This window comes from Lutra lutra, chromosome 4 (genome assembly GCF_902655055.1).
Source record: "Lutra lutra chromosome 4, mLutLut1.2, whole genome shotgun sequence".
Classification (NCBI taxonomy): domain Eukaryota; kingdom Metazoa; phylum Chordata; class Mammalia; order Carnivora; family Mustelidae; genus Lutra; species Lutra lutra.
In genome coordinates, this window is record NC_062281.1 from 35,797,602 (window position 1) to 35,849,066 (window position 51,465).

Consider the following 51,465-nt stretch of genomic DNA (forward strand, 5'->3'; position numbering starts at 1 on the left):
ACCAGATAAATGGATAAAGTGTGAGATATATATATATATATATATAACGTACATATATAATGGAATATTTTCATTCTTAAAAAGGAGGAAATCTTGACAATTATGACAGCATGAATGGACTCTGAGGCCATTATGCTAGGTGAAAGAAGTCAGACAGAGAAAGACAAATACAAAATGATCTCACTATATGTGAAATCTTAAAACAAACTCATGGAAAAAGATCAGATTTCTGGTTACCAGAGGTGAAGGGTAGGAGGGGGAGGAATTGGATTAAGGTGGTCAAAGGTACAAACTTTTAATTATAAGATAAATAAACTCTAGAGGTGTAACATACAACAGGGTGACCAGAGTTAATACTGCTATATGATATATAAAAGAGTATAAATCCTAAGATAGGATTTAAAAGTTCTCATACGAAGGAAAAATACTTTTTTTGTATCAATAGATGATGTTAACTTGAAGTAATAATTTCACAACTTATGTAAGCCAAATTATTATGTTATGTATCTTAAATTTATACAGCGCTATGTGTCTATTATATTTTAATAAAACCAGGGGAAAAAAGAGTCACTAAGGACAGCTTACATTCAAAGGGAAGTGTCTTAGTCTGTTGTGGTTGCTATAAAAAAATATTACAGATTGGGTGTTTTATAAACAATAAACAATAAATATTTATTTCTCACTGTTCTACAGGCTAGTAATCAGAGCAGGGTGCCAGTGTGATGGACTGTGTACCTACTCACCATACACTCATATAGCTGAAAAGCCCAGAGAGTTCTCTAGAGCTTCTTTTATAAGGACACTAATATGCCAAATTCTCCAACCAAAAGACAGAGAATGGCTGAATGGATTAAGAAATAAACCCAAATAAGATCCATTTATATAATGCTTACAAAAACAAGTCAGATGTAAAGACATACACAGACTGAAAGTAAAAAGATGGAAAAAGATATTCTAAGCAAAAGGAAACAAAAAGAAAGTTGGGTAGATATACTTTTTTGTAAATTTTTTTTTTTTTAGGTTTTATTTGTCAAAAAGAGAGCACAAGCAAGGTGGGGAGGGGCAGCAGGCAGAGGGAGAAGCAGGGTCCTCACTGACCATGGAGCCTGATGTGGGACTTGGTCAACCTGAGCTGAAAGGCAGATGCTTAACCGACTGAGCCACCCAGGCGTCCCTAGATATACTTTTAATAAACAAAACAGACTCTATTAAAGACTAATAAAAGATAAAGAAGGACATTACATAATGAAAGCAGGGGTTAATCCAACAGGAGGATATAATATTTGTAAATATTTATGCACCAAATATAGCAGCACCTAAATATATAAACCAAATATTAACATATCTAAAGGAAGACACAGCAATATAGTAATATTAGGGGACTTTAATACCCTGTTTATATCAATGGATAAATCATCCAGACAGAAAAATCAAGAAGGAAACACTGGCCTTAAATGACGTTAGACCAGATTGACTTCACAGTTATATACAGAATAAAACATCCCAAAGCAACAGAATACATGTTCTTCTCAAGTATACATGGAACATTCCCCAGGACAGATCATATGTTAGGCCACAAAACACATCTTAAATTTAAAAAGACCGAAGTCCTATCAAGCATCTTTTCTGATGACAGTGGTATAAAACTAGAAATCAATTATAAGTAGAAAATGGAAAAATTCATAAATATGTGGAGGTTAAACAAATCTCACTGAATAATCAGTGGATCAAAGAAAAAATAAAAAGAAATAAAAATACCTTGATTATACAGTTGTTGAAGGAAACCATCAACAAAATGGAAAAGCAATCTACTGAATGGGAAAAAGCTCTGCAAATGATATATCTAATAAAGTGTTAATTCAAAATATACTCCTGCATCTAACGCCAAAACAAAACATGTTTTAAAAATGGTCTAAGGAACTAAATAGACATTTTCCCAAAGAAGACATACAGATGGTCAAATGAAAAGATGCTTGACATTGCTAATCATCAGGGAGATGCAAATCAAAACCACAATGAGCTAACACTTCACACCTGTCTGAATGACTAGTGTCAAAAGACAATAACAAGTGTTGGTAAGGATGTGGAGAAAAGGGGAAAAAGGAACCCTTGTGCACTGTTAGTGGAATGTAAGTTGGTATAGCCATTATGCAAAACAATATGGAAGTTATGGAAGTTCCTCAAAAAATTAAAAATAAAAGTACCATACAATACAGCATATAACATAATGCTATATACATGTTGAATATATAAATGTGGAATATAAATGTTGAATCACTATGTTGTACACTTGAAATTAATATTTTATGGCAACTATACTTCAATTAAAAATGACTTCATTTAAAAATATCTTGAGACAGGGCACCTGGGTGGCTCAGTGGGTTGGGCCGCTGCCTTCGGCTCAGGTCATGATCTCAGGGTCCTGGGATCGAGTCCCACATCGGGCTCTCTGCTCAGCAAGAAGCCTGCTTCCCTCTCTCTCTGCCTGCCTCTCCGTCTGCTTGTGATCTCTCTCTGTCAAATAAATTAAAAAAAAAAAAAAAAGAGGCCAGAGGGTCTTTAAAAAAAAAAAAAAAGAAAAAGAAAAAAAAATATCTTGAGACAAATGAAAATACAACATGAAAATTTATGGGATGTATCAAAAGCACTTTTTAAAAAAAAGATTTTATTTATTTGAGAGAGAGAAAGAGTATCGAGGAGAGGGAGGGAGACAAGCAGACTGAGCACAGTCTGACACGTGGCTCAATCTCACAACCTGATCCAAAAAATCAAGAGCCAAAATCAAGAGTAGGACACTTAACTGAATGAGTCACCCAGGTACCCTAGCAAAAGCACTTCTAAGAGGTAAGTTCATAGTGATAAATATGTACATCAAGAAATGAATTATCTTAAAAAAAAAAAGAAAAGAAATCAATTATCTTAAGTAAATCACCTAAGTTTATACCCCAAGGATCTAGAAAAAGAACAAAGTTGGCAAAAGGAAGGAAATAAGAAAAAATTAGAGCAGAAATAAATGATACAGAGACTAAAAAGACAATAGAGAAGATCAACGAAATTAAGAATTGGGTCTTTGAAAAGTTAAACAAAATTGACTTTAGCTAGACTTCCCAAGCAAAAAAAAAGAGGACTCAAAATCAGAAATGAAAGAGGGTGTTACAACTGGTATCACAGAAATACAAAAGATCATAAAAGACTACTACTACTGGGTGAGAAAATATTTGCAATCATATCCTTTTTAATGTTTTAATATCCAAAATATACAAACCCCTAACTATATGTGTGTATATATATATATATATATATATATATATATATGTGTGTGTGTGTGTGTGTGTATATATATACACATACATACATACACACACACATACACACACACACAAATAAAAAAAACAAGGAGTTGAGGAGCAAGATGGCAAAGTAGGCAAAGTAGGAAACCTAAATTTCATCTGGTCCCGGGAATTCAGCTACATAGTCATTCTGAACATCCACAAACTCAACAGGAGATCAAAGAAAAGAATAGCAGCAATTCTAGGAACAGAAAAGCGACCACCTTCCACCTTCTCTGGAAGGCAGGAAGTGCAGAGATGTGAATCCAAGCACTTGGAAAGACAAACTGCAGGGGGAGGGAGCCTCTTGTCAGCTGGCTCCTGGCAAGATAGAGCTGCAGAGCACAAAAATCAGCACTTTTAGAAGTCTGCTCTGCTGAGGGACCTCACTCCAGTGGCTAAGCGGGGTATGGAACCCTCGCTGAGACAGTGTGGTCTCATGCTCACAGAGTGACTGGGGGTGCCTGAGTGTGGCAGAGCTCTCAAGTATCAGTGTGGGGAACTCAGCTGCAAAGACAGAACCGAGGAGTGGGATGTCAGCTCAGGGTTGCCATAAACTGTGATCCCTGGCACAGAAGGACCATTACTCTTCAAGCAGGGACCCAACAAGTAGCAGATCTGAGGAGGAACCCCCCACTTCATCCCCTGGAAGGCGGAGCGTGGGAGCACACCACAGGTTATCAGCTGGGTTTGAAAACTCCAAACAGGATAGTGGGCCAGACTTAGAAATGCTCTGTCACAGGGTGAGCACAGAGGGCAGCCAGAGACCAGGGAGACAGGAGTGACTGACTGCTTGTCTCTGAGGGCTCACTGAGAAATGGGGCCCTGAGCACTCTGCTCCTCTGGGTCCAGAGATTGGGAAATAGCCATTTTCATTCTCATCCTCCAAAGCTGTACAGAAAGCTTTCAGGGAACAAAAGCTATCGAGAGCAAACTCAAGCAGATTACTTAGCCGGGCACCTGGCAAGGGCAGCAGAATTCTGCCTCAGGAAAAGACATTTGAGAATCACAGCAACAGACCCCTCCGCCAGAAGATCAGCAAGAACATCCAGCCAATATCAAGGTTACAATCAACGAGAATTGCAAAACTCCAGTACTAGGGGAATACAGCACATAGAATTCATGGCTTCTTTTCCCACCACGATTCTTTAGATTTTCAAAGTTAATTTTTAAAATTATTTTTTCTTTTTAAAATTTTTCTTCTTTCCCTTTTCAACATCTTATCAATTCTTTTTTAAAAATCTTTAAAAATTGTCATCTTTATAGTCATATTCCATCCCTTCATTGTACTTACCCTTATTTTCACATAAGTTTTTCTTTCCTTAAAATTTTGGGAGGCAGGGACACCTGGGTGGCTCAGTTGGTTAAGCGGCTGCCTTCGGCTCAGGTCATAATCCCAGTGTCCTGGGATCGAGTCCCACATTGGGCTCCTTGCTCGGCAGGGAACCTGCTTCTCCCTCTGCCTCTGCCTGCCTCTCTGTCTGCCTGTGCTCGCTCGCTCTCTCTCCCTCTGTCCTTGACAAATAAATAAATAAATAAAATCTTAAAAAAAAAAATTTGGGAGGCAGTTTCTTCTAACACACCAAATACACCCCCAAAATCTATTGTGTAGTTCTGTTCTGTTCACCAGCCTGATCATATTTCTTCCCCTCCCACCCCACTTTCTTTTCCCCCTGGTTTCAGGTCTCTTCTGATTTGTTTAGTGTATATTTTTCTGGAGTCCTTGTTACCCTTTTGGCATTTTGTTCTCTTTCATCTATTCTTCTCCAGACAAAATGACAAAATGTAAAAACTCACTTTAAAAAAAAAAACAAAACAGGTGGCAGTACTAACTGCCAGGGACCTAATCAATACAGACATTAGTAAGATGTTGGAACTAGAGTTCAGAATTAGGATTATAAAGCTATACTAGAGAATCGTTTTCTGGAGACATAAAAGAACGAAAACCTAACCAAGTCGAAATCAAAAAGGCTATTAATGAGGTGCAATTAAAAAATGGAGGCTCTAACTACTAGGAGAAATGAGGTGGAAGAGAGAATTAATGATATATAAGATAGATAATGGAGAATAAAGACATTGAAAAAAAATTAAAAACTACTGGATCATGAGAGGAGAATTTGAGAGATAAGTGATACCTTAAGATGAATCAAGATTAGAATAACTGGGATCCCTGAACAAGAGAGGGACAGAAGGTAAACTGGAGCAAATTATAGTGCAGAACTTCCCTACTCTGGGGAAGGAAATAGCTGTCAACACCCTGTCATCTAATCGTAAAACATACAAGTCTCAGAGACAAAGAAAAAACCCTGAAAGCAGCTTGGGACAAGAGGTCTGTAACCTACAATGGTAGAAACATTAGACTGTCAGCAGACCTATCCACAGAGACCTGGCAGGCTAGAAAGGACTGGCATGGTATATTCAGAGAACTAAATGAGAAAAATACGCAGCCAAGAATACTATTTCCAGCTAGGCTTTCACTGAAAACAGAAGGAGAGATAAAAAGCTTCCAAGACAAACAAAAAGAATTTTCGAACACCAAACCAGCCCTACAGGAAATATTGAAAGGGGTCCTCTAAGCAAAGGGAGAACCCAAAAGTAACATAGACCAGAAAGGAACAGAGCCAATATACAGTAACAGTCACCTTACAGGCAATACAATGGCATCAAATTCATATCTTTCAATAGCAACCCTGAATTAAAAGTGCTAAATGCCCCAATCAAAAGACAAAGGATATCATATTGGATAAAACAACAAGACCCATCAATATGCTGTCTGCAAGAGATGATTTTAGACCCAAATACACCTCCATATTTAAAGTGAGGGGGTAGAAAACAATTTACCATGCTAATGGCCATCAAAAGAAAGCTGGAGTGGCAATCCTTATATCGGACAAATAGGATTTAAGCCAAGACTATAATAAGAGATGAGGAAGGACACTATATCATACTAAAAGAGTCTATCCAACAAAAAGATTTAACAATTTTAAATATCTATGCTCCTAACATAGGAGCAGCCAATTATATAAGCCAATTAATAACAAAAATCAATAAATACAATAAGAGTAGGGGACTTTAACATCCCCCTCACTGAAATGGACAGATCATCTAAGCAAAAGATCAACAAGCAAATAAAGGCTTTAAATGACAAACTGGACCAGATGGACATCACAGACATATTCAGAACATTCCATCCCAAAGCAACAGAATACACATTCTTCTCTAGTGCACATGGAACATTCTCCAGAATAGATCACTGGGTCACAAATCAGGTCTTAACTGGTAACAAAAGATTAGGATCATTCCCTGAGTATTTTTGGACCACAATACTTTGAAACTCAATCCCAAGAGGAAAGTCGGAAAGAACTCAAATACATGGAGGCTAAAGAGCATCCTACTAAAGAATGAATGGGTTGACCAGGAAATTAAAGAAAATTTTTAAAAATTCACGGAAACAAATGAAAATGAAAAAAAACTTTTCAAAATCTTTGGTACACAGCAAAGGTGGTCCTGAGAGGAAATTATGTAGCAATACAAGCCTTTCTCAAGAAATAAGAAAGGTCTCAAATACACAACCTGTCCCTATACCTAAAGGAGCTGGAGAAAGAACAGCAAAGAAAGCCTAAACCCAGCAGAAGAAGAGAAATAATAAGTATCAGAACAGAAAGCAATGAAATAGAAACCAAAAGAACAGTAGAACAGATCAAGGAAACTAGGAGCTGGCTCTTGGAAAGAATTGATAAGATTTTGATAAATATAACTAGAGGTTTATCAAAGAAAGGAAAAGGACCCAAATTAATAAAATCATGAATGGGGGCGCCTGGGTGGCTCAGTGGGTTAGAGCCTCTGCCTTCGGCTCAGGTCATGATCTCAGGGTCCTGGGATCAAGCCCCGCGTCGGGCTCTCTGCTCTGCGAGGAGCCTGCTTCCCTCTCTGCCTGCCTCTCTGCCTACTTGTGATCTCTCTCTGTCAAGTGAATAAATAAAATCTTTAAAAAATAATAAAATAAAATAAAAAAATAAAATCATGAATGAAAGCAAAGAGATCACAACCAACATCAGTGAAATACAAATAATTATAAGAACACATTATGAGCAACTATTTGCCAGCAAATTAGACAATCTGGAAAAAATGGATGCATTCCTAGAGAGGTATAAACTACCAAAACTGAACCAGGAAGAAACAGAAAATCTGAACAGACCCATAACCATAACTATAACCAATTTGATGATTGAAGCAGTCATCAAAAATCTCCCAACCACTAAGAGCCCAGGGCCAGAAGGCTTCCCAGGGGAATTCTACCAAACATTTAAAGAAGAATTAATACCTATTCTCCTGAAACTGTTCCAAAAAATAGAAATGGAAGGAAAACTTCAACTCATTTTATGAGGCATTACCTTGATCCCCAAACCAGACAACGACCCCATCAAAAAGACTTACAGACCAATATCCCTGATGAAGATGGATGCAAAAGTTCTCACCAAAATACTAGCCAATAGGATCCAACAGCACATTAAAAGGATTATTCACCACGACCAAGTGGGATTTGTTCTTGGGCTGCAAGTTTGGTTCAACATCCACAAATCAAATCAATGTGATACAATACATTAATTAAAGAACAAGAGCCATATGATACTCTCAATAGATGCTGAAAAAAAATTTGATAAAGTATAGCATCCTTTCTTGATCAAAACTCTTCACAGTGTAAGGATAGAGGATACATACCTCAATAACATAAAAGCCATCTATGAAAAACCCACAGTGAATATCATTCTCAATGGGGAAAAACTGAGAGCTTTTCCCCTGAAGTCAGGAACACGGCAGGGCTGTCCACTATCACCACTGCTATTCAACAGAGTACTAGAAGTCCTAGCCTCAGCAATCAGACAACAAAAAGAAATAAGACATCTGAATTGGCAAAGAAGAAGTCAAACTCTCACTCTGCAGATGATGATACTTTATGTGGAAAACCCAAAAGACTCCACTCCAAAACTGCTAGAACTCATACAGGAATTCAGTAAAGTGTCAGGATATAAAATCAATGCACAGAAATCAGCTGCATTTCTATATACCAACAAGACAGAAGAAAAAAATTAAGGAGTCGATCCCATTTACAATTGCACCCCAAACCATAATATACCTAGGAATAAACCTAACCAAAGAGGCAAAGAACCTCTACTCAGAAAACTACAGAAGACTCAGGAAAGAAACTGAGGAAGACACAAAGAAATGGAAAAACATTCCATGCTCATGGATTGGAAGAACAAATATTGTGAAAATGTCTATGCTACCTAGAGCACTCTACACATTTAATGCAATCCCTATCAAAATACTGTCAACTTTTTTCAAAGAGATGGAACAAATAATCCCTAAATTTATATGGAACCAGAAAAGACCCCAAATTGCCAGAGGAATGTTAAAAGAGAAAAACCAAAGCTGGTGGCATTCACAATTCTGTACTTCAAGCTCTATTTCAAAGCTGGAATCATCAAGACAGTATGATACTGGCATAAAAACAGACACATAGGTCAATGGAACAAAATAGAGAGCCCAGAAATGGACCCTCAACTCTATGGTCAACTCATCTTCGTCAAAGCTGGAAAGAATGTCCAATGGAAAAAAGACAGTCTCTTCAATGGATGGTATCGGGAAAACTGGACAGCCACATGCAGAAGAATGAAACTAAACCACTTCCTTACACCACACACAAAAATAGACTCAAAATGGATGGAAGACCTCAATGGGAGACAGGAATCCAGCAAAATCCTTGAGGAGAACACAGGCAGCAACCTCTTTGACCTCAGCCACAGCAACTTCTTCCTACTAACATTGCCAAAGGCAAAGGAAGCAAGGGCAAAAATGAACTATTGGGACTTCATCAAGATCCAAAGCTTTTGCACAGCAAAGGAAACAGTCCACAAAACCAACAGACAACTGACAGGATGGGAGAAGATATTCACAAATGACATATCAGATAAAGGGCTAGTATGCAAAATCCAGAAAGAACTTATCAAACTCAACACCTAAAGAACAAATAATCCAATCAAGAAATGGGCAGAGGACATGAACAGACATTTCTGCAAAGAAGACATCCAGATGGCCTAAAGACACATGAGAAAGTGCTCAACATCACTCGGCATCAGGGAAATACAAATCAAAACCACAGTGAGATACCACCTCAAACCAGTCAGAATGGCTAAAATTAACAAGTCAGGAAAAGACACAGGTTGGTCACAATGCAGAGAAAGGGGAACCCTCCTACATTGTTGGTGGGAATGCAACTGGTGCAGCAACTCTGGACAACAGTGCAGAGATTCCTCAAAAAGTTGAAAATAGAGCTATCCTATGACCCAGCAATTGCACTACTGGGTATTTACCCCAAAGATACAAATGTAGGGATCCAAAGGGGACATGTATCCAAATGTTTATAACAGCAATGTCCACAAAAGCCAAACTATGGAAAGAACCTAGATGTCCATCAACAGATGAATGGATAAAGATGTGGTATGTATGTGTGTGTGTGTGTGTGTGTGTGTGTGTGTGTGTGTGTGTGTGTGTGTGGAATATTATATAGCCATTAAAACCCCCTAAATCTTGCCATTTGCAATTACGTGGATGGAACTAGAGCATATTATGCTAAGCAAAAGAAGTCAGAGAAAGACAATTATAGTATTATCTCACTAATACGAGGAATTTGAGAAACAAGAGAGGATCATAGGGGAAGGGAAGGCAAAATGGAAGAAGGCGAAACGAGAGGGAGACAAACCATTAGAGACTCTCAATCTCAGGAAACAAACTGAGGGTTGCTGGAGTGGAGGGGAGTGGGAGGGATGGGGTGGCTAAGTGGGATAGGGTGGCTTGGTGATGGACACTGGAGAGGGTATGTGCTCTGGTGAGTGCTGTGAATTGTATAAGACTGATGAATCACAGACCTGTACCCCTAAAACAAATAATACATTATATGTTAATAATAAAGAAAAACAAAACACAGCAACAAACAAACAAAAAAACCCCATAACAATCTAAGGGCACTAATTCCATTCATGAAGGTTCAACCCTCTTGATCTAATTAATCATCTCCCAAAAGGCCCTACTTCCTAAAACCATTACCTTGGGCATTAGGTTTTCAACATACAGATTTTGGAAGACACAAAGATATAGACTACAGTAGAAGAGGAATTAGACTCCACCTTTTATTTATTTTTTTTATTTATTTACTTGAGACAGAGAGAGCACAACCAAGTGTGAACAGGGAGGGGGGTAGGGAGAGGAAGAGAGAGGGAGAAGCAAGCTCAGCACTGAGCAGGGATGCAGGGGAGGGGCTCGTACCCAGGACTCTGAGATCTTGACCAAAGCCAAAGGCAGATGCTTAACAGACTCAGCCACCCAGATGTGCCAAGACTCCACTTTTTGATGGAAGGGGTATCAAGTTTCTGGAACAGCATGTGGGATCAAAAATGTTGAGGGTATTCTTGGAAAATATACTACAGAGGCTATATGAAGATGTATAATCCTCTTACTCCCAGAGATCTTTCAGTTACACATTTTATATCTGCCCTATTAACTTCAAACATCTTGGATGGAAACTAATACATACTATGGACCAGACACTGTTAAAAGCACTGTACTGTTCTCTCTGCCTGCCTCTCTGCCTACTTGTGATCTCTGTCAAATGAATAAATAAAATCTTTAGGGGAAAAAAAAAAGCACTGTACTGTGTTTTTGCTATATTAAGATTATTCAATTCTACTGTAAAAATTGAAAGTGTGGGAGCAACTGATTATAAGACCTAAGGAGATTCATAAGATATGTTAAGTATAAATAGTAAATAAGTTATTAACCTATGAGGCATGTTAAAGACAAAATAAGTGGAACATAATTATGTTGAACACAGATAAAAATAATGGGATAAATGAAGGTCACAGACAGAAATGGCTGGAAAGGAATAAGTAGATCTTAAATATTCACAAGGTAAAGCTCATGTCACTTCCAGACTAACAACTATGTTATACCTAAATCAGTCACCAATTGGTGACATTCATTTTGGCCCCACATCTTCTCTTCCCAGGAAATACATATACAACTTATAGCTGTTCAGGTTAACTTATGTCAAGTTACACCTGTGAGCAGGTCTACTTGATCCTGCATCTCCAAAATAGCCAGTGTGTGTTGGCCTCATGTTTTGTCTATTGAGACCCCTTGTTAATCCTTAGTTTTTTTTCCCTTAAGATTTTATCTGAGAGAGAGAGCACAAGTTGGGGGGGGTGTGGCAAGGGAGAAGTAGACTCCCGCTGAGTTGAAGAGCACTGTAAGGGACTCCATCCCACGACCCTGAGATCATGACCAGAGCCAGAGTCATATGCTTAACTGACTGAGACACTCATGTGCCCCTTAATTCTGTTTTTTGATAACTATACTGCCAGTCTGGAAAGCTGATGCAGCAAGGGCAGTATATATGAACACTGAGTAACACTTGAGATTTGGATAGTAGGGTCCTTCCTTCCAGTCCCTCCCCCTCCCCAACTCTTTCCCCTTGATGTAGGTTTTAAATTAACCTAGTAAACTGTATAATTGAAGCATGATCTGAACCTTTCTGTTCCATGACTTGTAGGATGGCCTGATTAGTAGCACAAGTACACTTGGAAGCTACCATTGTAATTTCCCACCCCAATAAGTGCTTTGCAAGTAATATATTACTAAATCTACATAACAATCTTTTTAGGAAGGCGTTATTATCCTTATCCTACAGGCGAGGAAACTGAATCCTGCAGAAGCTAAGCAACTTGTCCAAGGTAGCACAGCTAATAAATGAGGGAGCTAGAATTCATGCCCACGATGACAGGGCTCCAGGATCCATGCTCTCTTTCACTAAGTTCATTCATTTTTGTTTCTTCAATAGCAAACACAATGCCTGACATACAGCAGACATATTGTTTGATGACTTTAAATGGTATAATCCTTGCTCTTAGTCTATTGGCCATATGACCAATAAATTATCTGATTTCTTTAAGACTCGGTTTCCTCACAGAAGTTAGCTATTATTTAAAGTCAAAATAGGTAAAACATTTTCCTCAGCACTTGACCCCTGGTAATTGCCTTAAGAAAGGTAACTCTCAACTCCCACTCCAGAGTAGGTTTTAGAGAGAGCTGATGGGCATTCTCAAAGCTTTATTTTCCATCCTATTCTACCACACTTCACTGGGCTATCCACAGAACAGGTGCCTGTTGTTCAAGGCATGACAAGGTTCTCCCAATATTTCAGCTTCAAGCTACTGAGTCTCGTTCACCTCATTTTTATTTGCTAAACTTTTTTTTTTTTTTTTCTGTCGCAGTTATCTTTAGATCAGTTCCCCTTGAGATATGGGTAGCAGGCATTCAATCACATTATTGCGACTCTGGGCACCGAGTGCTGCCACGACACGGGGGTGTGGGGCGGGATCTCTGTTGCTTCCTAGTGAATTACCGGTTAGTGATCTTTCCTTGGGCGGCGTGTCTGCACCCGTGAGAGGAGGGGCACTGCTGTACCCACCTCACACGAGTGTCCTGAAGATGAAATCCCTCGCTCTCAGAGGCGCTCAGCAGCTACTTCCAAAAACTTAGTGTGTTTGTACATTTCCACAGAGCTTCCACAACACTGTCCTGAATTTAGTCCTTTCTTTATCCCCCCTCACTCTGGGAGCCCCACCTACCCATCCCTACACCCACTTTCCCCTCAACCACTTCTTTTCGGCTACTGAAATACAAAACGAGGCGGCCTTTTCTCCTCATTAATTTTTAACAGTGCCGTTTTCTTTTTTCACCAATATGTGGCTTTTCCCACCACCGCTTCACACGCAGAGAAAGCCCTCTCTTCATCTCCTCCAGCGTCTCCTCCCCGCCCCCCCACCCGGGGCCGTCTCTCAGGACACGCCGAGTTAGCGCGACATACCGTGTTCCTGAGGCACGGCGAGAGCTGGCTGGGGAGCCTCGACCCGAAGAGGTGACCAGGCGTGGCCGGGCACCTCACGTACCAGTAAGTAGAGCCGGGAGCCAGCCAAGCGGGCAGGGCCAAAAGCTGCGAGCCGAATGTCTCACACCGCGAGCGGGGAAGCGAGGCCCGGGGGTTCCGGGCGAGTTCTTCTAGGGGCCGGCGGGAGGCATGGTTGGGGTCCGGTAGCGGAGTAGGCGGGGCCTCCTGAAGTGGGCGGGACCCTGAGACCTGGGAGGCGGGGCCAGCAGGGAGTCCCTCACTGGACACGCGGGAGGCGGGGTCCGCCCGCAGGCGGGAGGAGGGTCCGGCAGGGGTAGGCGGGGCCAGCCGGCTCAGGGGTTATTGCTCAATCGGCTGGCGAGAAAGCGGGGACCGCGGGAGTAGGAGGGGTCTGTGCTGCTGGAGGCGGGGCGTACTCAGTGGACCCTCGGACCACCTGGGTCCCATCATAGTTGGAGGTGGCTCGAGCCTCTCAGTTCCTTCAGCCCTCGTAGCTCTGGCGGAGTCTGCGCGATGGGTGACCCGGAAAGGCCGGAAGCGGCCAGGCCCGAGCTGGATAAGGTAAATGCTGCTGTTCCCTGTTCCGCCCCTTAGCCAAGCCTGGCCCTTAGGTTGCAGGTTGCAGCCGGGACCTGCGAGGTGCAGGACTGCTGTAGAAAATTTTACACGTTGTGGTGGGCAACCCAGCGCAGGCCCAGGAGCGAGCCTTCGCCGCAGCGTGGTTTCGTGGTTGTGAGTGCCGGGGAGGCCGTCCGCAGGTAGGGGTGACGAGGGAGCCGGGTTTCTGCTCCGTTGCTCTGCTCCGGGGCCAGCCAAGGGCGACGCTCTGAGATTTCAGGCCCGGCCGAGGAGCAGCGCCCCTCCCCCTCCCCCAAATAGTCCGACCCATACTCTCCTCTCATCTTTGCACGTCCGGAGCCCTCTGGCTGGGGAAACCCAGGCAAGGAATGAGGACAGGTGGATTTACTGGAGAAATGCACCCCTTCTCTAAGATGGTTAAAAGGAGTTGGAGACCGTGTGTGGAAACTGACAGATGGATGAGGTGGTGATGATAGGTAGACGGCGACGGGAAGTCCTCACAACAATGAAAAACATCAGGTTAGGAGGCCAGATTTGCTCAGACTGAGCCACTTAACTAGCTGTGACTCCCTGGGATTTTACTGTCTTCATTTATACAGTGTAAGTGATACTTCCTTCACAGAGGAGTAAGTCAAAGACTTTATGCAAAGTGCCACGGAAGTTGTGGGTGCCTCCTAAAACCCAAATTAACATGTTTATCTTCTGTTTCTATAATGGAAGTACATAATAACAGTAAATCAATTTATTAAACTGTTGTAGGGTAGTTCAGATTGTTCTGTAATTTTCATACCCTGTTATTTCACAAATACTTCTAAACCATTTGTGTACAAGAGAAATACTTTTTGTATTTATCTTGAACCTGTTGGCTGTGATACTTTTTTTTTTAATAGTTTCAGCTTACAAAGACTGAGTCCTACATTTCTTTAGAAAGTTGTAGGGTCCAGACTTGAGGTTTTATAATATTTGATTTTGATTTTGTAAACGTTTAGTAACAAGTAATTAACAAGCTGTAAATATCCCTCAAACTTTTTCTTCCCCTTTTGAAACAAATACACTGAGTACCAGTTTCCTCACTGGAAAAGGACAATTCGGATTTTTCTTTTTGTGCTACAACCATTCAGACTTAAGACCTGGAAGTTAACTTTTATTTATTATCCCCTTCTCAATGACATAGGCCCACAAAGACAGAGGCAGAATTTTAGCTGTAGAATGAATTCTAGTGAGCATCTGGTCCGAAATTTTTTAACTTGAGTTGCAAGGATGCTTCAAGCACTTTGTTTCTCTAGATCTGATGCTGCAGCGTAGGCCACCTGCATTAGAATCACCAGGAGTTGTAAAAAATGTAGGGGCGCCTGGGTGGCTCAGTGGGTTAAGCCTCTGCCTTCGGCTCTGGTCATGATCTCAGGGTCCTGGGATCGAGCCCCACATCGGGCTCTCTGCTCGGCGGTGAGCCTGCTTCCCCCTCTCTCTCTCTGCCTGCCTCTCTGCCTACTTGTGATCTCTCTCTCTCTGTCAAATAAATAAAATCTTTAAAAAAAAATAAAATGTAAATTACTGGGCCTCCATTCCAGACATGGTAAATCAAAATCTCTTGGGAGGGTCTGGGACTGCATTTTTAACAAGGACTTCAGGTGATTCTCATTCACATATTTTAAGGAACACTGTCTTAAAGCATACATAATGGGCTTGAAAGGTTTTTATGAATCTCCTGAAGTTTATAGATTTTGTGTGTGCATGTGAATCTCCTGAGAAAGGGGTCCTTAGCTTTCATCAGTTTCTCGAAGTTACTATCATTAATCTAATCAATAAGTCCTTATTTTCAAGGTAAGAAAGTTTAGGCCAGAAAAGAGAAAATGACGTGCCCAGGACCACATGATTCAATAGCACAGCTGGGTTTAAAACCAAGTTCTTGCTTGTGGGCCAGTATTCTGTTTAGTCAGATTTGGTGAGAATAGAAAAATGAAAATGAAAGTGACAACCTGGGCAAATACAAATAGAGTAGGAATGTAGCCGCATCCAGAAAGCCTTCTTCACCTGAGAAAAGGGGCCAAGGCAAACAAATGAAAGTGGTGGAATTGGGGCTGGATTGAGAGGGAGGAACCTCGTAGCATGCCAGCCTGGACCAGGGAATGGTGAGTGCTAGCTGGGGAATCTGCCCGGGTGTATCCTCTTGGGTGACCAGAAATTAAGGCAGGCAGGAACTAGAGGCACCATTCTGAAAGACACAGTGGAATGTTGCCAAGGAATTCTTGTGTGTTCTGGACTTTATTTCAGGGTCTCACTTTACACCTGTGCAGCTACAACAACTTGTCCCTCTATCTCTAGTCTCACCCACTGTTTAATCCTTTTTACTATTCCTAAATTAATCCTTCACTAAACCAGGGCCTTTATGTCACTCCTCCCAAATAAAAACTTTTGAGATGGTCTCAGTTCTCACCAAAAAGACCCAATTCTGTAAACTGGCCAGGCCCTGTTGAAGCAGCTTTTTCATGCTAACCACCACATCTTAATTCAGGCTGCCCTGACATTTTCCCAAAGAAGACATCCAGATGGCCAATAGACACCTGAAAAGATGCTCAACATCACTCATCATCAGGGAAATGCAAATCAAAACTACAATGACATATCACCTCACACCTGTCAGAATGGCTAAAATTAACACAGGAAACAACAGATGTTGGAGAGGATGTGGAGAAAGGGGAACCCTCTTACACTGTTGGTGAGATGCAAACTGGTGCAGTCACTCTGGAAGACAGTATGGGGGTTCCTCAAAAAGTTAAAAATAGAGCTACCATATAACCTAGCAATTGCACTACTTGTTATTTGCCCAAAGGATACAAACGTACTGATTCAAAGGGACACATGCCCCATGATGTTTATAGCAGCATTACCAGTCACAGCCAAACTAGTGAATGGATAAATATACACACATATATAGTAAAATATTACTCAGCCATCCCAAAGGATGAAATCTTGCCTTTACAATGACATGGATGGAGCTAGAGTATATTATACTAAGTAAAATAAGTCAGAGAAAGGCAGATACCGTATGATTTTACTCATACGGAATTTAAGAAATAAAACATGAACATAGGGGAAGGGGGAAGCAAGAGGGGAAGGCAAACCTTAAGAGATGCGTAACTATAGAGAACAAATTAAGGGTTGATGAGGTGGGCAGGGGGTGGGCTAAATGGATAATGTATTAAGGAGGGTACTTGCATGTGATGAGCACTGGGTGCTGTAGGTAAGTGATGAATCACCAAATTCTACTTCTGAAAGCAATATTACACTATATATTAACTAACTAGAATTTAAATAAAAGCTTGAAAAAAACGAAAATAATTCAGGCTGACATTTGTACCTCTGAGATCAATACTATGGTTGCTACCAAAATCTAGGGCTTTTTTTCTTTTTCCAGTTCATCCTGGATTGATATCCAATGAATCTTCCTGATGCTACCCCTATTCCTGTTAATTCATATTTAGAAACTCTCCATGACTTATCCACAGGAATGATGTTCAAACTGCCCTACAGTGAATGCCAGTACTTGGGGGTTGGGGGCAAATGGTAAGAGTTGGAGTATGAACCTCTCAATCTTCCAGATGTTTAAAAATCTTTGGCGCACAGAATTACTTCCTAACCTCTTACCCTGATTGATATCCAGAGTGTGGATCCTTTACAGAGTTCTCTGTTTCATCTGTTGACAGAGATGGCTTTAGCCAAATCAGATCACTTCTGCCTTTGCTTTTGACTATCCTACATTCATTTCAGCCACTTTTTTTTTAATGATTTTGTTTATTTATTTGGCAGAGATTGAGCAAGCAAGAGAACACAAGCAGGAGGAGTGGCAGGCAGAGGCAGAGGGGGAGGGAGAAGCAGGTTCTCCGTTGAACAGGGAGCCTGACACAGGGCTCAATCCCAGGACCCTAGGATCATGGCCTCAGCCAAAGGCAGATGCTTAACCAGCTGAGCCACCCAGATGCCCCTAGTTCAGCCACTTTTAATCCCAGCTGGCTCCTCTTCTTCCATCTGTCCTTCCAATGTCAGCATTTTCTTGGCTGTATCCTCATCTGTGCTGCCTCTCTAAATTATCTCCCTGGATAATCCTTTTGGTGACTACCAATGGGACGGATCACCACCACTCCTCTGCCACAGTATTATATTTTTAGCTGCCTACTGGATATCTCCAAACTGAACAAATTACATTTTTTATTAACCAAGTTGACTTTTTTTTTTTATTTGACAGACAGATCACAAGTAGGCAGAGAGGCAGGCAGAGAGAGAGAGAGAGGGAGAAGCAGGCTCCCCGCCGAGCAGAGAGCCCGATGCGGGGCTCGATCCCAGGATCCTGGGATCATGACCCGAGCCAAAGGCAGAGGCTTTAACCTACTGAGCCACCCAGGTGCCCCTAACCAAGTTGACTTTTTAAAGACTTTTGTGTTTGTCACTATTGTTGTGGCTTGGGTTGGTGGGGGAGTTCATTCAAATTAAACTTTTGTTAAACATCTAATGGGAGAAGCAAGGGATTTGTCTGATTTATTCAATTAGTCTCCAGATGCTGAGCACTTTCTTTGTGTCTCTTATTTCTTGATATGATCATCCAGTTGCTGGACACCTCAAGGGCATCTTCAACTCTTCCTTATCCTGGTCTCCAAAATCCAAGTTTTTAGCAAGAATGTTTAATTCTACTTCTGAATATCTCTTAAAGCAGCCTTCTTTTGTGTTTCTACTGCTGGTACCCTAGTTCAGGCAAGATTTGGGTAGGGTCATGATTTTTTAATTGTTCTCTCCCCCTGCAGTTTCTCTTCTAATCTGACCATATTTCTGGATAAGTGAGTTTTAAAAATATTTATTCATTTATCGGGAGGGAGGCGGAGGGAGAGAATCTTCAAGCAGACTCGCCACTAAGTGCAAAGCCCCATGTGGGACTCCCTCCCAACACCCATGAGATCGTTGACCTGAGCTGAAACCCAGAGTCTGATGCTCAACCAATCAGTTAAGCATCTGCCATTAGCTCAGGCCATGATCATGATATGGGATCAAGCCCCATATTGGGCTCCCTGCTACCAGGGAGCCTGCTTCTCCCTCTGCCCCTCCCCCTGCTCATGTTCTCTCTCTCTTTCTCTCTCAAATAAATAAATAAATCCTTTAAAAAATTCTGTAGAATTAAGTGTAAGCAAGACAAGTATAATAAGATTGGGAGAGAATCCTATGAGAGAGAAGGACTCTGCATTCAGACTATTCTACCTTAAGTATGTTAAAACTAGAAATTAGAATGTGTAAGTGATACATTGTGTCATGTTTATGTCAGAAAGACTTGAAACTTGAGAGTCCAATCAAATAAAAATTTTAAAAAGTCACATGCCATCATGCCTTTTTTCACATTGTTTTCTCCTCTAAAATATGAGTTCTTACCCCAGGTCCATACAGGATAGTCTAGAGATCCTAGAGCTTTGAGATGTATGACCCTCCTTACATTGTATTAAACTATATGTTGATTTTTTTAAGCATCATGAAAATAAGCAATGTATCATCCTTTAGCTCAATTCAGAAGTTTATGTTGGTTAAGAAACTCTTTCATGATGCTCTCCTAATCCAACAACTTCTCTTAACAACGCGCATGTTATCAGAATGGAACAGGAAGAATATAGGTACAAAAGTGACTTTCATTCTAATAGAAAGGTGCTAGTCTTTTGTTTTCATAGATTCTGACATTGATCATTTGTTTCATCAGCATTAAAAACTCCCTCAGGACCAGGGTGCTTGGTACCAAAGAGTTACTGCTTATGATGGTTCACATAGCAAATACAGCGAAGGTAGGGAATTCCAGCTCTGTATCTATACCTGTATCCCAGGGACAGAATATATAAAGGCAACACAAACAAAAAACTTGACAGCTTCCATTTTAAAAATTTGCTTGAGTATTTGGAGAATGAATATCAACTAAATGCCAGGCACTATGCTGGGTTCTAGGGATTCCACAAGAGTAAAGTACTCTCAAGAAGCATAGTCTAGAGGGGACTATAGACGAATAACAAGGAATTAAATTGTAGTGAGCTCTGTGCTATATTAGGGACCTAATCCAGGCCTTTGGAATGGTGGGGGAAAGGGAGATATGGAACACTCAGAAAAGGCTTGATTTGAGTGGTTATCAGGTTATCTCATTGATGTATTGTGGTCTTATGTTAAATTAAATTCAAAAGGTATCCAGTAACTCAATCACAAGATAAAGAGAAATTAGCAGCCCATTCACTTACACAGTATTTTGGGAGCACCATAATAAATAAGAAGTGGTTTCTACTCTTCTTTCTGCTCTCCAGAGCTCAAGTGCTTTATCTGGGGAGGCCTACACCTTCAAATAAATAGTTACAAAATAAGACAGTCTCTTCTATAATGACAGCATGTGTGCAGTGGGCAAGCCCCACTGTATTTGTGTGGCCTCCGGCTTTGACTTTGTGCATCTTGTCTTGTCTTAGCACATTTGCTTCAGAGAGGTGTGGCTGATGGAAGCAATGATGAAGATGAAGGAACATGATTGACCTGGCCCTGGAGAGAGAGAGACAGTTTGAGTTAGGAGTCCAGAATTTAAATGTATCCCAATAATTTGATTTATACATTTTAAGCCTAATTGTATGTACTTGGTATATATTCATTCGCATGGAAAGTACAACTCTTTTGATGCTTTTGCTAACTATTAAAATATATATTGGCACTGTCCCTTGTTGGCATGCCACCGTTTCCAAGTCATATGTATATAGGTATGTGCTTCTCACTTGATTCCACGAAGCTTTGAGCCAGCCCACACTGAGATCATCTGTAGTAAAGCTAACAAATAAATAGTAATAAAAATTGGTATATGGGAAGGTTCAGATGAACGAAGGTTGATAAATTGTTGGTTAGGAGTTTTTAGGTGAGTATGATGATAGTTCAGATTCGGAAAGAAAACATTAAAATAACAAAGTATGGGGGGGGAGAAAGAAGAAGGTAGGGGCGCCTGGGTGGCTCAGTCAATTAAGTGTCTACCTTTGGCTCAGGTCATGATCCCAGGGTCCTGGGGTCAAGCACCCTGCTCAGGGGGGACTCTGCTTCTCCCTGTCCCTCTGACCCTACCGCTGCTTGTGCTCTCACGTGCACTCTTTCTCTCTTAAATGAATAAATAAAAAAAATTTAAAAATAAAATAAGAAAGTAGTTTATAATAGTATCCTGTTCATGCCAGCATCCTATCTCTGAGAAAGGCACTGAAGGGACATTTTGTGCACAGACTAAGAAATTCACACACCATGACATTTATGGATCTATTTTTGTGCTTATCCTTAAAGTAGCAATAATGACACTTTTGTTCCATGCTTATTATGCGCCAGGCTCTGTTTAAAGCACTTTCAATTATTAAGATTAACCTAAATGAGGTAAGTGTTATTTTTACTGATAAGGAAAAACCAAGACTCAGAGAAGTTAAGCCACTTTCTGTGGTCGCACAACTAACCAAACACTGTTAACCAGGAATGGGTAACAGTAAAGGATTCAACCCAGGTGGACGGGCTCCTCAGTCTGTGCTGTGTCCCTGGCTTCCCCCAGTGTGTGTTTAGGTATGAATAGAGAGGGAATGTCTGCACAGAATGGGTGTTTGTAATTTGTTTTCCAAAGAGATTATCTTCAGATACCAACGAAAATGAAGTGAAGTCAGACGAAGAGCCACTTCTACGTAAGAGTTCTCGCCGATTCGTCATCTTTCCAATCCAATACCCTGACATTTGGAAAATGTATAAACAGGCACAGGCATCCTTCTGGACAGCAGAAGAGGTAAGTGGCCTCACCTTTGCCAACAGTGTTCTGTAATTCAGTGTCACATCTTCTGTCGTGGGACATTGGAAAATGTTAACTTATATTGTTAGATACATTGAAGATCAGTTGTATAACATAATGCTTGAAATTACTGAAACTCAAGACAGTGTTCGCCAATGTTTTCCATTTAGACTGCTGTCTATAAACATGTTTCCTGATATAAAAATGGCCTCTCAGTCTTCTGGGTTTTTACTTCCAATATATTTTAGAACATTTTCTATTTTTAAATAGACTTTTAATTTGCTGTGGCCAAATAAGACTAGTCTTTACCTGTGGCTGGCAGAATGAATAAAATTGTATTATGGCCGAAAAATGAGAGTGAACGCCACAGGGACCCTAAGGGATGCTTCCATTGAGAGACTTAGCTGATTGTGCAGAAAGAGCTGTGGTGGAGAATTTGCCTGCTCTGACAGTGAGCTCCCGAGCTGCCCCCCAGAGCGCCTCCCAGTCTGGCCTCACCCTCAGTCACATCAAACCTGGTACTGCTGCCCCAGCAGTCAGGCAAGTTCTAGAATGCTGTATGTTAGAGGGGCATTTTCCACCAAGAAAATGAGTTAAACAGTAAATTCGAAAATACTTGCTGGTTTGGCAAGGACAGTTGGTCATGTAAGTGGCTGCCCTGTTGTCTAAGTGAACTCCACAAACAGTCCTTGTCTTCCTCTTTGAATATGATGGATGATACCTGCATTGCATACTTCCTCTGTGTGTGTTTATTTATCTGTATAAACAGATAAATGGATATATCTATGTAGATAGATATATTCAGACCTATTTTTCAGAAGATTATCTTTGTACACGTAAACATGCAGTGTTAAGAAAGCAGGCTCTTAGGGTGCCTGGGTGGCTCAGTGGGTTGAGCCTCTGCTTTTGGCTCAGGACCAGATTGCCTAGGTACATATTCTTTTTTTTTTTTTTTTTTTAAGATTTTTATTTATTTATTGACAGAGAGGGAGGTCACAAGTAGGCAGAGTGACAGGCAGAGAGAGAGAAGGGGAAGCGGGGCTCGATCCCAGGACACTGAGATCATGCCCTGAGCTGAAGGCAGAGGCTTAACCCACTGAGCCACCCAGGCGCCCCAGGTACATATTCTGACTCTGCCACCTACTAGCTGTGGAACTGGGAAAATTGCTTAACCTCTCTGTGTATCCTCATTGGAAAACTGAGCTAACGGTACCTGGTTCATTGGGTTATTATGAGGATTAATGAGAGGAGTCTCATGAATGAGATCAGTGAGATGTCTAGAATGCCACATGGCACTTAGCAAGCACTAAATAAATGTAAGCTATTTTATACAGAATGAGGGAGAGTGACGTTAGAAATCAGAAGCCACCAATTGTTGAAGCTTTGATGACACTAATTTTACCCATTTATCCACCTGTGTTATATTGTTAAAACTCTTTGTTATACTGCAGTTAACATACAGAGCAAAAAACCCCAAACAAAATAAAAACCCAGTATTTTCAAATTGGGTCATACTGCTTGGCACACCTGACTGTTCCTAACTGTGGTTTTCTAGGATGTGTTTTTTAGATTTGGTTAAGAGAACAAGTGGAGCACGCAGGTGGCTTTTCCATTCATCATGTTAAAAAGCTACTGTGATACTTGGGTTTCTTAAAATTCATTTGAAAATTACTTGAATCTTTTAGCAAATATAACACGTGTTATATTATGACTAAGAAATACTAATTAAAAAATTAAAATACACAGGTTGGTACATATTTTGTTTATTTAAATATGCATTTTAAAAGGAAGTCAAACACATATTGTGCCACATATTTTTCCTCTAAACAAATTATGTCAACTTTGGACTTCATTGTTTTATCTGTGGTTTAGCTTTTTTCCTATTCCTAAATATGGCTGATCATCAGAAACCTTGATTCAGGGGTGCCTGGGTGGCTCAGTGGGTTAAGCCTCTGCCTTCAGCTCAGGTCATGATCTCAGGGTCCTGAGATTGAGCCCCGCATCAGACTCTCTGCTCGGCGGGGAGCCTGCTTCCCCCCCCCTCTCTGCCTGACTCTCTGCCTACTTGTGATCTCTCTCTGTCAAATAAATAAATAAAATCTTTAAAAAAAAAAAAAAAGAAAGAAACCTTGATTCAGAAGAAAAAAGTCTAGGGTTTTGGATTTTTTCTTTTAAAGCTACCAGGCAATTCTAATAACCAGCAGTTTGGAATCAATATTTAGAAAGTGAAATTGAGAATTTGTCCAAAGGAGATAAAACTGGGAAGGATGGTTTACGTTCTAAGAATGGGAGATGACCAGTGTAGTATAAATGAAATATTTTGAAGTTGAGTGTTCGAAGAGGTAAGTTTAATATTTAAGAGTGAGCATATTACAATATAAAATTTAATGTCAGGAGTAAAACACATAAAAACTAGGAAGGTGTCCTTCAGTTAATCCTGAGCTGAACTCTTAAGAGATTAGGACCTGATATTTAGCTTGCATGTTTTAAAAGATACATACAACTATATACCCCCCAAACCCATTGTATCTCCAACACTTATTTTTTCTAAAGATTTATTTATTTATTTATTTGAAAGAGGGAGAGCGGGAGGTCAGTGGGGGACAGAGGGAGAGGGATAATCTCAAGCAGACTCCCCACTGAGCACGGAGGCCAGTGTGGGGCTCCATCTCACCACCCTGAGATCATGACCTGAGCCAAAATCAAGAGTCAGATGCTTAGCCAGTTGAACCACCCACGTTCCTCTCCAACACTTATTACAGTGTCTGGAATGTAGTAGGTACTTAGTAAACGTTTAAAGAATAAAGTAACAGGAAAAAGAATTTCAAAAAAGAACACAAATAATGAAACATTAATCCTTTTTGGAGTGGTTAAAGAGATTAGGGCTTTGTTAAAATAAAAGGACAAAAGACAGCTATATATTTTAAACGTTTGTGAAGTTATTGTGAAAAATACTTCAGAGATCTTCTTAAGACAAAATAATATCTATAAGATACATTTAAATACCATCCATCCCAGAACTCTGAGATCATGACCACAGCTGAAGTCAGATGCCCAACTGACTGAGCCATCCAGAGCCCCCCGCCATTTTCAAAAATATTTCTATTCCCAGAGGAAGCCATGCCAGTAAATTGCTTTAAAACCTGGGTTGTTACATGCCAGGTATTATTTTCTGGGTATAAAACTAGATTAGCTGGCAGTAAAGTAGTAGCTACTATTGCTGAATAGGTAGCTAATCCAACACTACACTAAGTATTACATATCATGTTAAAGCAATGGCTGCTGAAAGTCATTAATTTATTCTGCCTCAGTTAGCCAGAGTATAGAGTCCTTCAAAATGCTTTTATTTTATTGTGTTCCTTTGTAATAGTCTTAGTCAGTTTGGGTTGCTATGATACCATAGACTGGATGGCTTACAAACAGGAGAATTTTATTTCTCACAGTTCTAGAGGCTGGGAATTCCAAGATAAGTCTCTGGCAGATTTGGTGTCTGGTGAGGTCCCGGTTCCTGGTTCAGAGATAGCTGTTAACTTTCTGTGTTTTCATATGGCAGAAAGGTTGAGGAAGTTCTCTGAGGACTCTTTGATAAGGGTACTAATCCCATTCACGCGGGCTCCACCCGCATGATCCAATCACCTGCCAAAGATCCCGTCCACCTCCCAGTACCATCACACTGGGCATTAGTTTCAAATACATGAATTTGGTTGGGGGGTGGGGCATGTGAACATTCAGTCTATATCCTTATCCTTAAAGTAGCAATATTAACATCTTTTCCTCTTTCACATTTTACTGCTAATGACTTGTCCCTCCCTAACTTTGAGATGGAAGTTAGTTATCCAAACACTTTGAGAAGAATTAAAAACTGAAGCAAACATTTTAAAAATCTTCTTATTTCAGGTTGACTTATCAAAGGATCTCCCTCACTGGAACAAGCTTAAATCAGAGGAGAAGTATTTTATCTCTCACATATTAGCCTTTTTTGCAGCCAGTGATGGAATTGTGAATGAAAATTTGGTAAGATTTTTGTTGTATTTCTGTTCCCATTCAGCAGCTAAATGATGATAATGGCGGTAAGATAATTAGACTAAGGCTGAAAAGTGACTTCTAAGAAATGAACTAGATATAGCTTAACTTTCAAAGATATTTTTCTGATGAAGTGTCAGAGAAAAGAATGCATTTCTCCCATTTGACCAGCAAAATATCATGAAATCAAGCATCTTGTGCCCATCAAAACTACTTACAATGCATAGACATGAGTTCCATTTTACCCTTCAATAGTAATCTTAATGGAGAGCCTGTACCTTAATAACCTTTCTGGAGCTCAATCTTAAAGCATTGCATTCTGGCTCCCCATTTTTAACTTGTATTATGGTTGGCCAGGAGGCCTGCTTTCTTGTTAAAGAGAATTAGAAAGATACAAACTTTGACCATGAATTAGAAGGGGCTTCAATCTGTTGGTCTTCTGTTGAGGAAAATAAAGACTTAGGGTCAATTTTTGATAGCTGTTCTCTGAAATTTACTTGGCTTTGTAGGAAATATCTCCACCTATTAGGTCAATTCATATAATTGCTTAAGGGTACATTATGCAACTAATTTATTTGGGAGGATTGATGGGTAATACTGCTTAAAGTAATCCATAAATTCTGTCTAACCTGTTTGTGGCATGACAGGTAATTTTTAAGTGATAATGCCCAGGTTCTGATTTGCAATGTTTATGAGAGGTCACAGAATTGGATATGTTTCCCTTATTTTTGTAGGTGGAGCGCTTTAGTCAGGAGGTACAGGTTCCAGAGGCTCGCTGTTTCTATGGCTTTCAGATTCTCATCGAGAATGTTCACTCAGAGATGTACAGTTTGCTAATAGACACTTACATCAGAGATCCCAAGAAAAGGTATTACATTTTATTTTTATTTTATTTGCAAAGGTTTATGCTGTTGCTTATGTTAAGAGCAGAATTTACTCCAAAAGCAAATGTTAGGGAAAGATTATTCAGATGTTTCTATTGCTTAATAATGTGTTGGGTTAAAAAAAACTTGTATAGAACCAGTTCATCTTTGGGTATTATATCTTTAAAAGCTGCTTAATAGGGGCGCCTGGGTGGCTCAGTGGGTTAAAGCCTCTGCCTTCGGCTCAGGACATGATCCCAGGGTCCTGGGATCGAGCCCCGCATCGGGCTCTCTGCTCAGCGGGGAGCCTGCTTCCTCCTCTCTCTCTCTCTCTCTCTCTCTGCTTGCCTCTCTGCCTACTTGTGATCTCTGTCAAATAAATAAATAAAATCTTAAAAAAAAAAAGCTGCTTAATAATGCATGCTCTTTAGAAAGTGAGTATTGACTTTAGTCAGTTTTATATCAAACCAGAGCCAAATCACTAATTTGAATTTTTAGTTTCATTTCTATACTTTGTAGACATGCAAAATTACAGAAAAATGGCAGATTTGGTTGCAATTTTTATAGATGATTAAACTAATTAAATTTTTTTCTGATTAAGAAAGACAGATGAATAACTTTTCCATTATTTTGTTTTTACAGAGAATTTTTATTTAATGCAATTGAAACAATGCCATATGTTAAGAAAAAAGCAGACTGGGCCTTACGATGGATAGAAGATAGAAAATCTACTTTTGGTAAGTATTTTTAATTTAAAAGTGATCACATTTGCCTCAGTTGACATAACACTTTTTATGTGGCGTGATTATCAGGTATAATTGAAGTCCCAGAATGGAAAAGGAGTACAAATGTCTTCACATACACCTTTAGTAAAATCATTACTCTTAATGATTAGAAACCAGTAGTAAAATAATATAAAGCTGTTACCCGTTTTGTTTAGTAAGTTGAAAGTTGAAAGGTTAAGATGTCAGTACATAATTATAGGTAAATAAAAGTCACATGGAATCTGACAAGAATATTATAGCAATCACAGTTTGTCTCTGATTTCATGAATGTTTAAGGGAGTAAAAGCAAGTCAAAGTCACATTTTTTTCAGAGAACAAATATGTAGTTTCTGAAAAACTATCACATAATAGTTGCTCAATAAGTATTTACTTAATTAAAATATTCAGATCTTTCATTTGAATAGTTCTGAGTACTTGTCTCATACTTATCTATTTCATAATTAATGATCTTTATTTTCTGGTTTTATTCATTATGGGGGAAGCAAGTCTCAAAATTTTTGGTCTCGGGACTTCTTTGTACTCAAAAATAAGGACTCTTAAAAAATAGGACTCTCCTATTGGTGTGCATTATTGATATTTCCATATTAGATATAAGACAGAGCAACTTAAAAAATTATTTATTAATGCGGGGCGCCTGGGTGGCTCAGTGGGTTAAGCCGCTGCCTTCAGCTCAGGTCATGATCACAGGTCCTGGGTTCGAGCCCCACATCGGGCTTTCTGCTCAGCGGGGAGCCTGTTTCCTCCTCTCTCTCTGCCTGCCTCTCTGCTTACTTGTGATTTCTCTCTGTCAAATAAATAAATAAAATCTTTAAAAAAAATTATTTATTAATGCATTTAAAAGCAATAGAAAAAAACCATTATATTTTATTATAAATAACATGTATTTATGAAAAAAACACTACTTCCCCTCTCCCCCGGATTTTGCAAACCTTTTAAATGTCTGACTTAATAGAAGACAACTGGATTGTATCTGCTTCCACATTTAATTTGTTGCAGAATATTGTTGTAGTTTCCTTTATAGTTATGAAGAAAATCCAGTATTACTCAGATAAGTAACTAGAAAAGGGAAGATTATTTTAGTAGGCTTCTCAGATTATTGTGGATATGTCATGTAGCCTCTGGAAATAACCACTGTACACTCATGCAAAAAAGATAGTAAAAAAAATAAATAGTGACTTAGCATTTTTAATGAAAATAGTTTTGACCCCATAGACCTCCTCAGTCTGTGGATTTCCAGGGACCCCCAGGACCACACGTTGAGAACCAGTAATGTAGAGTAAGATATGGGCAAGCCTGTTATATATCAGGGAAAAACAAATATATTTGCATTACCTTCGGTTCGCTTCAAGAATAAGAAAAGTGATGGTTCTTAGTGTGCATAAATATTATGCGAGAGTTTGCAGAAAACCCTTCAGAATCCTAGTCCTCACCAGAGAGTGATTTAGGAGGCCCAGGTAGGACTGAGGAATCTGCATTTTATACCCAGCTGATTTTCTCATAAGTGGTTTAAGAAACACTGGCTTTAAAGAAAGAAGGAGAGAAATATTAAGGTGTTCAATATGCATTGAAAATAGTATGGATAGGTACCAATGGAAAATGATGAACAGTCTTGCAGTTGGCATGTATTTCATAACTTCCCAGAGAGAAAGAAGAGGAGGGTAGCAGTCACTGTGTGACAACAGCAGGGCTCCAGGTAAATTCTCCATATTGCTCGCTCTCAAGGCAGACCATGCTGCAGATGCAGAAAAAGCAGTGGACAAAATTTGGTATCCATTTATGATTAAAAACTCCCAAAAAAGCGCCTGGGTGGCTCAGTGGGTTAACGCCTCTGCCTTCAGCTCAGGTCATGATCCTGGGGTCCTAGGATCGAGCCCCGCATCGGGCTCTCTGCTCAGCAGGGAGCCTGCTTCCCTTCCTCTCTCTCTGCCTGCCTCTCTGCCTACTTGTGATCTCTGTCAAATAAATAAATAAAATCTTTAAAAAAAAACAACTCCCAAAAAAGCAAGTATAGAGGAAATATACCTTAACGTGGTAAGGCCATATATGACAAACTCAGAGCCAACATTATACTCCATTGTGAAAAGCTGAAAGCCTTTCCTCAAGATCAGGAGCAAGACAAGATGCCCACTCTCACCACTTTCATTCAACACAGTATTAGAAGTCCTAGCTGGAGCAATAGAGGCAAGGGGGAAAAAAGACATCTAAATTGGAGAGGAAGAAGTAAAACTCACTGTTTGCAGATGACATGACACATATAGAAAACCCTAAAGACTCCATGAAAAAAACTATTCATTGAAGTTGCAGGATGCAAAATTAGTATGCAGAAATCTGTTGTGTTTCTATACGATAATAACTATCAGAAAGAGAACTTAAACCCATTTACAATTGCACAAACAAGAATAAAATACCTAGGAATACATTTAACCAAGAAAATGGAAACCTGTGTATTGAAAACTCTAAGACATTAATGAAAGAAATTGAAGATACAAATAAATAGAAAGATATTCCATGCTCAGAGATTGAAAGAATCAATATTGCTAAAATATCCCATAATACTCAAAACAATCTAGATTAAATGCAATCTCTATCAAAATCCCAATAGCGGGGCGCCTGGGTGGCTCAGTGGGTTAAAGCCTCTGCTTTCGGCTCAGGTCATGATCCCAGGGTCCTGGGATCGAGCCCCGCATCGGGCTCTCTGCTCAGCGGGGAGCCTGCTTCCTCATCTCTCTCTGCCTGATTCTCTGCCTACTTGTGATCTCTGTCTGTCAAATAAATAAATAAAAATCTTAAAAAAATATATTTTTAAAAAAAATCCCAATAGCATTTTTTCAAAGAAATAGAAAAAATAATTCTAAAATTTGTATGAAACCACAAAAAAATCCCAAATAGGCAAATAATCTTGAGAAAGAACAAAACATCATCAAAATCCCTGATTTCAAACTATCTTACAAAGCTACAGTAATCAAACCAGTATTATATTGGTGTAAAAAACAGACACATAAATCAATGGAACAGAATAGCCCAGAAATAAAACCCATGCATATATGGTCAATTAATTTATGACAAAAGAGCCAAGAATGTGCAGTGGGGAAAAGACAGTCCCCTTTGATAAATAGTATTGAGAAAAGTGGACAACTAAAAGCAAAAGAATGAAACTAAATTACAACTTACACCATACACAAAAATTAACTCAAAACAGATTAAAGATTTGAATGTATGACCCAAAACCATTAAGCTTCCGGAAGAAAACACAAGTGGTAAACTCTTTGATACAGGTCTTGGCAATGATATTTTGAATTCAATACCAACAACAAAACAACAGAAGCAAAAATAAACAAGTGGGACTACATCAAACTAAAACTTCTGCAAAGCAAAGGAAACCATCAACAAAATGAAAAAGCAATCTACTGGTATCTGATAAGGGGCTAATATCCAAAATATAAAAAGAACATATATTATCCAATAGCAAAAAAAAAATTAAATTAAAATGAGAAGATCTGACTAGACATTTTCCCAAAAAATATATACAGATGGCCAACAGACACATGAAAAGATGCTGAACATCATTAAACCACAGGGATCTGTAAATCAAAACCACCTGTTAGAATGCCTGTTATCAAAAGATAACAAGCATCCATGAGAATGTGGACAAAAGGGAACCCTTGTGCACTGTTGGTGGGAACGTACATTAGTAGAGTCACTGGCGAAACCAGTATGGAAGTTCTTCAAAAAATTAAAAAAAGAACTACCATATGATCCAGCAGTTCCTCTTCTGGGTATTTATCTGAAGAAAATTAAAACATGAACTCAGAAAGATATATGTTCACTGCAGCATTATTTAATAATAGCCAAGATATGGAAACAACCTGAGTGCCCATCAATGGATGAATAGATAAAGAAAATGTGGGGTGTGTGTGTGTGTGTGTGTGTGTGTGTGTAATAATGGCATATTAGCCATAAAAACACAATGAATGTCACCATTTGCAACAACATGGATGGACCATGAGGGCATTATGCTAAGTGAAATAAAGCAGATGAAGAAAGACAAATACTGTCTGATCTCTCTTATATAAGAACAAAACTAAAAACTAAAACCTAAGCTCATGGATACAATAGATTGTGGTTGTAAGAGGTGAGGGGTAGGGGTCAGAAGAAATTAGTGAAAGGGGTCAGAAAGTTAAAAGAGAGTCTGTATGGCTTACTTGGACAAATATAAGTAATCAGCAAAACAAATAGGCTAATGAGTAAACTTACAGAAAAAAAAAAGAATAAACATTTCCCATTACAGTTGACTCTTGAACAACATGGGTTGACCTATGTGGGACCACTTATATGCAGATTTTTTTTGATAAATACAGTACAGTACTGTAAATGTATTTTCTCTTTCTTATAAACTTCTTAATAAAATTTTCTTTCGTTTTATTGTGAGAATACAGTATATAATACATATAACACAAAAAATATGTGTTTACTTATCTATAAGGCTTCTAGTCAACAGTATGTTATTAGTAGCTAGGTTTTGGGGGAGTCAAAAATTGTAAATGGATTTTTAACTGCACAGGAGCTGAGCATCCCTAACCTCCATGTTGTTCAAGGATCAACTGTACATGCAAAAAAAAAAAAATCTAGAATTTCACATATTTTGTAGAAGAGCCTAAGAACAAATAATTGAGAGTATCATTTTAAAGAATAGGTTTTGGGAGTGCCTGAGTGGCTCAGTCAGTTAAGCATCAGACTGTTCGTTTTGACCCAGGTCGTGATCTCAGGATCATGAGATTGAGCCCCACGTCAGGCTCCACACTCAGCGGGGAGTCTCCTGGAGATTCTCTCCCTCTCCCTCTGCCCCCCTCGTGTTCTCTCTCTCACTCTCTAAAATAAATAAATACATCTTTAAAAAAAATTAAAGAATAAGCTTTGTACCAATTCAATATAATAAAAAACAGTTTCCTGAAATGAAGACATAAATTTATACATCAAAAGAATCCTTCATTATATAGGACCTACATAATAAAGAACTATACACTCTGAGTGAAATTATTGAAAGGCAAAGGTAGAGGAAATATGGCAGAAATAAAGTTATCTCCTAAAGAAAAAAAAAAAAAACTATACCCTACTTTCCCATACCTAAGACAGATGACGAGGCCTTCACTTTCATCATAGCTTTTAGAAGAAATATTTTGGAAGTCTCTTTTTAGTTTTTATTTTTTTTTATTTATGACAAAGACACAGCAAGAGAGGGAACACAAGCCAGGGGAGAGGAAAGGGAGAAGCAGGCTTTCTGCCGAGCAGGGGCTCGATCCCAGGACCCCGGGATCATGACCTGAGCTGAAGGCAGACACACAATGACAGCCACCCAGGTGACTGGAAGTCTCTTTTTAATTTACATCTACTCTTGAAATTTGTTATGTTTACCTCTCTTAATCCTTTACCAAAAAAATAGCCTTCTATAACAATTTCTGTCATGACTTTCATTCTTTAGCATTCACATGAATGCATAGAATAGTTAAAATAAAAATTTCCTCTTACTCACAATGTATGTATTATAATCTAGTTCTTTTACATTTATTTTTTTTTAAGATTTTATTTATTTATTTGACAGACAGAGATCACAAGTAGACAGAGAGCCAGGCAGAGAGAGAGAGAGGGAAGCAGGCTCCCTGCTGAGCAGAGAGCCCGATGCGGGACTCGATCCCAGGACCCTGAGATCATGACCTGAGCCGAAGGCAGCGGCTTAACCCACTGAGCCACCCAGGCGCCCCAAGTTCTTTTACATTTAAATGTGCACATGACATTACCTTAGTGACAATGAAGAATGCATCAATTGTAACTATCCATTATCTTACTAATAGCAAGATGAATATATAGTAATCTGTATGTTAAAATAAGGACAGTTCTTCATCCGAACAAATATAACTAGCCTAAAGAGCCATTTTTGTTGCCAAGACCATAGTGATTATTACTATATTTTGTATTTAGTGTAGTATACTAAAGATTCTTTTAATAATTCCTTCTACACAGTACATATTCAGTAAGTACTTATTTAATTTATATTTCTTCTGTTATTTTTTTCAAGGTGACTTTTAAAATTGTAAAAATAAAATGCTATAGAACTTTTTCTGATGTTTTGGACTACTAATAGATAAGTATTTCATATAACTGATCTGATTTGATTTATTTAAGATAATCAGGGGAAAGAAGATAAATCAGAGCACTATTTAGAGACTGCCAGAAATATTTAAGAAATATTTAAATTTAAGTCATCTTTCTTTTTGAGATTTAAATATTATAATTACCCTTGTTCTGGAAGTTATATTTTTCATAGAATAAATAATGTCTTTTATCATCTAATGCTTAGATATTTTTCATTTATTCAGTTCAGAACACATTTATTAAGCACATGCTCTGTGTTTGGTCCTGTGACAGTACTGGGATACAAGCTATGATGTTATTGATGAAACAGACCTGTAGTTGGGTCAAGCCCTCAGCTGCCTTTATCCCATAGTCTTATAGACCAAACCTTTCTCCCTAGACAGACATGTATAAAAATATGTCTCTTGAACATATGCAGTGTGGTGAGATTTGTTTGGGTTAGACATCTGATCAACCCCTAGAGACAGTGGATGTGGTTCCATTATAGACCTTTTAGGAGATGGTCTTCTGCAAAGTCCTTGCCTAACAGTGAGTAACCTTTGAAATTAGGTCTTATATATTTAGCAGAAGATAGTATTTTTGCTTATGTGATTGGATATTTTATCCAACAGATATACTTATTCTCTTTAGCTGGATTCATATTTTTTTTCATTGAAGATGCGTGGCAATGTTTTTTGAAATGAAATGTTTGCTGCTGATCCATAAGGTATCTTAGGATTTAAAAATGAAAACTCAGCAACCTCCCCTCCCTCAAACATAAAGAGGGAGAACTTTGTCATAAAATCTTAACTTCTACTCTCTATTCCAATACATGCAAACACTTAATATGGAGATACTACACTCATAGGCATGTGTGGTACTCAGCTAAATGACTTCTTTTTTTTTTTTTTTTTTTTTTTTTTTTTGAGTAGGAAAGATCTCCTTTGTCCAGAGACCAAGACCTCTAGAGTCCAATGTCTGACATAAGATTTTTTTAAAATGATTTTATTTATTTATTTGGCAGACAGAGATCACAAGTAGGCAAAGAGGCAGGCAGAGAGAGGAGGAAGCAGGCTCTCCGCTGAGCAGAGAGCCCAATGCGAGGCTCAATCCCAGAATCCTGGGATCATGATCCAAGCCAAAGCCAGAGGCTTTAACCCACTGAGCCACCCAGGCATCCCTGACATAAGATTTAAAGTAGACATACCTTTATACCTTTCTTCTGTAGTAGGTAGAAGTGGCATATTTCCTCCTCCGAAGACCCGAGGCCGTGGCACTAATTTGTTAATTTCGATTTTTGGCAAAATAGTTGTGATATTAATATATATGTAAAAATATGTGTATTTAATATAGATGTGAGCTTGAAAATGTTTACAGGATGTGATATTTCAGAAAATAAAACTATTTTATGTCTCCCAGGGGAAAGAGTGGTAGCTTTTGCTGCTGTAGAAGGGATTTTCTTCTCGGGATCTTTTGCTGCTATATTTTGGCTAAAGAAAAGAGGTCTCATGCCTGGACTCACGTTTTCCAATGAACTCATCAGCAGAGATGAAGTAAGGAATGAAATATTCTTCTAGTTAATATTCGTATTTGTATTTGGTGTTCATTTATTTTTCTTTCCCCTCAAAAATGATGATACCCTGGTAATTAAAAGAAAACACAAAGTAATTTCTTCCTTGATTTTTAAGAATTGTATTTTTCTCTTGCTTCTTACTGTTCGTCAGTCTCCCCGCTCATCCTTAAATACATCAAATCCTGGGTTCCAACCTTGGCCTCTCCTTCACTGTACATGACCTCCTCCTGGCTGATCTTATCTATTTCCATGGGATCAGGAACCATTTAGATGCTCCTAAACAACCCAAACTTGAGCGCTTTCTTTCCTGAGCTTCAAACCCAGGTGGTCAAGTGCATTTTAGTTTCTCCTGGAAGGCTCCACAGATAACTCAAACCTAATATTTCAGAAATCAAACTCATCATCTTTCTCCCCAGATTCGTTCTATTTTCCCTGTCTCATTTGGTGGTGCTACCTTCTATCCAGTCATCCAAATTTGAAATCTGAAATTCATTTTGGATTGCTTTTTCCCTTTCTCAGCCACACCCAGCCAGTAACTATATCTTGTCTCCCTTTGCCGGCGATACCCTTTCCATCTTCCTGCCATTTTTTCCCATCTGTTGATTACCTTCTTACAAGTTGCAACTCAAAACTTCCCTGACTCAGTTAGATAGAACTGACCACTTTTCCTCTATGTATCCCTTTGAAAGGGGAATCTGTCCCTGTCTTAGAGTCAGTAACATGTACTATACTTCCTGCCTCTCTCCTCTGCTGGACTCAAGGCTACCTGTGTGCAGGCACCTTGTCTTACTTTTTATTCCTCTTCTCAGGGTTTAGCCCATCACAGCCATCAGCTCACAGGTGTTGGTTACCCTAATCCTGGCCCCTCAGCTTATTTCTAAGTGACCTTGTCAAGTTATCAACTTCTCTAAGCCCCAGTTGCTTCAACTATAAATCTTGACAGGGTTTTGTTAAAAGGAGCCAGTATGTGTGAAAATACTTTATAAGTAAGTGCCATAAAATGCTTTCTATAATTTTTGTTGTTTCATGTCTTTCAGTTTCTAATAATTTTTATCATGAATGTCATATGTGGTAATTATAGAGAATTAAGAGAATAAAATCACTCAATCTTAACAGAGATAACCACTATTAGTATTTCATTGTATTTCTTTTCAGAGAATTTTCTGTAGTTAAACCTATGTAGATATATATGAACAGCATATATATATATATATATATATATATATATGAACATATATATATGAAATATTCTGCTTTTTTCATATTTTTATGAGCTGAGTTTTTTTAGCAGAACATTGTGAGTATATTTTTATTAAATCAAGCATTTTTTGGAAAGAGTAGTTTTTTAAAAAGAGTAGTTTGGTTAGATATATAATATTTTAATGAAACAGTGTATCACTTATTTGACTATTCTATACTTGGAAATTTAGGTTATTTCCAGTTTTTTGCTTATTTCTTTTGCTATAATGTAAAATGAATATGTTTTGTGCATAAGCTTTATCCCAATTTCATATTGTTTTCCGAAGCTAGATTGCCTAGAAATACAATTACTGCGTTATAATGTATAATCATTTTGAAGGTTACCCATACTAATTTCCAGACTTCTTCCCAGAAGTTTTATAGAAAACCCCACCTAGCAACATAATGAACATGTCTTTTCTTACCATAACCTCACCAGAATTTGGATTTGTGTTTTAAATAGTTGACAAAGTTGATAGGGATAATGGTTCCTCGTTATTGGTTTTATTCGCATTTATTTGATTACTACTTAGAGTGAACTTTTTTTTTCCATAATGACATTAGTCATTTTTTTTGGTCTGCATTTACCTGTATTTATTTATTTGACAGAGAGAGAGAGCACAAGTAGGCAGAGCAGCAGGCAGAGGCAGCCGCTTAATCGACTGAGCCACCCAGGCACCCTGCATTTACCTATTCTTGTCTCTATTTCTGTTGGCGTATATTCCCAGTGCATAGCGACTGCTAGGGCTCTCTCAATAGTGTTGTTTATTGAGTTTGTTATATTTATTGTATGAATATAATATAAAATATTATTTTTGTCATATTTTTGCTAATATTTTCCCAGTTTGTCCTTTGCTTTTTAATTTTGTTTTTTCTTGTAACATACAAAAACTTGAAATTGATATAATCCACTTCCAGAGAGTAGTTAAGTAATCACATATATTTTCTCTTGACTTTATAACATCTTACTCTGTAATACTGTTGGGCTCTGTTTAGTACTAAGTACAGAATTTAGTATAAATGTAGTATAGGATAAGTTAGAATTTAACTTAATTTTATTTCATACACTCAGGCAGTTTTTCTAGTTCTCTTTGTTAAGTAATCCATCCTCCTCCATTGACTTGTGATATCTTCTTTATTGTATATTAAAGGTTTTAAGTGTACTAAAATCTGTTTGGGGGCTATTTTTTTCTTTTCATCAACCTGTCAAATTTCATGCCAGAAAAACTTTTTTTTTTGAGGGGGAGGGGCAGAGGGAGAGGGAGAAAGAGAATCTCAAGCAGGCTCCATTCCCTGCGCAGAGCCTGACTTGGGCCTTGATCTCACAACCCTGAGATCATGATTTGAGTCGAAATCAAGAGTGGGACGCTTAACCAACTGAGCCACCTAGGTGCTCCTAAACACTTTTAATTATTGTAGTTTTTTTTATGTTTTGATAACTAATAAGATAAATTTCATAACTTTCCTATTAAAACTGTTATTGTAAGATTCTGCCCATTTAATCTTCCAGATTAATTTTTAATTGAGATACATTTGACATATAATATCATGCAAATTAAAGATTTATGACATGTTAATTTTGTACATTTATATATTGTGATATGATTGCCATTGTAGTGATAATTGGCCCCTCTATCACATTACTTAATTACCCTTTTTTTTTTTAGTTCAAATAAGTAAGTTCTAGTCTCAGATTCTTTTAACTAAAAACAATTCTGTTTGAGATTTTGATTGGAATTGCTCTAAACCTCAAAGTTAATTTTATTCACTTCCTGATTTAACATATGAGTCCCTACCTTTGATTTACTCATCTCTGTAATAGGTAGCTAGCTGTCAGTTCTAATCAACACTTTCTTTAACAGCCTTCACAGTTTATTTGAAATTCAGCCTTTGGTAATTTGAAGTATCCTTTTGAGTCCAGTTGGGGAAAATTGTTTGCCTAACAAATCTTCTAAGATTAATTGTTCAAAGAGTTTTGGTTTTTTGTTTTTTTTTCTGATGGTTTCTTCTGGGAATGATAAATGGGAAAATAATCCTTTTGATTAGAACCTTTGATTAGAATCTTATCTTTCATTTGCCTTTGGTTTTTGTTGATTTATTTAGAAAAACACAAGCATATTCTGATTTGTAATCCTTTAAGGTGTACATTCCTTCATCCTCCTAGCCCCTTGGTGGCTTACAAAATTGTTTCTTTTTCTTTGTAGTTTAGAAATGTTCACTGACTCTGCCTTGCTTAATTTTATAATCTCTAGCTTAATTTTGTTTGGTACTGCATCATCTTTCTTTGTCTCTGGCCTCTTTCTTTTTTTGTTTTGACTTTTTGCAATTACTTCTGTTGTTTTCAGCTTTATACCATCTGTTCTGTGTTTTGGAATCCTGATTATTGTACATTGGATCTCCTTGCTCTGTTCTCTAATTATTTAAAGCTCTATCCCATTTCTTCCATTTGCATAACCATTCTGTTCTCAAGGTATTTCACAAGTTTATTTTCTTCTATGGTTATCTGCAGTGTCATTTCTGCTTTGTACAGCTTCAAATTGCATTCTTAATTCTTTTTATTTTCATTGCACTGAATTTGTTTTTTTCTTGAGCCATTCTTATTGAATATAAATGTTGCCTTTTGGACACCTCTTTAAGTTTCACCTTTACTTTAAACACTTACTGTTTTCAATCATTTCTTAATTTTTTTGAGACATTAGAAATGAATGAATTTTCATTTCAGCCGTTGCTTTGTTTTCCTTTCCAAGATGATTTTGGTTACAGATTTGTTGTTGTTGTTGTTAATTAATTCATCTTTCATATTGATGAATTAAGATTTGCTGTCACTGAAAAATTTTCATGATAGGTTATTGTAATTGGCATTTTAATGAGATTTGAAGGTAAGTAATTCCTGGTACTATGAATCCTTCTTCTAGCTTCCAGAAATTCTGTGTTGCATTCCTAGAACCTAATTTATATGATGCCTGAGACATGACAGTGTGAAAATAGGTGATTAAACATCCTTTAACAATGGTATTTTTCTTCTATTTTAGGGGCTTCACTGTGACTTTGCTTGCCTGATGTTTCAGTACTTAGTAAATAAGCCTTCAGAAGAAAGGGTCAGGGAGATCATTGTTAATGCTGTTGAAATTGAACAGGTAAACAAGGAAGCTTGTATGATTAGCACATCTCTTTTTCTCTGATGTTTGTACCATTATTATATTGGATTGACTCAGGAAATTGCCACTTGTAGGTCAAAGCAAATATCAGTAATTTTCAACCTGACAGTACCAACAGATGATGCATTACAATTATCATGTCAGTTTATAATTTGGTTTGTAAGTAAATGTTACATGTTAAGCTTTTATGTATACTAAAATCTGTTTTGGAACTGTTTTTTTTTCTATCTAATTGATCTGTCACATTTTATGCCATAGCAAACTATTTGAATTATTTTAGCTGTAATTTTTTTTTTTTTTTTTTTTTTTTTTTTTTAGATTTTCAGCTACTAAAGGGTAATGACAGTTTCTTGTTTGTTTTGTATTTCCAAAACTGAGCACGGTATCTAGCTTGAAGTTTTCACTAAATGTTTATAGAATTAGTAAATCAATGAATTAGTGAATAGTAAAACTTAATAAATAGAATGTAAAAATCTCTAACTATGAAGACGTAGATGTTCCACTTAGGACTTTTTTTTTTTTAATATCATTTGAAAGAACTAGTTTAAAAGTAAAGTAAATTTAAAAAATTTGTTATTATGTTTGGTTAGCCACCATACAATAATGCATTGTTAGTTTTTGATATGTTCAACAATTCCTTAGTTGTGTACAGCACTCAGTGCTCATTACAACACATGTCCTCCTTAATACCCATCACCCAGTTAGCTCATCCCCCCACCTCCCTCCCTTCTATAACCCTCAGTTTGTTTCCTGGAGTCCAGAGTCTCTCATGGCTTGTCTCCCTCTCTGATTTCTTCCCAGTTTTCCCTCCCTTCCCCTGTGCTCCTCCATGCTATTCCTTATGTTCCACATATGAATGAAACCATATGATAATTGTCTTTTGTTGCTTGACTTATTTAGTAAAATAAAATTTTTAAACTCTTAAAAAAATACTGTATAGTTCAATAGCTGTGGTTTTCACATTGGGAAGGAAGGAGAAAATGCATGAAATGCATTTTGGTATTTTTAGTCATTTTGAGAATTAAATTCAAATGGTTAATTTTTTTTTAATTTTTAAAAAGATTTTATTTATTAATTTTTGAGAGAAAGTAAGAAAGAGCACACAAGTGGGGAAGTGGGACAGTGGGAGAAGCAGACTTCCCAATAAGGAGGGAGCCTGATGTGGGACTCGATTTGGGACTCGATCCCACGATCCTGGGATCATGACCTGAGTTGAAGGCAGATGCTTGACTGATAAAGCCACCCAGGCACCCTAATGTGCTTATTTTTCCCCTATTAAAATTTAACCAGTGTCTTTCAATATAGTTGGAGTTCAATTTATCTCCCAACCCCCATATCCATTTTTATTTTTTTCTCATTTTCTTTGCTAAGTGTGTTTCTATCTTTCCCAATTCCCTTCCATAACCATGTGCCCAACAGTGATCATCTTTGGTGAATCTTTTTCCAGATATTTCAGAGCAAAATATCTCATTTTTTCAATGGAGAAAGCCGGTGAATTAAGGTTCTATGATGCTACTTTGTAAAATACCAGTAATTTGATAGTTTCAATTTACTTAGGCTATTTAAGAATATGAAATATGGGACGCCTGGGTGGCTCAGTTGGTTAAGCAGCTGCCTTCGGCTCAGGTCATGATCCCAGCGTCCTGGGATCGAGTCCCACATCGGGCTCATCAGGGAGCCTGCTTCTCCCTCTGCCTCTGCCTGCCATTCTGTCTGCCTGTGCTCGCTCTCTCTCCCTCTCTCTCTCTGACAAATAAATAAATAAAATCTTTAAAAAAAAAAAAAAAGAATATGAAATACTGTGAATAGTAATGCCCCAAACATTTTTAAACAAATGAACGTTGCCATGTTGAAAGAATTTACCCTAGTATACTTCCCTCAGGGACTTAGATGATTAAAAAATGAAAACCCTATTTTTATTTGGAAAATATTTATTGTTCTATCTCTGTATTTTATTCTGTTTTTGTTAATATCTTAGGAGTTTTTAACAGAAGCCCTACCAGTTGGTCTCATTGGAATGAATTGTGTTTTGATGAAACAGTATATTGAGTTTGTAGCTGACAGATTACTTGTGGAACTTGGATTCTCAAAGGTAAGGTATTTAAAAATATATTACTACAAGCTAAAATGTTATACCAAGTAAGGCCACTAAAATACTATATTTTATTGAAAGCATTTGTAACATACCTGTCTACTTTTAAAATATGTGTGACAAGCCCTGTTTTGCATAAACAAATTGGTCTTGCGAAATCCTTTGGAACTTGGAATTCATAACAGAAGTAGGAGGCTGATAAATCTTATTAACTGAGCTCAATAAATTACTTATAATAATTGTAGGTATTTAATGGGATTATCTTTAAGTAAATAGGATTTATTATGTGTATATATGTTTATCCTCATAAATCCCCATGGGTCAATATTGTAATTTTTATGTTAATATTTTTTAAAAGATTTATTTATTTATTTTAGGGAGTGGGAGAGAGAGCTCAACTGCGGGAAAGGGCAGAGGAAGAGGGAGAGAGAGAGAATCCCCCAGCAGACTCCCCATTGAGCGTGGAGGCTACATGGGGCTCAGTCCCAGGACCCTGAGAGCATGACCTGAGCTGAAGTCAAGAGTCTGCTTCTTTTTCTTTTTTTAAAGATTGTATTTATTTATTTGACAGACAGAGATCAGAAGTAGGCAGAGAGGCAGGCAGAGAGAGAGGGAGAAGCAGTCTCCCTGCTGAGCAGAGAGCCCGATGCAGGGCTCGATCCCAGGACCCTGGGATCCTGACCTGAGCCGAAGGCAGAGGCTTAACCCACTGAACCACCCAGGCGCTCGAAGAATCTGCTTCTTAATCGACTAAGCTGTCCAGGACCCCCACATTTGTATTTCTTTTAAAGCCTATTTACCTTTTATTTGTTTAGTGAGATTAGTTCATCAGAAATTAATACTTTTATTTTTTTATTTTTAAAAAGATTTTTATTTATTTGAGAGAGAGAGAGAGAACTAGCGAGTGAGCTTGGTGGGGAGGGGCAGAGGGGGAGGGAAAGAATCTTAAGCAGACTCTAAGCCGAGCGCAGAGCCCCACACAGGCTCCATCTCATGACCCTGAGATCACAACCTGAGCTGAAACTAGGAGTCCGATAACTTCACCAACTGAGCCACCCAGACACCCCTGAACTTTAAATATGAGTAGTTATTAGGAAGACATTAACTGTCATAATTTGACCCTTTGAACTCAGTTGTCTTAAAACTTATTTTTCATTTTGTTTATCAGAGATAATATACCTGAATATCATAAAGAGGTATGCTTCTCACATAACAGATGGAGGCTGCACCAGTCTACCTGGGTTCCAATCCTGGTTCTGCCACTTTCTAGCTATAGGACCTTAAACAAGTTGCTTAACCTCTTATCCCCATTTCTTCATCCATGAAAGAGAGATGATAATACTTACCACAAAAGATTGTTGATGAGTTGGTATACTTAAAGCATTTCGAATAGTATCAGACGTACAGTAAATGTGCACTAGGTGGTCATGTCGTCTTCACGGTAATTGGAACATTCATAGTTCTTGACTATGTACTATATATGATGGTAATTAGAAATTAGAGGTTTTAACTTCTTAGCATGGAAACGTGAGTTTACATTGTATTTAATGAGAAGCGTTATGAAATCCATGATGCTGGAGTAATCATTACCTTTCTCAGTAATGCATTTATATTCTGGTAACCACAGAAATACCATCATGAAAGAGCCCAATAAGGCAAAGGTTTTTGTAAGATGAACTGTAGTTTATTATTTTAGTTATAAAATTCTGTGTTGACTGATAATGAATGGAGAAGTCAAGATTATAATTACATTAATATGATCTCTTAAATTTATAAACTATATATTTTTTAAAATTGTGTTTGCTCCTAAGTAATACCAATATTTTTGTTACAGGAAAATTAATTTCCTCACTTGAGCCTTAAAGAGAACTCAATGTGCCTTAACTGACCACTTTTACATCCATGTTCTCCTGCTTTTTAGAAAACTGGACTCCTGGGTCTAATTTTCCCTTTGGGACCTGGCTCACTGTAGATCTATAAAACATCCTGCCTACAGAAGAAAACCTAAATGTAGTATGAAACATCGTTTTTCCACAGGCCTTCAACAAAACTCAATAAATCCCTCAAAGCAGAAATTATATAGACCTTTTAGATTTTAATGCAGTAAAAGTAGAAATTAACAATGAAAGATTGCCAAAAAACTCTGTCTACTTAGAAATTAAGAAGCTGTCCTTTAAAATGAGATTAAAATGAAAATATAAAGTAATAGAAAATGTGAACTAAATGATGATAGGGTTACTATATATCAAAACTTATAGAATGTACCCAAATAGATCCTCAAAGGAAAAGTGATAGCCTTGAATGTGTAGATTAAGAAGACAAGACAGTTTAAAATACATGAACCACACTTTGAATTCAAGAAACTAGAAAAAGAACTGTTCCTCTAATGACAGTTTTTAGCAAAATAAGAGATTACTTAAATTAGCAAATGGTTGTCATTTATACAGAATTCTAAGTAGCCATATTAATGTTTTCAACTTCTCTTTTGGTTTGGGATTAGTCAACAAATGTTTGAGTGCTTCAGTGGGTCAAAACAAGCCACTTAATTTATTTTTTGGTATTATTGAAATGGAGTTGACATACAGTGTGATATTAGTTTCAGGTGAGCAACTGACTGATGGTTCCATACATTCCCAGTGCTCCCCACGAGAAGTGTGGTTACCACTTGTCACCATACAGTGTTATTACAATAGTATTGACTATATTCCCTATGTTGTACTTTACATCTCCAGGACTGACTTATTTTATAACTGAAAATTTGTACCTTTAATTCCCTTCACATATTTCACCCATCCTCCCCGCTTCCCCTCTCTGGCAGTCACCAGTTTGTTTTCTGTATTTATGAGTCTGTTTCTGGTTTTTTGTTTGTTTGTTTATATGTTTTGTTTTTCTTAGATTCCACATAGGAATGAAATCATATGGTATTTCTCTTTCTCTGACTTATTCCACTTACGGTAATTCCCTATAGGTCCATCCATGTTGTTACAGGTGGCAGGGTCTCATTCATTTTTTTTTTAAAGATTTTATTTATTTGAGAGAGAGCATGAGGAAGAGATCAGGAATGGGGGTGGGGAGGGCCGAGGGAGAGGGAGGAGCCGATTCTGCACTGAGCAGGGAGCCCCAAGGGCAGGACTCGATCCCCGGACCTGAGAATCATAACCTGAGCTGAAGGCAGACACTTAACCAACTGAGCCACCCAGGACCCGGGATCTCATTCATTTTTATGCTGAGTAATATTTGTGTGTGTGTGTGTGTGTGTGTGTGTGTGCGCATGTGTACGTACATATTATATCTTCCTTATCCATTCTTTTGTTGATAGACCCTTGGGATATATTCACACATCTACTACTGTTGTAAATAATGCTTCAGTAAACGTAGGGATGCATATATCTTTTCAGATTTGTGTTTTTGTTTCCTTTGGGTAAATACTCTGTAGAGGAATTACTGGATCATATGGTATTTCTGTTTTTAAGTTTTCAAGGAACCTCCATATGGTTTTCACCAGTCGCTGTGACAGTTTACATTCTCCAGCTACAATGCCAGAGAGTTTCCCTTTTCTCCACACCAATGCTTGTTATTTCTTTTCTTTTTTTAAAAAATGTTTTTATTTAGTTATTAGAGAGCATGAGCAGGTGTTGGGGATGCCCTGAGGAGGGACAGAGGGAGAAGGAGAAGCAGACTCCCAACTGAGCAGGGAACCTGATGTGGGGCTCCATCCCAGGACCCTGGAATTATGACCTGAGCCAAAGGCAGGTGCTTAACCAACTGAGCCATGCAGGTCCCCTATTTCTGGCCTTTTTGGTACTAAATATTGTGACAGGTGTGAGGTGATATCTCATTGTGGTTTTGTTTTTACGTTTCCTTGATGACTAGTGAGTGATGTTGACCATTTTTTCAAGTGTTGGTTGACCATCTGATCCCTTCTTGGGAAAAGTGTCTCGCTTCTCTGCCCATTTATCCCCCTCTCTGGCCATTTTTAAAATCAGATGATTTGGGGTGCCTGGGTGGCTCAGTGGGTTAAGCCTCTGCCTTCAGCTCAGGTCGTGGTCTCGGGGTCCTGGGATCGAGCCCCACATCGGGCTCTCTGCTCTGCAGGGAGCCTGCTTCCTCCCTCTCTCTGCCTGCCTCTCTGCCTGCCTCTCTGCCTACTTGTGATCTCTGTCAAATAAATAAAATCTTTAAAAAATAATAATAATAAAAAAAATAAATAAAATCAGATGATTTGTTGTTTGGGTGTTGAGTACATTCTTTCGATGTTTTGGATATTAACCCTTTATTGGATACATCAAATATATAAAATATTTACAAATGTTTTTTCCCATTCTGTAGGTTGCCTTTTTGTTTTATTGATGGTCTCCTCTGCTGTAGTCTTAATAGTTTATTTTTGCTTTTGTTTCTCTTGTGTAAGGAGATATATTCATATTTATGTTGCTAAAGCCAAATTCCAAGACATTACTGCCTTTTTTTTTCTTTTAAGGAGTTTTATGGTTTCAGGTCTCACATTTAGATCTTTCATCCACTTTGAGTTCATTTTTGTGTTTGGTGAAGGAAAGTAGTTCAGTTTCATTCTTTTGCATGCAGCTGCCCAGTTTTCCCAGCATTATTTATTGAAAAGACTATCTTTTCCTCATTATATATTCTTACCTACTTTGTCGCAGATTAATTGAGCATATAAACATGGATTTATTTCTTGACTCTTTCCTGTACTATTGATCAAATTATCTGTTTTTTTGTGTGTGCTAGTACCCTATTGTTTTGATTACCAAAGCTTTCTAGTATATCTTGAAATCTGAGATTGTGATACTTCCAGCTTTGCTTTTCTTTCTCAAGATTGCTTTAGCTATTCAGGGCCTTTTGTGGTTCCATACAATTTTTAGGATGATTCAAGTTATGTGAAAGATACATTCACTTAATTAACTTACTCTTAGTTACTTTGTCCATGCCATGGGTGATTTATTTTTTTTTTAAATAAGAAAAAAGATTTTATTTATTTGACAGAGAGACAGCGAGAGAGGGAACACAAGCAGAAGGAGTGAGGGAGGGAGGAGCAGGCTTCCTGCTGATGTGGGGCTCAATCCCAGGACCCTGGGATCATGACCTGAGCCAAAGGCAGGCACTAAATGACTGAGCCACCCAGGTGCCCTGCCATAGATGATTTAAATCGGGTTTTTTTGAAGGCTCCAGTTTTAAAATGCAGTAAATCTGTAACTATTGGTTCAGTGCTTTTTTCACTATATCCTGCTAGTTCAAATTTTCACTCCCTCTTAGCATTTATTTCTGATGGGCAATGCCACTGAATTCTGTGACTCAACCACACACAACATTTGATCTTTTGTTGAAAAAAAAATATGTATGTATATATATGTATATGTAATATTTTATTAAGCTTTTTATTAAGCTTCATTAAAAGTCACAGAGCATGCAATTTCCTTTTTAGCAAATGTATAGTTTAGTGGTTTTTAGTATATTCACAGAGGTGTACACCTGTCACAACAATCTGTTTCAGAGTATTTTTAGCACCCCACAAAGAAACTGTACCCGTTAGCCATCAGCCAAATAATACTCTAAACCAAATTTTATTTATCCATTTTTCAGTTGATGGACATTTCAGTAGTTTTGGCCATTAAGAATAATGCAAATAGGAACATTAACTTAAAAGTATTTGTGTCGACAGTGTTTTCATTTCTCTGGGATATGTAACTACAAGTGAAATTGCTATGTCCTGTGGTAACTGTTTTTAATTATTAAGAGGAACTGCCAAATTGGTTTTCAAAGCAACTGCACCATTTTACATCCAGTAGTGTATGAGGGCTTGTTTCTGCGCATCTTCGCCAACACATCTGATGCATCTTTTTTGTTATAGCCGTCCTAGTGGATGTGAAGTAGCGTTTCATTGCAGTTTTGATTCGCATTCTCACTAATGAGTAATGATGTTGAGCATCTTTCCATGTGTTTCTTGGCTTTTGTATACCTTCTTTAGAGAAATATCTGTTTGTCGATTCAGACCCTTTACCCATTTTTAATTGGGTTATTTGAAAATATTCTTATCTGTGGTGTCCATAATCCCTGCTGGAATACTCCTAAATTTAAAAATCCTATTTTATTGCCCCTTATGGATCACTGAAATGTTTCATGGTTTTTCATCAAGCTGTGTCGCCAGGTCTGCTTCTTGAATTCAGAAGTAGTGGAAGAGCTTCTTGTTAACATATATTCCACTTTTGGGGGCGCCTGGGTGGCTCAGTGGGTTAAAGCTTCTGCCTTTGGCTCAGGTCATGCATGATCCCAGGGTCCTGGGATTGATCCCCACATGGGGCTCTCTGCTCAGCAGGGAGCCTGCTTCCCTTCCTCTCTCTCTGCCTGCCTCTCTGCCTACTTGTGATCTCTGTCAAATAAATAAATAAAACCTTAAAAAAAACCATAAATTTCACTTATAGTTTGGAGACATCTGTGGATAGCACTTATTCTCTTTTCTCATCACGGTCCCTTAACATCAATGGGTTAATTATCTGTTATGAACTAAGAAACATGGTAAGGTTCACAGTACATTTTTGGTAATTCAGTATTTCGTAGTATCATGTCTGTGTGACCACCTAATGGTTATACCTGTGATAAGGTCTGTAATGTCGATGGTGTATTGGATCTTTCAAGCTGCAAAAATGTTTTAGTTTGATTGGTATTAAATCTTTCATTTCTGCAGTAATATATGTCTTCTTCCTACTTCTTAAAATACCAGAGATGCTAATGTAGTTTCTTAAACTTAGTAGGTGATCTCAATTGTGTTACAATTAATCAGCCTTGATTCCCTCTAGGACATGGATCCTACAGGTGACTAGACAGGTGTTAGGAGACCTGAGCTTGTTAGTTATCTCTTCGTCTTGTGGATGTGATTTGGCTTCTTCAGAATGTCTAATAACATGTCTTTTCTTTTTAGGTTTTTCAGGCAGAAAATCCCTTTGATTTTATGGAAAACATTTCTTTGGAAGGGAAAACAAATTTCTTTGAGAAACGAGTGGCAGAGTATCAACGTTTTGCAGTCATGGCAGAAACCACAGATAATGTCTTCACCTTGGATGCAGATTTTTAAAACACTTCCCATATATAAACCTATCACTGGTAGATAGCAGTCTGTTTTTCTTTGCTTAAAGAAAACCCCACCAAACTTAAAGTACCTCCTTTAGGGAATAGAAGTTTGCTCAAGAGGAAGTCTTTAAAACCAAACTTCGAATCAAGTTGGATTTATATAAATACACTCTAATTTTCTTGTTGAACAACCAGCTTGTGACTTAAGTGCTTTTGTTGTGTCACTAAAATATAAGATGGTACTATGTGGGGGTTAAGAGCATGAGGTAAGGGGTCAGATAGGAGTTTGACATTCTGCCCTTACTACTTGTGTGATTCTTGGCAAGTCAGTTAATCTCTCTAAATCTCAGTGTATATATCTTTAAAGTGAATGTAATAGTAGGTCCTAAATTTCCATTTATGGAAATGAGGATTAAGCCACAAAATAAATGCTTAGTCAATATTACCACCACCACTATTACTATTATGACTTACTAATAGTGTTAATTATGGTGTTTTGTGATAAAATGCTCCCCTGTCCTCCAAGTAATTGTGATTCTGGGTCTTAAGATCTAGATTAAATCTTTGAAACAATGTTTGAGGGAGAATACAAGGATTTCATTTAAGAGATTATAATTCTCATTAAGTTGAGAATAACTTCTTTGGATTCCTCAGCATGTGGTAAAGGAAATTTAGTTCTTAGTTGTTTTGGGCAGGATACTTAGGAAGTGGAATTCAGGAGGTTATCCTGGCAGTCAACCTTGTAAGTAAAATGATTCTCCTCCTTTGGAAGTCAAAATGATCACTATTGCCAGACATAGTCCTGAAATGTTTAAAGCCCAGGTGATTAGGTAGAATAGCATTTCCCAAAGAGTATTCTAAGAGCTGTTAGCCCCTCTAGATATTTTGAGGGGAAAGAAAACGGATTCTGTGGTCAGATGAATCTGGGAAATGTTTGTCTTCCCTTCCTCTTTAGAACATATAGTCAGTACATCAAGGATAGAGAAATTCTAAGTACGTAAGCTTATTCCCCCCAGCAGACTTTCTTAATACAAATACAAATAGAAATTTTTTACCTGTTAACATCTCATCCAACTGGTGTTCCTCAGAACATAGCTTGGAAAAAGTTGGCCTTGAACCATTTTACACTTAGGGGAAGGAGTTGGGGACTGAGTTCAGGAGACCTGGTGGGGATTACTGACCCATTTGTATTTGTGCTAAACTGAGTAATGCACCTGAGACTGACCTCAGCTGTGCTTCTTTAATACTCTTTAAACTCTTTTATGCTGTTACAAGGTATAGTACAAATAATGGAACTATGCCTCTTGCACAGCAGCAGATGGCAACGGAGACAAAAGTCTCTGCAGATGCTGAGCCAGGAGAGGCCGGGAACCCTTCATTATCATTAGGAAGAATCAAGAAGTAGCCTGGGCCCCCCAAACAGTGTGGTTCTCCACTTACAGCAACTTTTTATAAAATTCTGCAACCTGGAATTTAGAGATTTTCACTTTGCCTAAATGTTTGCTTCATTTATTCGGCAGTGATCTAACTGACTTTGTGAAACTGGGAGTTCTCGAGCAGGTGCAAGAGGAGCGGGTCATAACTTCGTTAGGGAGAGGTCAGAAACATGACATATTTCCGCCTGTAACAATGCCATGTATTTGTTCAGTTTTCCAGTTTGTTCTGTGTTGCAGAGTTGGCCAGCTGTTTTTACGTCCTCTCAGGGGATCCCACAACAGCATTGGGAGCTTGAAGAGCAGCTAGTATTGACATTTTACTAATGGGAGAGAGTGAGGCTCAGAGAAGTTAAATGACTTGGCCAAGATCTGCTCGTATTACTGTCCTACAGTAGAATTCTTTTTTCTTAGAGATTATCATCTTTTTTGTGTTTAGTCCCTTACATCCATCTTCATGTGATTTTGTCTATTTCCTCATTCAAGTATCGTGTACTTTATTAAGGTGTTATATAAATTATTTAACTATATTCAGATAGTGTGTTCAAAGATGTGCCTACTACTATACTGAACACTGAACATTTAAAACTGACAGTATCTGCAGTGATATCAGAATGAAAGAAAAATGTTTTCAGTGCATATTCCCTTTGTTTGGAATCCAGATCTTTCTCATAGGTAATGGCAGGTGCCTTAATATGAAGCTTATTTATAGTAGCAATAAACCTAATTCTATCGAGATGAAGAAGTTTTATTACTGAAATACTGGATTTTTAATACACTGGTTTATTATATTCGGTGTTCTAGATCCTTTTCCAGGCCTCCAGGTTACATATTTATTTATTATGTTTAGTACTTTGGCTCTTAGTTCTTAAGGAATGAAGCAATTGTGGAATCTCTTTTTAATATTATCTTGCAAGTAAAGAAAAAAATTCAGAGTATGTTTACAACTTCTTTTTTTAATAGCACATATATTCAGATCATGGTTACAGTAGTCAAGTTCATTATTTAGGAATATAAAAACTTGTAGTTCATGACAGTTTGCAGTTATTAAACATATTTCATTGTAGTATGTAGAATCATGACTTGGAAAAACTTTGGAAGACAGACCCAGTGCTTTCAGATAAGCCCGTTCTGTTGTTCAGTTACATACAGTAATAAACAATTATTTTTACATACAAGTTTACTCGAGTCCTGTCTTCATTGTCTCATTTTGGAACATCAGATTTTTCTGCTGCTTTTTGCCATTTTGTTTTTTATTCATAAAAAAGTGATTACAGTTGACCCTTGAACAACATGGGAGTTAGGGGCACCAATCCCCACCACCCACAGTTGAAAATCTACATGTAGCCTTTGATTCCCCCAAAACTTAACTACTAATACCCTCCTGTTGAGCAGAAGCCTTACCAATAAC

At 38.1% G+C, this 51,465-nt stretch overlaps 1 protein-coding gene across 1 annotated transcript; it reads left to right on the forward strand.

Moving 5' to 3' along the window:
- The first annotated feature begins 13,615 nt into the window (after nt 1-13,615).
- RRM2B (ribonucleotide reductase regulatory TP53 inducible subunit M2B) lies at nt 13,616-51,232 on the forward strand. The gene is made up of 9 exons (XM_047727421.1): nt 13,616-13,857; nt 21,521-21,676; nt 25,577-25,693; nt 26,437-26,570; nt 27,208-27,302; nt 34,899-35,032; nt 39,324-39,428; nt 41,428-41,541; nt 48,473-51,232. The coding sequence occupies exons 1-9, from the start codon at nt 13,810-13,812 to the stop codon at nt 48,623-48,625; spliced, it is 1,056 nt and encodes a 351-aa protein (XP_047583377.1). The 5' UTR covers nt 13,616-13,809; the 3' UTR covers nt 48,626-51,232.
- Nucleotides 51,233-51,465: the final 233 nt, after the last annotated feature.

What these genes read in the sequence shown, in the direction of transcription:
- RRM2B (XM_047727421.1), top strand. Translation starts at nt 13,810, where the DNA reads ATGGGTGACCCGGAAAGGCCGGAAGCGGCCAGGCCCGAGCTGGATAAG. An exon ending in AGATAGAAAATCTACTTTTG is followed by an intron (nt 27,303 to 34,898) that starts GTAAGTATTTTT and finishes TATGTCTCCCAG; the next exon opens with GGGAAAGAGTGGTAGCTTTT. An exon ending in TGGAACTTGGATTCTCAAAG is followed by an intron (nt 41,542 to 48,472) that starts GTAAGGTATTTA and finishes TTTTCTTTTTAG; the next exon opens with GTTTTTCAGGCAGAAAATCC.